Source organism: Melitaea cinxia, chromosome 28 (assembly GCF_905220565.1).
Source record: "Melitaea cinxia chromosome 28, ilMelCinx1.1, whole genome shotgun sequence".
Classification (NCBI taxonomy): Eukaryota; Metazoa; Arthropoda; class Insecta; order Lepidoptera; family Nymphalidae; genus Melitaea; species Melitaea cinxia.
Window position 1 is genome coordinate 6,944,327 of NC_059421.1, and position 72,089 is coordinate 7,016,415.

The 72,089-nt window shown below is 33.1% G+C and overlaps 1 protein-coding gene across 1 annotated transcript; it reads right to left on the minus strand.

Moving 5' to 3' along the window:
* Positions 1-4,529: 4,529 nt before the first annotated feature.
* LOC123667455 (sex peptide receptor-like) lies at positions 4,530-46,934 on the minus strand. The gene is made up of 5 exons (XM_045601350.1): positions 46,678-46,934; positions 38,641-38,878; positions 18,451-18,551; positions 8,164-8,302; positions 4,530-5,135 (listed from the first exon to the last, which is right to left on the minus strand). Exons 1-5 carry the CDS (start codon positions 46,932-46,934, stop codon positions 4,590-4,592), a joined length of 1,281 nt encoding a protein of 426 aa, XP_045457306.1. The 3' UTR covers positions 4,530-4,589.
* Positions 46,935-72,089: the final 25,155 nt, after the last annotated feature.

A 72,089-nucleotide genomic window follows, 5' to 3' on the forward strand; every position in this document is an offset into this window, starting at 1 on the left:
CTGGAGCATTCCGATTGAGGAAGTATCTCGGGACTTACGGAAGATCACAGCTAAATAATACAGCTTTCAAACAGTGTTGTGTTAATGAGATTAGTAAGGTGAATAGAGCTCCTTGAGTAATGTTAGAATCACACTTGCGATGGATTGGATTCTTATATTGCAGGCCTTTATAAGTTCCGCTAATCGCTTACCATCAGTTGACCTGTACGCTTGTTTCTCGACCTAGTTTTTTTTTTATACCACTAGGTCGACAAACAAGCGTACGGCTCACCTGATGGTAAGAGATTACCGTAGGTTATAGACGCCTTCAACACCAGAAGCATCGCAAGTGCGTTGCTGACCCAATCCCCAATCCCCCCAGGAGCTCTGGTCACCCTACTCACCAACAGGACACAATACTGCTTGAAAACAGTATTATTTAGCTGTGATCTTCTGCAAGGTCGAGGTACTACCCCAGTCGGGCTGCTCCATATTTTGAGCAGGAAATTCCTGCTGTGCCTTACCTCAGTTGTAGAAAAAATAACATTTATAGGCTACATTTGTTACAATACAGTAATTGTTATCATGTACATCTGATAGCGATCGTTACTCATAGCAGGGAATATATTCGCAAGCCCGCATTGGAGCAGCGTGGTGGATTAAGCTCTCATCCTTCTCCTACATAGGAAAAGACACCTATGCCCAACAGTGGGATACTACAGGCTGAAGCGATAGTAATTATACATAAATGGCACTATTAAATAAATGGCAGTTACCATAAACTTTTTATGACCCTGAACGCAGCTGATCACAATTTGAGAGGATCGTAAAAGCTATAAAAAAATAACAATGAAAAAGTTATAAAAACCGACGAATGCTTCGTACAAATTGAAATGGCACGGGGACGAGAGAAAAAACACATAACTTCATAACATTTCTCGCCCATTAAGGGTTATGGTATCTTAGAGTAAGCAATGATGAAAGTGCTATTAGAATTGTGATGCCTATGATTGGGTAATTTTGGAAATGGTATAACGTAAGCTTACATGCAAAGACACGCATAGGAAATTAAATTAATGAAACTGAAATTATCACGCAAAGTAAAACGAAGATAAGAATTAGAGTAATTAACGCGAACAATAAGATAACAGTACAAATTTGAAAATAATCTATTAAATATATCAATAATAACTTATTGATATATTTAAAAGTTATTGAGGCAAGGCCATGTTGAAACAAAATTCTAAATGACGCTGTTTGAAGTATGAATCCCGTTTTACAACTAGTTAGTAGTCGTAGTATTATTTTCACAGACCATGTCAATTCTGGATAATGTAACTCTATAATCATAAAATAAAATTATCAAAGTCGGTTCTGTAATTTTAGAGTTCATCTATTATTTAGTAACAAATAAATAAATCTTTTCGCTTATAAAATATTAAGAAAACAACACCACAAAAAACTATGTTCGACATTTAGAATCAGATAGATACATAATTATTTCCCATTTCCATCTACTTTCAATTCTGTGACGAGGATCAAAGATGTAGTTTGCATTTTATAGCTTGTAAAATAAGTTCCAACTGAAAGTAATACAACTACATAATTTAATATTAATACGTACTTTAGTGAGGATTGTGTTAGACTATATCTTCAAAAATAAATATATAAAAAAATACGCTAATATTAAAGAACATTACTCGAAAATGTCATATTACGCTTCAGCCTGTAATATCCCACTACTGGGCATAGGCCTCTCTCCTCATGTAGGAGATGGATCAGAGCTTAATCCACCACGCTGCTTTAAATGAATTAAAAAAAGAGGGGGATCTACATTCAACTGTAATTTTTTATGCGTGAACCTTTACCTCAGAACTTTTCACTGGGTGAACCGATTTCGATGATTTTTTTAAATCTAAAAGTGGTAATTGTAAAGTAGTCTAATTTAAATTTAATTGAGATCTGACGAGTACGTATTGACTTATAAAATCGCATAACAGAATAGTCTGTCGGATCAGATTTTACCATAATAATATTTGTTTTTTAACTAATAACATTCTACGCTTTATCCCACAGCTGGGCATAGGCCTCTTTCATATGTAGGAGAAGGATCGCAGCTTAATCCACCATGCTGCTCCAATGTGGGTTCATCATTCATCATCATCATCATCATCATTTCGCCTATCAAAGTCCACTGCTGGACATAGACCTCCAAAAGTTCACTCCAAAAATGGTGTGAACTCACGTGTATTGCCCATAGTCACCACGCTGGGCAGGCGGGTTGGTGACCGCAGGGCTGGCTTTGTCGCACCGAAGACGCTGCTGCCCGTCTACGGCCTGTGTAGGTTGTGTTGTGTTGCAATGTGGGTTGGCGGGAATTATATATGTATGTATAAATATTAAAATCAAGACTAGTCAGAAATAAATTACCTAAAGCTTTTATTAACGTAGGAACAAATTGTACAAACAGTATGAAATGAATATTTACATTTCATTTAGGTTAAATATTCGTTTAGAACTTTGTAATTGATTTCGCTATTGTAAAGTTCGTATTTAAATTTTAATGGAACAATGAGAGTTGTACTTAATTCCTGTTTATTTAATAAAAGCTAATAGCAGACGGTAGATGTTTACTTACAAAATATGCTGTAAATCTATATATTAATATGTGAAGCAAAAACTTTGTAGGTACCCCTTTTTAAGAAACTTACGCGGACAGAAAAGTATGAAATTTCGTTCACTTATAGTTTATATAGAGAAGGAGTGCAGAATGCTATTTTTTTTAAACTATGTATAAAAATACATAAAATCAATAAAAAAATATATTACACACACTATCATGTATTTGACAAACATGCATATATATTCTTGTTTATTATTAGTACCTGGGTGTGGGTATTTTTAGTTATTTTTTACATTTTTGTGCAAATATGTAGTCGGGTATTTGTGTTTATGGACCTTCTCACCATGCTCCGTTAGCACGAAGAACATTTAGTTGCGGTTGCTGTCATAGACATCTGATAACCATCTTTAGTCTTGCTAGAAATATTATCAAAAATATTTTTCAATCCACAACTGTGCAGCTTGGAGAGTGGTAAATAAATACCAATTTATTTTATAAGAGTTTCTAGAGAGTATCAATACTAGTAGTGGGTATGTAGGTATTAGTATGTAGGTAGGTATTGGTTTTATATTAAAAAGGCTCAGTATAAATCAAAACTAAATAATTGTGTTTGCTCGCAAACGAAAAAACCGACTTCAATTACATCGACAAGTAATACAATGTAAGTAGGTATACGAAAACAACAAACGCACTAGTCGTCACAACGATTTTAGAGGGCTTCCCTCGATTTCTCTGGGATTCTATCATCAGATCCTGGTTTCCTTATCATTGTACCACACTTGGGATAACTCCTTTCCAACAAAAAAAGAATTATCAAAATCGGTTCAAAAAACGACGAAGTTATTCCCGAACATACCTTAAAAAATACTACTTACGAAACCTACATCTTTCTCTTTCTATCTTCATTAACTTATCAACTTCTGCTCGTCTTGCAAGATCACACTTTTAGTAACGCTCTCGTCACGCATTCACCATATTACTAATCAAGTCAAGCGTGCGTACAGAATTCTTACTTTAAAAACGAAATAGCTATACAAAGATCGCTAGGTCAGCTATTTCATATAGATTCATTTAATAAGTGTAGATTAGATTTCATGGAGGTAGGGGCGCAGTAGAAAATATCCTGCTTAAAATCTGGAGCAGCCCGACTGGGGCAGAACCTCGACCTTTTAGAAGATCACAGCTAAATAATACTGCTTTCGAGCAGTGTTGTGTGCATGTAGTGCGTAAGGTGACTTGAGTTCCTGGGGTTTGATATAATCCTAATCTAAAAAGTTCTTATATACGTACGCCGTAAAATAATAAACAAATAATTGTTTCACATCTTTTATTATAGTAATCATTCCTGTACAACAGATTTCAATTCGCTATGGTCCATAAAACAACATACAAAAGTTTAGTTCTGTTATATTACTTAAGTCTACGTTCACCGCAGTATTTGTAACACAAAAAGCTTTCACCTACAACATATTATAGACTATATATTTTAATATAATATATTTATATTTTCTAAATTTATATCTAAAAACATATTAGACTCTTAAAATTCATACAAATTTATTTACAACATTAAATCCTTTTTACAGAATACATATTAAAAAAATCGAACTTACAGATTATATATTTTTTATTTACATCGATACTTTTCCTAAATGGGGGCTCACCATTTAAAGGGCTCTGCGATTAGCATATCATTTATTATGACTAAAATACACAGATAACAAATTTTTATACCGATTTTTAATGATATGGTAACCGTACAGTCACGAAAAAGTATCTATTGTTAACTTACAATACATATGAAATATACTTTTAATATAATTTATTAATTACTTCATACATTGCCATTATATAAAAACATCAAGTAACCTACAAGCGAGAACACAGATAATAAAATAAAATAAAATAATTCGCGCTAAATTTTCTGTCAAAATAAAATTGATATGTCTACAATCGACAAACAATTAATATACATTTTATATACATTTTAAAGAACTGTTTCGTTAGTACACGTCCGAGGACCGTTTACAAGGGAATATCTACTCGACCCACCATTTCTGCTAGTCACAGCGCCTCTTATGAACAATTCTTTAAAAGTCTCACGAAATTGCCGTGACATGCCACAGTATATCGCAAAATTGATAGGATAGGATACAATAATAAAGAAATTAGTTATCAATATAAGTATATTAGCGATATTATAATCCAATATTTCTACTAGGGTACTAGAAATTATGTGTAGTACAGTAACGACCGCTACCGGTATTTCGACCATTAGGAAGACTGTTACGACAACGATAAGCATTAGCGTTGTGCAGTTCGAGTCTCTGAGACGCTTGCATTCGGATTTACGGTTTTCCTTGAATAATTTCTGTCGATTAATTTGTGCGGTTCTCATCGCTCTGAAGAGTAGGACGTTTAGTACGACTAATGATGTGCATGGTATTAAATGTACGAATAGTACACGGAACGCGAAATATGTTATGAAATAGGCGTCGAGTGAGACCGTTGTAACCCATGGCGCCATTTGTACCTGAAACAAACGAAAATATAAAATTATAATTTGTTTAAAGTTTAACACAAACTCCAAGATGTGTACAATAAAGAGTATAAATAGAATAAATAAATATTACACTACTGGCTGTTGCTTTTGCGTTTGATCTGCACTCATCAGTAGCATTTTTACAGGCCATTTAGAAGTACCACAGTCTACAGAAGATCGCATCTAAATAAAATAATTCTATTAGTGTTGTGTTCCTGTGTGAGTAAGGGAGCCCGAGATCCTGGGGACTGTAAGGGGCTAAGGTCGGCGTTTTGTGTTGTAGCGTGTGTAGGTTACGGTATTCGCTTACTATCTGGTTGACCGTACGCTTGTCGTGGTCTATACGTTTGTTTGTGTATTATGTGTGTAACAGGACTTATGACTCTGTAGAAAATGTTACGGGGGCCGTTGAGGGTGTAGCGCTTATATTAACATCTCGTAAACTATGCCAATACAACAAACTACTTAAGGTGAAGTTTATTTTCGTACAATGATCAAGAACCTTTTTCCATAATTCATAATGATAATTATGCCATGCTTAACATTGACTTTAAAAACTTACACAAATTTATGATACAAGATTCCATATTCGTGTTTACGTAACAGAAAGAGAAGAAGAAGAATATAATTACAGAATTTTTCGAGATTTACTGAAGACTAACATTTTTGTAAATTATCGTTTATTAACGTAACGTTTTAACTTTTTCTTTCAGCTTATTTTACAAATGTAAAATTCGCTTCAGGCTGTAATATCCCATTACTGGGCATAGGCCTCTTTCTCCATGTAGGAGAAGGATCAGAGCCCAATCCAACACGCTGCTCCAATGCGGGTTGGCGGATATATTCCCTACTATGAGTAACGATCGCTATCAGGTGTACATGATAACAACCGGGACCGACGGCTTAACGTGCTCGTCGAGGCACGGTGGGGAGACCCACAAGGACTGCACAAACACCCAGACCACGGCAAACACCTGTATCGCCAATACAAATGTTAGTCATGTGCGGGGATCGAACCCGCAACCGCCAGCGCAACTGGTACAATCCATGGCTGTAACCGCTGCGTCAACGCGGCGTCAATGTAAAATAGTTTATCTGAATTATCACTGGAGTGTATTATCGCCTGCAGCAACATCGGGAACAACATGGCTTTACTCGTCAAAGAATTTTCAAAATCGGTTTGACAGTCTTAGAGAATCCTTATGAATCTACAAATAAACTCATTGTGAGTTCTGTTTTTGTTATGTAGTTACGATCTGTTATTAAATATTGCTATTATTCTATTATTACTGTAACATTTATTAATTTTTAGTTTTTTGATATTTAATTAATAACTTAAACATGCAAATCAAACTCAATAAATAAATATAAAAAATAATAATAAAATAATATAATTGTGTTTGCTCGCAAACGAAAAAAAAAACCGACTTCAATTATATCGACAAGTAATACAACGTAGATCGACGAAAAAATAGTCAAGCAATTACGCGTTATCAAAGATTACTCAAAAAGTAGTTATCAGATCTCGATAAAATTTATATGTGACCACATGATAAACCTCAGCTTTCGATTAAATTAAAAATTATCAAAATCGGTACACCCAGTAAAAAGTTATTACGGATTTTCGAGACTTTCCCTCGATTTCTCTGGGATCCCATCATCAGATCCTGGTTTCCTTATCACGGTACTAAACTAGGGATATCCCCTTTTCAACAAAAAAAGAATTATCAAAATCGGTACATCCAGTACAAAGTTATGCGGTATAATACAACGTAGGTCGACGAAAAAAGCGTCAAGTAAAAACGCATTATTAGATATAACTCGAAAAGCAGTTGTTAGATCTCAAATAAATTTAAATGGGACCAATTGGCACACACCACCTTTCGATTAAAACAAAATTTGTCGAAATCGGTCGACCTGGTCAAAAGTTCTGATGTAATATACATAAAAAAAAAAAAAAAAAAAATACAGTCGAATTGAGAACCTCCTCCTTTTTTGGAAGTCGGTTAAAAATAAAAATAACATCAATGTTGTATCGATATATTTGTTTAAAGAATTAATGTAATAATAACTCGATATTAGGAAGATAAAAGGACGGTAATGTTTTTGGAGTGTATGTATATACATACATAGATTTCATGATGATAGAAGATTTATATGTTTTCTACTGTAACCTAGACGGCTTGAAGGATTTTAACGTTTAAGGTCTCGTTAGATTTGTTTTAATGGCCCAAGTTACACTGGGTACATAAAAAACATAAATTCAAAATTTCGGATTTTGGACGCCATATTAAAGTGAAAAAAAAATTAAGTCAGAGTCACACGTGTATGTGAGAGTGAAGAGCTATAACGTATACTTAAACTCAACTCAGGTAGCATCTGAACTCACCGCAAAGGTACTTATTTATTAATGATAAACTATTATATTAATAAAAAAAATATCTGTAATTTATGAAAGTAGAAACACAATACTGAATACAATTCATACTAAATAGCAAAGCTTGTTTTTTTAATAATTAATTTTTATTTTGCTTCAAAAGTCAATGCGAAATGTTATAGTTATCCTTCTTTGACGGTTCGCAGGAAAGTGGACATAAGGTGCCAATACTTATAACAAATGGACACAACGATAAATAATGAAAAGTTATAGTTATCTTTCAAACGATGGTATTTTAAATTAAAATTTTTAGGATCTTTTCAACTGGTTGTGGATGTAGTTTATCCTGCATATAAGTTAAAAATACACTTAACTACCTACCAGCAGGATGTAAAATAAGCCTTTATGGCTTGCATCAACGTAATTTCATTGTATTCTATTCGCAAACGTTAATCGTAAATTGTAATTTATTACTTATGGAGAAAAGACCTTAATGACCTGTTTTACCTTCTGTTGCTTAGATTATTATTTGTAACTTATTTGCAGGATAAACTTTATCCACAAGTAAGGAAACCGAATATCACAACGGACTAACGGACTAATAAAAATGGTCATATAAAAATAAAATAACAAAAATATTACCCTGCAAACTTCTTCGAAATGTCCACGCCATACTGTCACGTGTGGCACGTACTGGTGATCGAAGAACCGCGGCAGCTGGTGGAGGAAGGCAGCTATTCCGATGTATATGAGACATTTTTTCACTCTGGGCATTGTACACCTGAAATTTGGATAGTATAATTAATATAGGTATAATTGCGAGGAAAGGTTCAGTTGCTCCTTTGTTTCAGGGGACTTTGTGTGATGTCTCAGACATCTTAATATGAGCTTAGCATAGGCGTAGTAAATATATATAAGCTTCAGCCTGTAGTATCCCACTACTGGGCCTATGCCTCTTTTCCCATGTAGGAGAAGGATCAGAGCTTAATCCACCACGCTGCTCCAATACGGGTTGGCGGATATGAGTAACTATGAGTAACGATCGCTATCAGGTGTACATGATAACAACCGGGACCGACGGCTTAACGTGCTCTCTGCGGCACGGTGGGGAGACTCACAAGCACTGCACAAACACGCAAACCACGGCAAACACCTGTATGGCCAATACAAATGTTTGTCATGTGCGGTGATCGAACCCGAAACCGCCAGCGCAACAGGTACAATCCATGGCTGTGACCGTTACGCCAACGCGGCGTCAATATGGGTCGGGAGTATGGTCGGGAATAAATATATATAAATAGTAGTAATAGTGCGGTGGATTACTGTTACTCAACTTTAATATTTTGTTAATATAATAATAATAATTATAAATAAATAGTAAATAAATATCTTATAAGTATAACATTCACATACAGAACAGTCTGTTCTTCTGGTAAGCAACTTAATGCTTATGGGTAACAGCCGGCTGATATATCAAAATTTCTTAAAATAAATATACATAGAAATAATAGATACATATATAAATATATAAATACAAATATTACACCCAGACCACAGCCCGCGGACCTAAAAGCAGGGAACTGCGCCAACGAGCTAGTAAATAGTACAATGTATTTGTTTAAATATTTTTATGATCAAGGTAGTAAAAATAATGAATATAAGTTACTTTATGAAGTCGTAATATTATGAATGTTGTTAAAAAATCATGTGCTTGAATATTCAAATTACTGCTATTATTATTATTAATAAGAAACATGTATGTGACTTATAGTTTATTAGTAATATTTACTTTACATAATTGCTTATGTAAGAAATACGTTACGACAAACCATTTTCAAGATAAGCAAGATAAGTACAGACGTCTTCGCAAGACATATAATAGCATTTTATTGCGTAAAGCTCTCCAAGTGAATTTAAAGAAACTCGAATCCATCTCAGAAACGCTCATTTTTTCTTTCGCACTTCAAACGCCGACAATTTAAGGAAATACGATGAATCCATCTTCGCTTGTTAGAAAGACGAGAAGCATATACTTTTTTCCGAATAACATATTGTCGTGATTTAGGTAGTATTTGTTTTTCAGTGTATTTGTAAAATCTAACGCTATTACATATTTTTAATTATTAAAATTGTAAAATTTATCATCGAGCCCAATTTAATAACCTAGATTCAATGTAATTCCGGCAAATCCAAAACTTTTAATCCAATTTTATTAGATTTTGTTACTTATACCTTTACCGCCTCTTACCTAAGAACTTCCTAGAAAACTTAAAAATCGTTTTTAAATTTTTTTTTATTATGTGTTTGCAATTTGTTGCCAACAACAATTGATTCCAACCTGCAATGGAGCAGCGTAGCGGATTAAGCTTCGACCATTCTCCTGCACGAAGAAAGAGGCCTATGCTCATCATATCACCAGTAGGATGTTACAGGCTGTATCGTGACGGTTAATTTATTGATATGTGTGTTCGCTCACTATCAGACAAACTGTATGCTTGTTTGTCAGTAGTAGAATAAAAGAATAAGGTAAAACCGTCGAGCCTTGTAGTCGCAAGATTTATTGTGTTTCGGGAATATTTAAGCGTGTTATAAAATTGGATCCTTTCTTTTTTCCTCACTTTCAAAAATTAACATAAAAAAGCACAAAGCTATATACAAATCTAATTCAGCAAGATAAATAAAAAGAACTTCATACACATTCGACTTGTCATGAATGACTTGAACAGTAAAAATACAGTATAACTTACTATGAGAATAATGTTATTTTAAGTCTTCCACTAAATGTGAAACTATATTCACTCGAATGACTTCTCACAATGAACGGTTTAAGTACAAAAATAAAATACATATCCGATTTACGACATGTTAACGCAACTGGTCTGGACATTTGTGCTTGTATATTGTAGGTTTTTTCCTATGTCGGGGATCGGAGAAAAACCTAGGTCCGCTTATTTTAACTATAATTTTTACTTTTTAACTTTTGTGTATACACACGTCTTTTCTGCTGGTAAGCAGCTTATGTCAATATTTTAGGTGAAAGTTTTTTTTATCATTGTTAAGAACCACCTGATGTTAAATGGCTACCGACACCCATGTACATTTTCAGCATTACAGTTGCGGATAAGTATACATACATACATACATATGGTGGTATACTTCAAATTTAGATTATCGTTATTTGAACTTGAAATCTTTAAAACATTTAAAAGCTGCATTTCAAAAGATTCCAGACTAAACAAAATTAATAAACCTTTGATTTCAACGAGTTATAATAAATTTTTCTTTGATCTGCATCGTAATTTACAAACTTTGGCTCCATGCTAATGAACTTCTTTGTTAATTGCTCTGTATTTCATTTTTAATATTTAGAACTTATTTACAACAATACTCTTATAATTTGATTCGGTTTTTACTATCTCTTAGTTTTCTGATGCAATGAAAGCTTAACCGTGTGGCTTTAAAAATCGGATTATGCAAATGCTTGTTACACGGATTTATCTTCACTGGGTATAGATTTTTGACACTTGATGCTTGTTACCCGGATCTGTATCATTCGAATCCTCACATGCTTGTTATACGGATCTATTTACCCGGATACATTATTGTGTATATTATGAATCGCGGGGAGGAAAAAGCAAAGACGCAACTGGTGTATTAGTAAGTTCATAAAATTAAATATATCTAAGGTTTTTCATTAAAAAAAATATACTATAATTTTAAGTTCCCACATTGCTCACTTGATGTCGCATAATCGCAAGGTTCGTTATCGTTTACAAATAACAATACGATAGCAATCGCACGATGCTATCGCTCACCTATTACGAGCTCTGTCATAAAGCGCCAATCCCTCTATGTAATTGTTAAGATATATCTTGATCAGTGTAGCAAAGTTGCTGGTTTTATTTATTATGACATATTATAGTACAAAATTAACTAAAAATAATTTAAAATACATATTTTGAAAGCCGAATACTCCTGTTATGAGCTGTCGAGTAATAAGGATAAAAATCGCATTTGTACGATTGAGCTAATTCCGACGACCGCTAACGCATTTAACGTGATCGAAAACACGGTTAGTCGTTAAACTTGAATTACAGCGTGACCGTCCATGTTTATAAATGGTTTTCCTATATAAATAATTTTTATTTCGCGTTTCGTTGAGGTCGAACGTATTCCTGTAATTTTATATAAATAGAATTTTGTTGCAGATACATTTGAAGATGTATAATTTGTTTATTTGTTGGTTTGAACGAGGAAATCTTGGAAGCAAGATGATTTGCAAAATTTTTTTAACGTTAGTAAGCACTAGCGTATGTTTATTGGGTAAAATTATAGGCTTTAAAACATGGTAGTACAAATCATAGAAGTAAAGCAGTATTTAATGATAGCATAACTCTTTAAAAATAGTTTTGATTCTACGGTACTTACAATTTGTAATATTTATTGGCTATCATTTTATAAATCAGGATACTCAGCGGTAATCACAGCGTTCGCAGTGTTGCCAATTTTTGAAAAATTTAAGCCCTTTTATTATAACATGAAGAAATGAGACTAGCCCGTTGGCGCAGTTTGCAGTGACCTGCTTTATTTTAAGAGAGTGTTGGATTCAACTCCAGCCCTGAGTCTGGATTTTATACTTATTTATAATTTTTATGTACATTAATTAGAAAATAAATAAATAATCTGTATCATAAATAATAATAAACGCCATACACCTATCGACCCCGCTTGGATTTACTTCTGTGTCTTAGAATACTGTGTTGTATTTTGTCTTATCAGGAAATATACACAATACACAAGCACAAATGCTTTGACCATGTACGCCACGTGTGGAAATCGAACCCGCAACCGCTAGCGCAACAGCCGCAATCCGGCGCTGAGACCGTTGTGATAACACGTCGTCATAGACAGATGTCTGTTACCTAAAATTTAAGCATTAAGTTGCTTATATTAGGACCAGACGATCATGTGTGTCTGTTGACTATATTTGTTATTATTTATTAGAGTTTACTTCTTAAGAGTGTATGCTACCTCAAATTGCTTATTTTCGACTCGGCAGGATGTCCATATCTTCCAAACTACCGAATATTTAAGTTTGAAATTTATGTATGGTAAAGTTCAGGACATGAACTGTCTTTCATATGTTTCGAAAACACAATTCCATAAATTTTTCTCGATAAAAAAAAAATCGCAAAGTTACCTCTATTTTTGTATTAAAACCTTAATATCTCAGTAAATATAGAAGTTATGGACTTGAGATTAAGCATGGTAATTGAAATAAGTATGAAGAACATTTTATATGTTGCGCTTTTTAAAAAATAACTATTGATAATGTTTGTGGGGAGAAAATACATATAATTCGCGCGATGAACAACCATGCGCTCTCAATTCTCATGTGTATTTAGTACGGGTGAAATCTGAATTTGAGCTGAGGTAGTGTAGCCCCTTAAGAATCGATTTTCAAATAATGCCCCCGGTATGAAAAAAAATATGAGGAGTCAAATCTACTGAACGAATGACCTCGTTACATTTCTCGTAACGTAAGTACGGTTCGTTTATTTACCATTTGATATGGTATTAATCTTTTTCTTAGACTAGTAAGCCTTTTTTGTGCCTATTTAGACAGTCGATCTAAAGGAGTAAACTCCAGTCGTGCGTCGGAGCTGACACACACACACTTTTTTAAAATTAATAATTATGACCAAAATGTATTGAATATAAATTCAATACATTTTGGCTTAAATGGGATAGAAATTATTGTTGACGCAAAAAATTATCGCCTTTAACAAGTGAAAAAGGGACAATATTGTCTATTGATGCGAAAAGCACTGACCACACTTGTGAAATCAAGCGACTAGACCCTGTGAAGTAGTCCTCGCGCTTGGATGCGCAGGTAATACTTCGATAGCAATTTCTAAGTGATTTAACTACCTTTCCATTATATTGAAGTAAAACTTTTATACGCACGTTTGACTTGGGCAGTATATATATATATATTTATTTCATTCTAGCGGTGCACCGCGTGGTTTTACTTGTATTAATTTCAACAACCGTTCAAAAAACAAATATATATTAATATCAAGTTACGAATTACATTAAAAGTACAGTACGTTGTATAGAAGTTCAATACAGATAAAACTGTCTCATTCTTCCTCTTTTGCATCTCGATATTACAATAGGATATAGTCGCCTTTAAAAAAAATTAAAATAAAGAGACTTTTGGTTTTAGCATCATAATTTTGTTTTATTTTAGTGATATTTGAAACTTATTACCTATGCATACTATTTGTATATATATGTATATACACTAGCTATATATAGATTTGTACTAGCTGACCCCGCAAACGTTCTTTTGCCATATATGTTTTAGCCCGCTTAATCCCCCCCCCCCCTTATAACTTAGGGGTATGAAAAATAGATGTTGACCGATTCTCAGATTTACCCGATATGTACACGAAACTTCATAAAAATCGGTCCAGCCGTTTCGGAGAACTATGTTAACTAACACTGTGACACGAGAGTTTTATATATAAGATAACAAATACTAGACAATATAGGTACATCAAATACAGATTAGCGAATAAATTCGTCGAATGATGAAATGCATGATCTAAATGTAATAAAAATAATAATGATTATTAATCTCTGATACGACTGTACCAGTTTTGACGGGACTTTCACTGGCAGATAGCAGACGTAATAAGGAGTAATTAAGGCTACTTTAATTTTAGAAATTAATTTATTTTATAACTCAGCGAACTGAACAATAACTTTTTTGTTAAATTCCACACGGAGGAAGTCGCGGGCACAGGTTGTGTATGCGCTTACCGCGCACTATAAGTATAAGGATCAGCTGTCAATAAATCAGTGTGCAACTAACTAGCTTGTTTGATTGACGTGTACCGCTCAGTTTAAGTATCTAACACGTGGCGACGAACGAACTTACGTAGGCGTTGAAAATGGCCACTGGAGGAGTATTTGGTGTTCTTTCCACTTTCGATCACCTAACACAAGAGTGGAGAAGCTACAAATGCCGCATAAACCAATGGTTTATAGCGAACGAGATAAATAACGAAAATGACAAATTAACTATCAAGAGACGGGCCATTTTGTTAAGTGCGTTAAGTGAAGCGAGTTTTAACCTAGTTAGTGACCTGGCGCTACCTCGTAAGGTGGAAGAATTGCGTTACGATGAAATAACTACACTCCTCGACGAGCATTTTACACCGAAAAGGTTCGGGTTTGCGGAGAAATCCATTTTCTACTCCGCAACTCAGCGCACAGGTGAAAGCCACACTCAGTGGGCGGCCCGGTTAAGGGGGTTAGCCGCACACTGTGCTTTCAAGAATTTGGAAGAGGCCTTGCTAGATAGGTTTATCATGGGCATGGCAGCGGGACACGAGAGGGACAAGTTGTTTGCCCAGGATCAGCGGGAGCTGACCTTGGCGAAAGCCATAGATTTGGCAGAAAGCGTGTGCTGTGCGCGCCGGGCGTCGTCGTTGGCGGCGCCGAGTGCGTGTGGCAGCGCCGTGATGGTTCCGGATGGCGTGTTCAACATCTCCAAGAAGGAAAAGTGTAGTGTGTGCGGGTTTACTAATCATAAATCTAACCAGTGTCGCTATAAAAGTTACAAGTGTAAAAAGTGTAACAACAAAGGTCATTTGTATAAAATGTGTCCTAACGACGCGAAGGTGAAGTACGTCGGGGAAGGTACTGTGGATGACGGAGACGACGGTGAGTGCTTATACAATATTCGATGTGTGACGGGCAGGCCGATGACAGAAAGCGTTCGGATCGGTGGGCTGGTTTTAGAGTTTGAAATAGATAGTGGATCAGCTGTAAGCGTTATTTCCTACAAAACATATGTGTTGTATTTCAAACGATTACCGTTGTCAGTCACCAATAAAAAAATGTTTAACTATAACGGCGGAAACATTGAAACTGTGGGCGTGGTTTTGTTGCCAATATCGTATAAAGAGCGCACGCGAGTCTTGTCTGTGTTTGTCGTACGATATGACGGTCCATCGCTGCTCGGGCGCGATTTCATACGGGAATTCGACCTCGAGTTAGTGATGACGCACTCGAGCGCACCTGTGCACGCTGTTTACACGCATGCGCTTAAAGGAAGTGATTTTAATGTTGCGGAAGATTTATTTAAAATGTTTCCTAAGGTTTTTTCTGATAGTCTCGGGTCGTTTAATAAATATACAATTAAATTGCATTTGAAGCCAGATGTAAAGCCAATATTTCTTAAAGCTAGACCGGTGCCTTATGCATTAAAAGAAAAAATAAATAAAGAACTAGATCGACTATTAGGGTTAGGTATTTTAAAACCGGTGGAACACTCGGAGTACGCATCGCCTGTGGTACCGGTGTTGAAAAAAGACGGTAGTATCCGTTTATGCGCCGATTACTCGGTTACAATTAACAAACAGTTAATAATAGATCAGTACCCCTTGCCTACTGTAAATGACTTATTATCTAAGCTGTATGGGGGCATTAAGTTTAGTAAAATTGACTTGTCTATGGCATACAATCAGCTTAGGCTATGCGAGGAGTCGCAAAACCTCACATGCATTAATACACATCGCGGTCTTTTTAATTTCACTCGTTTGGTTTTTGGGCTGGCAAGCGCACCAGCCATTTTTCAAAGAGCAATGGAGTGCTTGCTCGCCGGAATAGACGGTATCATTTTCCTATTAGATGACATATTAATAACTGCCAATGATGACGACCAGCACAGACAGCGTTTAATCACCGTGCTTCAGCGATTGGATGACGCTGGGCTGACAGTTCAAAAAAGTAAATGTGATTTTTTTAAAGATGAAATTTCATATCTTGGCCACATAGTAGACAAAAACGGGATTAGGACATCACCTGAAAAAGTAAATGCTATATTACAAGCTACTAAGCCGGAGAGCGTGTCACAATTACAGTCGTTTTTGAGACTTACGAATTATTATAGGAATTTCATACTCCGAAGCTATCGCTCATCCAGAATGTGGAGGAGAGCCTCCGGTGGAACCATGTCAAGAGTCGTCAGCATCGGAGGAAGCGACCAACGAGCCGGTAACACCTATCTGTACCGCCCGTTCCAGGCGTCAGGCAATAAGTCCGGTCTTTTCAACACCGACTTAAAGTTTTAGTTAGATTTAAGTAAACAATATTTTTCTTTATATTATCCTAGCTATAAGAGGGAGAGATGTTGTGTATGCGCTTACCGCGCACTATAAGTATAAGGATCAGCTGTCAATAAATCAGTGTGCAACTAACTAGCTTGTTTGATTGACGTGTACCGCTCAGTTTAAGTATCTAACACTAGTTAAAAATAAATCTCGATTAAATTTATGTTGAATAATAATAAATATAAAAATACAGTCGAATTGAGACTCTCCTTTTTTTGAAGTCGCTTAAAAATGATGTGTTAAGAACAGTACGCCGCATCGTAGTTAGAGGTACTTATGGCCTTAAAATAGGCTGAAACCAATTTTGCAACGCATGACATCAGTTGAAACGTTTATCACGACAAATTAATATCTTGACTTTGAAATGATGTTAGCAATTCCAAATTGATGTACGCGCGATCTTAACATATGTACAGTGGATTGAGATAAATCACTTCTATAACTAAGTCATATATGATGCTACATACAAACAGTCATGTCAAGAATTCGTAGTGCATTCCTAGAATTAATTGACATATGATCAGCGCGGAGTGGTCGTAAATTGTGAACAGTATTGTCTAACATAAAGCGGTAATATTAATAGGAATGTTAAATGTAAGATTTAGTTGGTTTGATTGGGTTTATCTAGTTTAAACCGATTTACACAAGAATTATCTAAATTCATTAAACAATATAAAGATAGATGGTTTTTTTAATCGACTTCAAAAAAAGGAGGGGGTTATTTAACCAATTTCAAAAAAGTAGGAGGTTACTCAATTCAACCGTATATATGACCGTATATATACGGTAGTATATTATGTATATTCGGGGATAACTTCGTCGTTTATGAACCGATTTTGATAAAAAATTTTTTTGTTGGAAAGTAGATATCCCAAGTGTGGTACCATGATAGGTAAACAAGGATCTGATGATGGAGGGAAGCCCTCGAAAATCGTAGTGACAACTAGTGCGTTTGTTTATTTTTTTTCATCTACTTACGTTGTATTATTTGTCGATGTAATTGAAGTCGGTTTTTTTCGTTTGCGAGCAAACACAATTATGGTATGATATTTTTCTCATGAATGACGTTTGTCTTAATATTTTCGTTCAAAAATACTTCTTGAAAAGGTTAAGCCTTTCTTAAAACGTCAAGACTGACTGGATGACCTAATGATAAATACTTCCAAGGAGACTTAAAAAAGTTGTACTTTATTATAGGTCTGAAAGTATTCGATGAAAATGTTTTGGGAATTCTTTCACATAAATAATATTGCGCAATTCACTTAGACCCGAAGATAAAATATTAAAATAAAATTTATATAAGTTACTTATTTGTCTGGTTAATTGATATCTTGACTGTGAATAGCAGTTTACTCCTATTCCTGCATTGTTAAACCAAATTGAAGTTATTCAGCTCGTTAATGAATAGACGATTGTCAGTTGTTTTTCTATCAGTAAATCGGTAATTTTGTAACAAGGCAAGACCATAATTTAACAGGTAAGCGATTACCGTATCCTATAGATATGCCTGCAATACCAAAAGCATCGCAAGACCGTCATCGAACCTACCTCAGACCCCCCCCCCCACGAGCTCTGGTCACCTTACTTATTACATTAACGCAACGATACTCGTGAGCAGGAACACTTAGCTGTGATTTTCTGTAGGGTTGTGGTACTTCCCCAGTCGTGTTGGTCCATATTTTCAGTAGGGTATTTTCTGCTGTTCCGTACCTCAATGATGATGAAGTGGTATAAGTATATTTACCATGTTCTTGCAACGGGTGCGTGACAAACGTAGATGTATCTCTGTACAGCAAGCGCCAGGGTCAGCCATATGCTAGCTGTGTGGAACATCGCTGGGATCACCTGAAACAAGAAATTAAAACATTAATTACACATTAATGTGACTTACACATAAACTTTGTCTGCTGGAGCCTTTTTTTAAATTGGAGCTGAAGGCCATAAAACTTATCAATCATTAAATCAGTCAATCAATCCATTATTCAATCAAGAAGTGTTAGACCTCAATGTTTATGATAATAAACGTGGTTTTACTAGCTGTACGACGAAGACCCAAAAGAACATAATTCTAGACTAGAAAAAATATTTGCATGAATACGTATAAATAAACCCGATTGGTCCAGCTATTGCTGTTGATAAGTTGAAGGCTAATTCTATACTATACTTTTTTTATACTACAATTTTTTTTGGAACGTTAAACACTTATAATATTTTTTTATGAGCAACAAAAATAATGTGTTCATCTGTACGTAGATATAATATGGTTTAACTCTTATTCTAAAAGTTTTTAATCTTATAGGTATCAATTTCTCTGTGTCAACTTAGTAGGCTTTATTTGTAAATTCAACGCTTGTTACATCGTAATATAAATCAGAATTACACTCCCAGGAGGATGACATTAATTTAAAAATATCACGCAAATAACCTATCTGAATCGTTCGTAACGTAGACATAAAGTGACATATCACAAAAATAACCGGACTCGGCTCAAAAATTAAGTGCCAAAATCATTAAATTGTTTTACATATAAGCAAATAAAAAGTAGACTCAGAATTACTAACAAAAATCTCACTGTAAAATCGATAAAGAATATTCAAATAAGTCTTTTAATGTAAATCTATAGAAAAACTTTATGTGACAGCTCGGAGTTAGGGTTAGAGTTTACTGCTTAAAAACTATTAACGATTTATAAAAATTAAATTTCTCGATTTAAATGAATCAAATTGAAATCAAAATGTATTAGAATTAATTAACGCCTGTTTTTTCATATATATACGAATATATACATGAAAAAACTTTATATATATATGGACTGTAATAGACTGAAAATCATTTTCAAAAACATCATCAGATGATGATGTTTTTTCGTATCGGTCACTGAGCGCTGTCGTTAGTTGTTTTACATGATTTTTCTACTCCTAATATTTCATACCACGATTATATCGTTTATTAAGGAGTAAACATAAATATTAATGAAATAAATAGAAATATTTACAACATACACACACGGTCATCTGTTCCTAAATTAAGCAATTTAATGCTTGTGTTATAGGTAACAGCCGACTGGTACAGCTACATATTTTTTTTCGATAAATATACATATAAATAATACATATAATATTACACCCAGACTCGAAGTTGGAATCGAACACACAACCCCTGAGGCAGAAAGCACTCACTATAAACTGCGCCAATGGGTTAGTTAAAATTAACAATACATAAGGACTTCATGTTATAATTTTCCGTAACTTGCAAACGGCACAACTCAATTAAATAAGATAATTAACCGATAAAATTTGTACTATTCGTGTTTCTCTTTATACATATATCGGCAATGGATTTTAAAATATCATTTTTAATGAAATTACAGTCTAAATTGCATGTTTCCACTTCTTAAAGTAAAATTAGAATCCATTTAGTCTGTTTGTACACACTTATCTGAGATAAGTGTAAATTTTAAATGTGCAAATCTTTTCTAAAAGTTTTCCACACGTATGCAAGTTTCATTTAATCTTATGTGTTTATATAACTTTAGGACACAAACAAGTATACAAAATACGTTGCACAAAAGGCAGACTTAAGGCAATACAGACTTATCTTTATCTACCACCTTGAAAAGTAACAGCAAAGAAGTAACTTTTCTTAGTACTGTGTGCTGTGTAAGTACCCTACATATTTATTGAGCTGTACAATAAAATGTTCGTTTAAATTTGTACTGTTAGTACCATTCCTGACGTGTTTATCACTAACAGTTTAGGTTACATTAAGTTTCATTCAGGTTTTTAACGCTTTCTACCGTGCATTAGGGAGATGTTTAAAGTTCAACATAATGCTTGTTTAGTTAGCAATGTTTTTTTTACCAATTTGTCTTTAGTTACTTTAATTTTTGCATTGAAAATTTTGTTACATAAGATTATATTTCTAGCGGCCCATATTGCTCTTATGAGGATGGAAATTTTAGAAGACACACACAGAATATACGTAATTATAAGAATATAAATTGCAACATATATACACATGTATCTTTGCAACCTCTACTACTTAAACTACAGTATTTGTCACTAAACAAGTCATAATTGCCTATATCGTCTTTGTATGATATAATATATATTTATTTTACATATGTATTATGTATATTTATTATTATATATTATCTATTTGTACTTTATTCAAATACCCTAATTCGCACACCAATTATTTGTTTATTTCCTAACTGCAGTTTCTATTTCGTGTCCCATACCCAAAGGTTGTCTGGAAGAGATCGTTCTCTCAGCGATAAGACTGCCTTTGTATATCTTTCATTTAATGTTTTTTTTGTTGTTTCTTTTAATGGTGTACAATAAAGAGTATTATTATTATTATTATTGTAACAGTTGACCAATTTATTGAATATATAGCTTCTGATGTAGTTTTAGCGTTTTTATTATAAGTCTCGCAAAGATAATTTGCCTTTAGTAAAACTTTATTGTAATATTTTGTTACATAAGAATTATTATTAATTAATATCCTTTATGGACCATATTTCTCTGATCATCTCCTGCTGTACAGACACACGGAGCACATACGTACAAAAACATAACAATAGATCATTTTCAACTTTACTACACTTGAACAAGTTGAACAATTTATTGAACGCATTATTGATTTAATTTTAAATTTTTTCCTTAAGTCCCGCAAATGTTTAAATATATTCAAAAAAAAAAGCTACATTTCTGTTGAAAGCCAAGTTTTCAAGAATAGTTCGTTATGAAAAATTCAAAAGTTAAGTAACAGCGAATTCTGCTGCTGCATTTTAAAATATGTATAAAGGAAGGTCACAGGAAAGTTATTCAAAACTCGAACGTAAAGATTTTTTTTTAGTTCCAATAAAGAAATATTGTTATCTAAGAATTTCAAAAATATTGCTTAAAGCACATAAAGACAAACAGCACTTTAATTACAATAACAGTGTGTTAGATTGTGTGTAATTAAATAAATAAATTGACAGCTATTATGAATTTAAGTAACATAAATATTAATAAAAAAGGTTTTAATAAATTATATTAAAACAAAATAATATTGTGTGTGATGCAAGAATTTACGTCGAAGATTTTTTTTTAAAAAGAACATTAAAAAGAACAAGAACAAAGAGGAAAGGAATTAGTAAGTACCTCTTCCAGGGATATTGATAGATATAAAAGTACATGTTTTTCTATTTCTCTTTCTTTGGAGAGGGTATAATATAGAATCATATTTCATGAAAAAAAATAAAAGAAAATTAAATGGATTTAAAAGTTAAGCAAGTCACTCACATTTAATCACACTTTACGACCCTTACTAGGTTTTATTTCTGTGTCGGGGCTCTGGAAAAACATACAATACACATTAAAAAAAACCGCCTGCGTGAAGAACAACTAATAGAAAATCATCTGAAAAAGCTGGAACAAGATAAAAATTCAATATGCACACAAAGTGAGCGAAATAAATAGAAACAATAGCAAACATTTTGTGCTGTACATTTAAAATATATTAATACGGTAGTCCTTCGAAACTTTATGCAACGTCGTAGATAATATGCAGTCGGAGACACGCACAAAGAGAGAATGATTTGAATTATCCTTCAATTTCATCATTTTCATTTTCATTCATTAACTCATCGTCAGAAAACTCAAAGGCTCGCACGACTTAAGCTTTAAGACGTATATTCACTGAGTTCACTAATATACACTGAGTACATTATAAGCCTGTAACGTACTTAGTGTTATACTCGTAATATAGCAAGCTAATCACCTTATGGCGAAATAAATATTATCATAAAATGTTTTCTTTTCCTCTTTTGTATTAGTTATCGCACTTATAGACGAAATAATAACAAAATATAAAGCCTCTTTCGAACTGATAGATCGATTGTTTGTAAACAAGTTTCGAGCGTAATTTGATATTTAACATTTTACTAGAAATATAATACAATACAATAACATTTTACTAGAATAACGGATAAAGGAAAATAGCCCGGAGCTTAACTAAGGATTTTACGTTCTAAGCTCGACGTATATTAATTTACAAATTATGTAAAATATATATTATTTTAAGCTAAAGAGAAGTCATAATAAGAAAATCGGGAAAGTTCTTGTCTATTTTAGTAATTTGATGCTAGACTTATTTTCATAGTTTACCTAGTATCTTTTTCAATTTAATTTTTAGTATAAGAAATAGTATTAATAACACTAATTAACTAGTTTTTAATTTAGTTTTGAGTAACTTCATTATAGGGGTTCCGTCTATTTTACAAATGGTAAAAAGTAAAAAAAAAGATAACCTCTTTATTGGCCATTAAAATGATTTAAAATGAAAAAATAATACTACATCTTAGAAATGACGTAATAATAAAAAATAAATAAAAAAATACCCACAGATTAAGAAACAAAAGTCAATATGGACTCTGGCTCAGATTTGCTTAGATGTTTGGCGCACTAGTCACAATTGTCATGCCGTAGTGGTCGTAGGTTTGATCACAGTTTATCGTCGGATATTTTTATCATGTACCTTCATTTCAGCGTATTGCAGTCCACTGCTCGACATAGGCCTCCCCAAGTTCGCGCCAGACATCCCGATTTTCCGTAATCCTCATCCAGCCTACACCGGCAATCTTATGTAGATCGTCGGTCCAATGGGCCGGACGGAGGACGTCCCACACTGCGTTTGCCAAGACGCGGTCTCCACTCCAGGATCCGTCTGCTCTAACGACCATCGGTCCTGCGACACAGATGACCAGCCCACTGCCACTATAACTTGCTGATTCTGTGGGCTATGTCGGTTACTTTCGTTTTCTTGCGGATAGTCTCATTTCTAATCCTATCTTTGAGAGAAACCCAAAGCATAGACAACAATGGTTAATTTTAATTTACTCTATACACTTACGACGACGGATTGGAGTAGCATTCATTGGCTGTTGTGCTAGCGGTTTGATCCCTACTCATGATAAATATTTATATTAGTAATAAAAATGTTTCTAATCTACTAACTAGAACCAACGAAAGCATTGTAAGAAGAACATTAAAACAAGTGTCTTTGAGTCCACAATGATCTTCTATATTATTCATATACAGACACGACCTGGTCACAGTTTTACGAACGGATTATAAAGATAAAATTTTAAAACTAGGTTAACGGCTGTTTGAAAAAATACACACTTTTTATTGGACATATAAAAAGAACAGTTTGCTACGGCGTAGCGCTACGAGTGCTACGGACGTATTTTAAACATGTATTGTTATAACTTTAAATATATACGTGTAATTATATCATGTAATAACTTTTTTAAGATAATATTTTCAAATATATTTTTTTAATTTTATTTTATTTAAAATACCCTATAAATGAGAATACAAACGCTCTGGTGTATTGGCGTGTATAGAATTTACGCGCCTAAACACCGGCGGTTTCTGAGTTCGGTTCCCGCTCGGGATAGATATTTGTATTCGTATATATATTTATTTCCGGTTTGAGTTACTGTTCTTGTGAATCTTTCCACCGTGCCTCAGCGAGCAAGTTAGGCTGTCAGTCACGGTTGTTATCATATACACTTGATAGTAATCGTTACTCAAAGTAGAGAATATATCGACGAACTCGCAATGGAGCAGCGTGGTGGGTTAAGATCCGATGAGATCCAACCCTTCTTATACATGGAGAAGGTGGCCCAGCAGTGAAGTGATGTTATAGTCTGAATTGATATTCAAAAATACAATCAAGATTATGAAACGCATACTATATTAAGCTTTAGTCTTTCTCTAAAAATAACATAAGGACTTTCCATATTAGTAATATAATTAGCATAAAATTATGGTACAAATAGAATAGCTATATGTTATACTAGCTGCTGCCCGCGACGTCGTCTGCGTGAACGCTATACAGCACCAAAAATACCTACGATTATACCTTTTAAAATGACATTCATTTACCCATTTCTTCTTTACGTTTCATATCTACAGAAAAATCTCATAGATGGCGCTGCTTTAAAATTCTCTTGTCTACTTATATTCATTTGATTATGTTTATCGGATTAGTTACTTATACTGCGTGATTTTTATAGTGTGAAGCTAGCTTATATAGCGTGGTTATTAACATAATAACAACAACATTAAAATATGCGTCGTTAGATTACACGTTGTTACAGAATGCGTTGAGGAAATAAAGGTCCACTACTCGTTCCCCGTAGGTGATAGCGTGATAATTTGAAGCCTATATGTTGACCCGACTTCTTAATAATATTCGTGCTAAATTTGAAGTAAATTCATGCAGTACTTTTTGAGTTTATCCCGTAGATACATATAGACAAACAGACAAACAGACAAAAATTCTAAAAACTATATTTTTGGCTTCGGTATTGATTGTAGATCACACCCCAAGTATTCTTTAAAAAAAATATTCAATGTACAGTTTTGACTTTCCTACCATTTTATTATATGTATAGATTATATCATATCATAATAATATATTAAATTGTATTTTCTAGATACCATTCTTTCGAGAATTTCAACAATACAGTATGTGATTTCCCACACGCAAGCTTCCCCAGGATATTGCTTGGTTCGCTACAAGAAGTTATGGAGTTCCTACATTCTCGGCGAGACGTTTTAGACATTTTTATTTTTATATAACTTAGAACAGACTGTATTTTGTCGATAGAAAGAGTCGGCTGGCACAATTTGTTCCACAATAAATAATTCTTATCGTGTATCACTGCGCGCTATGTTGTTATTGTATTTATTATTTATTGAAATAACTTTTTGTTTTAAAAACATTTTATTTTACTAACCATTTCATTGAAGTTATAATAAGCTTCGTATAAAGAGTTTGCATTATTTAATGTGATTTCTTGCATTCAGCCATTAACATCTCACTGTTGGGCATAGGCCTCTTTCTCAATGTCATCCCACTGTTGGGCATAGGCCTCTTTCTTAATGTAGGACTACTATCTCCTCTTTCTCAATGTATGTTACTATGAGTAAAGATCGCTATCAGTTATTTATGATAACAATCGGAACAGAGGGCTCAACGTACTCTCAGAAGCACGGTGGTGGGAGACCTACAAGGACAGACATCCAAAACCGGAAAGAAATATTTGTTCAAATACAAATATCCATCTAGAGCGGGAATTGAATTCGCAAACTGGTGTTTTACACTCACGTGACTACACCAGAGCGGTTGTTATGTGGTTCCTTAAGCGCTAAAAAAAGCTAACACAGTTTAATGATATGTTTAAATAGTTTTCGAAAAATCAAGCAGTTTAAATATACATATAGCTAAAATGTACCACTGTTGGGCAAGGACGTTTCCTCATACACAAATACTCAGTGCTACTACAATGCTCGACTGTAAATTTGCTAATATACACGTCTAAGAACTACATTCAATATACTCTCAATCCTAGCGAAACAAATATTACTTTTCGAACTTTTGTTTTTAAATTTGTCGCACTTATAAAACAAATAAATAAAAAATAATATTTACTGCCATTAAAATATACTATAAAACCTCTTATTTTTAGCCTTTGCGTTAAACAGAAGTTGTAGAATCTTTCGATAGAGATAATTTTAGATATATAAAATAACTGTTATATAAAAAAAAATTGAACGATAATATATTTTAAGCGTACCTGATTTGCTAACTTAGCTTTTTATAATACGGATATATAACTTTAATCAACAAAGTGACGGATAATAAACTACAGGGAGACAGAAAAAATATCCTCAGACGTCTCAAGAACAGGGTACGAAAGCTTATTAGCGTAATTGAGTTTAAGTTGTTACTTATTTAGCGAACGGTTCGTAAAATAGCGTATAAAATTATACGATATTGTTTTTTTACGAGAGCCTCGGTGGCAAGAAATATATACTTAAAAAAAAACTTTTAAAATTGTCGTATAGAAAATCAAGCTTATGTTTTTTTCTACTATTAAAGTAGCCAACCAGAATATGCCCTTATTTTGATACCGCAGGGGAACCCATTTACGGGTGATATCTAGGACGCCCGGGTAGGCAGTACCGTATTTCGGCATCTGATCCGATCTGCAGGCAACAAGATCCCTCCAGCGATAGGCTGGCCACGGCGAAAACGTCAGACTTCTCCTCCATGGGGACTGTCGGCTCAATATGCCCGGACTTATTATAAGTAGCTACCATAGCGTATGGACACTTGCGATACCAGGTGCGTGAAGGAAGGTAAGACCATCTACCACTCACCTTTCCCAGTAACTCTGTTTAATTTATTCAATACAAGAATAGAACATATATACAATACTCGAGACCAGTATTATTTGGCTGTGAGCTCCTGTAACGATAAGGTACTTCTTGCTAAGATACTCGTATTTCTTCATAACATTATACGCTCTCTCTATTTCTCATATGGTACGTATTACACATATCATGGATCTCAAAATTTCTTACGAGAAATAATTACACATTATCCATCCGTGACTTTGCGAACTGTCATGCATGAGTTCCTATAACATATGTAAAAGGATGTATGTACGGTAAATGTAAAAAGGTCGACAATTCTTAAATATGTAGGGATGGCCACTTCAGATCGTCTGATATATAGAGATTTCATTTTTATACTTCAAAACAGTTTTAATTAGTAGCAAGATTTAGTGTTTGTAATACACTAGGTGTTCCGTTAGTGATTAAGTTTTTATTACCAAATTTATATGTGATTTAATTTATTTTTCTATTTATGTCAGTGTGTATATTTATTTTACAGTTTTTTTAAATTGTAAACGTAAGTTTATTCTTAATATTGATGTGTTATATATCTTATATAATTGTTATTACCAAAAAATTACATTCTTAGTGTAAAATGTTGATACTTTATACACTTTACTAGCGGACCCGGCAAGACGTTGTCCTGTCTGGAAAACAGCTACCAAATTTGATTACTTACATACCGATAGCAGTGGCACCTACCGCGTCCAATTGAGATAAAAACTACCGTATCTCCCAATCGTGGACCAAATAACAGATGCTTACAAATTTGATAAAATGAGTTCACTAGTTTCGGAGTTTATCGCCCACATACATCGTGACACGAAATTTTTATACATATAAATAGTAACCTTAAATAGATAAAATTTGAATTTTTAATTTAACGTAAAGCTCGCTATATGGTTTTTGAAATACATACATATAAGTATATACGTATTATTCGTGTAAAAAGCAGATAACTATGAATCTATGAATTCTAATTTCAGTTTGCTTCTTTACCTTTATATTTTACTACTTATATCATTTTGTTTGTCAAAATTAACTTAAGATTTTTTGTAGAAATATTTCTGTTGAGTCTGTAGTTTTTGTGCCCTGTTACTTTGTGAGTCTACATTACAAACATTTCGGAGACGCTATTTACGTGATATTTCTGAATTAATGTCGTTCTCCTGGGAGTGTAATTCTGATTTATATTGAGATACAACAAGCGTTGAATATAAAAATAAAGCCTTACTAAGTTGACACAGAAAATATAATTCTATATATTAGGCTAATAACTTTTGAGATAAGAGTATAGTCCAAAAAAAGTCATTACTTTTTCTGTTATTATGAAAATAAATAAAAAAATCTCATAATAAATAACTATAAGTTTTTTAAAAGCAAAAAAATGTTCTGGCGCTGACGCTTCATCTTGAGGCAGATATTTGTATTTAAAGAAAGAGCATTTAAAGTTTTACCCATTGTTTTTACTGTTAATAAAGGTAAACTAATAACTGTTGGTCGAGAATGAGCAACCATTAATGGTCCAAATCAGTTTTTTGATCAAATAACAACTCTAATCACAGGTAATCTATTGGAACCTGCTTAAAATCTTTTTAATGAAATTGAAATAAATGAAAGAACAACCATTAAATTTGTAAACTAGTATTTAGTTTTCTTTTACAATTTTTTCATAATCTTCTACATTTTTCTAATCAAGCAAATCTTCGTTCTATAACTCATCTTTTTAGTAATACTACAAAAGAATGTAGCTCATTACTTTTTATAACTTCAACATTGGCATTTATAATTGTTTTGATTTTAGAAATAAATTTTTCACCAGTATAACCAGCATCTACTATTATTTTTTGAATTGCAGAAAGATTTTCTGGTTCATTTTAAACCATTATTACAGCACTATTACGATCTGTTTTTTTCCTCTGTTTGTAACCCTTGCCTATCAATAGCAATATGACGTTTTATTCCTGAAATCTTTTTACCAGCATCATAACCTTTGTTTTTAGCAGTATCTGTATTTTTAACACTTTGTAAATCAATTATACAAAAACTAGTTTGTTCTTTTCTAAAATTATTGATACGAACTTTTATAACTGATTTTTTTTAATTAATTGTAAATCACTAGATTCTTTACCATTATTTTTACTTCAAACTTGAAAATAATAATATACAATTTGTCATTTTGGAAAATCTTTTGGTAACGTTCTTCGTTGACAACCACTTTTTAATACATATAAAACTGCACAAACACTTCATATAAATCTAAAGTTCCTGGTTTTGTTTTCTTTTTGCTGTTTTCTAAAATTGATCTTATGTTTTCAAATTGTTCTTTACTAACATTACTAGGATAATTTTTAATTATATATATACCTCTTATTTTAAAATATATAATCATTTTATCTTATTTTCCAAAAAAAAAATTAAACAGGTTCTAAATAAAATTCAATCTTTAAAAAGGCCAAACTATAAAAAAAAGTATTAATTCATTCACTACTAATAAAAGTAGTGGGCCTCATAATAAACTTATTTCATCCATTTATAAATTCAAATTTGATAGTTTTTTCCAATATTTAGTTATTCCCAAAATTGGTGATGTGATTATTGAAACTGTTCATGATAAACTAATTAAACTAAATGGTTTTATTCATGATTTTCAAATAGGAATACTAGTAGTATTTATATTATTATTATTATCAGTTAATAATGGTAATTGTGAATCTGTTAATGATTCTGACATAGTTAAATCATATGTACGATTTTATTTTTGTGTTACCCACATATTAGGATTTCTAAACATTTTTGAATATCATATCAAAAATTGACCGCTCCAGCGGGGAATGAACCCGCGTCTCCGACTGACCATGTCGGCGCTCTAGCCAATTAAGCTATGGAACGATGTACTCGCTAGATCGAAATTTTTGATATGATGATTTTTATATTCGGTTTAAGCGCCACGGTTCGCTTAAACCGAATATAAAAATCAACGGTAAGGGGTCCAAGTAGAGGCTTTCCATGCTTATTTCTTTTGTTGAAGCTTCCGTTTACTGAGTCGAAAAGTTTGTCAAATAATATCAAGATATCAGCAGTATCTTTGCACTAAGGTGGGAGTATACCCTTATCTGTAATAATAAATAATTGGGCATTAGACTAATAACAATTTCTCCATACATTAAAAATAATATATTCATTTTTCTCGTAGTATTTTTATGATTTTAGAAACTAAAATAATTTAATGTAGCCAAATATTTAATTCTATCCTTTTTCGTGTCTAAGTGAATGTAGGTATCCCTTCTTTTCCTTTCAGTCTTAGTTGCTATTGTAATATTTGATAACGGTAGGTCACTCATGGTAGAGCAATCCTCTACCTCAATAGAACAGTGTAACTCACTGTAAATTATATACAGAGATGAGGCTTTGTTCAGCTGTGGAACTTTAACATGCTGAGTCAGTTCAGTTTATACAACATTCACATTAAGGCATTGTTGAATTTTCTTTTTTATATTTGCAAATCATCACCAATATACACGGACGTTTTTTAACTTTAATTTTGTTCGTAAAAATCGGGAAATACTTTTAAACCGTTATAGGAGATTAGGGATCAATATACTGCAAAGTTAGGTTTCTATAAAGATGTTTTAAATAATTCAAATGTTTTCACAGCAGATGAATTTTGTTAGGAAACGAACTCATATCATATTAAAAATAATCTATTTTCAAATAATTAATTTTGAGCCAAGTCTTGATTCATAAAAGTCACAAATCCAACAAAGTATATAAAACTATGCTGTACCATAATAATTATTTAGCATAAGAAAAGAAATTAAATAAATAAACATTTATGGTTTTAATTAAGTTACGGATGTTATTTACGGATGGAGTTTCTGGTTTGACAGAAATATGGAAGAATTAATAAAAATACGAAAGGGATAAGCGGGAATATTTTAATACCTGCTAAATAAATACATAACTTGCGTTAAGTGAGAGAGCAGAAATCAAAGAGCAGAATGATTATAGCCTACAACTTTTTAAGATAGTATTCTAAATTGAATTGTTCTTGAACGAGTCAAAGTAAAATACAATTAAAAAACACTCGATATAATTATACAATATTTGTCATATACATAAATATTAAATCAAATTTATCAATATCTCTTATTTGATAGACATAACAACAGGTCAAAAAATAGAGTTAAGCTGTATATAATATCTTTCAAGCCAAAAATAACGACTTAAGTACTTCGAAAAGTTTTCCTTAGAATGGATAAAAGGAACCGATCATCAGAAGATACAATAACAAGGATCGTAATCCGTTTGATTATGGCAAGATAAAAAGAAATATTTCTTATACAAATGTACTTATACTATTTCGATGTTATTAATTTAGTTTGAAAGTTCTAAACCAATTTATAAAATATATAACATGTTTTAATATTAGGGCCTTTTCACCGATTGTTGATAAATTGTATCCTGTTTAACTTATATAAGTTATTGATAGCCGTAGCGTGCATTTCATATAGGCAGAAAGGCGCTGCCTACCCTGGCATGTTACTAAAAACGATATATAAAACATGAACATTACAATTATTTTTGAATACAATTTTTGAAAAAGACATAAATCATAATGCAATTTAAATCCGCTTCAAAAAACCCGCCGTCATATATGCGATATCAGCGCTTCGTGCGCATCGACGACGGGCTTTTTATGAAACTTCTGCCTACAATCGCATAACAAATGTCAGCAATGATAGTAAGACATTAAACAATCCTACAATTTTATAATGTCTCGCGCGTCATGTGGAATACGAACAAAGTATTGTGTTTTTAAAATTGGTCGGTTTAACAACGAAATTAGGCACTACCTAAGAATAACCTGTCAAATTAAATTGTCTTGAATTCGATACCGTTTGTACTAATAATTATGATTTTTGACACGGTCGCGTAATGGCAACATTGCACAGAGTAATATTATTCACTTTATTATTACTAACAATTCACTTTAAATTTTTCGTTTGTGCGTTCTTGTTATTAGTGAAAATATTAATATATAAGTGATGAATAAGTTTACTTGTGAAATATGTAACGGAGATGTGTGTTTTTGATGAAATTAAATAGTGCATCGAAATTCAACACGTTCGATTGTACAGATAAATTAAAAATTGTTCAGGCGTATCGATTTAACACATTAATAACAATGACGTTATAATTTTTTATTGATTAATTAATAAACAAGTACTTTCACTAAGAATACAATTTCGTAACTAATTAATAGTGTTATCAATGATTTCCTATGTTTGACACTAACGAAATTAACAGAGTGCCGGCCTTAGAGGTGTGTCTATCCAGTAACTTATTTGTTTGATGTTTCATTTGTATCACTCACTCATGAGTTCCCCAAGCTAATAGGTATCAGTTGGTTGCTGTACGTATATTTGTATGCCTGCATTATTAGTATAAATGCACTTTACGTGTCCAATAATTTACTTGTTTGTTCTTGAAATTATCGAAAAGCCTCTATTCCTAACAAAATTAATATAGATTAGGAAAAAATTGCGAGAAAGTAAGTGCAGTGTGGCTGTACAAATTTTTTTTTGACTGCCTACCCTGTTTAAAAACTTTATGCACGCCACTGATTGATAGGCTATTCTTTTAGATCCTTTTTTACGCTTAAGGCGTCCCAACTAAATAACATCAACGTTTGATTTTACAAGTGGCAAAAAGATACATTTGATAGATGAAATTAGTCGACTATATATACTAGCCCATCGGGGCAGTTTAGAGTGACACTGCTTTCTGCTCCGGGGGTTGTAGGTTTTTTGTGTTTCTAAGTAACGAAATAATCTAAATAAAAATTCTTGTGCAACTAGGAAAATATATTATTTAGAAGGGGATTTGATGGTGTCACCGTCCATCCATCCACCCATCGAGTCTATCGGACCGAGAATGTACTTTCAATCACATACATTTCAAAAAGTTCTACATGAAAACCCATTCCATACAAATAAGGGATCAAAGAATAATTATGCCAAAACCTTTATAAGGCATCCTTCAATCGAGCGTATTTTTAATATTCAACCTTACGTATAACCAAAAGGATATTGTAAAATAAAACTTGTACTACGACTTAAGAGAAATTTTCTATATAAGACAATGCTGTGAAACGTAAGCATTCGGATTGTTACTACATACAGCAATATATTGACATACCTTAGTATTATATGTTACATTTGTCTTTAGAAGTGAAGATGTAATTGATATTTGCTTGTTTTGTATTTAGTTAAGTTTTCTGAAAGCTCAACGTAATATTCTAAGTAACTGGTGAATTTGATTTAATTTTTGAAGCGAAACTTCCTTAGGCGTACAGCACAAAATGTTTGATATTGTTTCTATTTATTTCGCTGACTTTGTGTGCATATTGAATTTTTATCTTGTTCCAGCTTTTTCAGTTGATTTTCTATTAGTTGTTCTTTACGCAGGCGGGTTTTTCGTTTTTTTTAATTATTATTTTATTTATGTCCCTTTAGTCAGACAAATTACGTAATCGGTTCAATTTATTAAAACAGTTTACATCATGTGGTTGATTAAGTAATTTTTTAGGGTCAAGAGAACTGATAGCAAGCCCGGAGAAAGATCTCACTCTGCTCAAAGCAACGTAAGCCTGACCTTTAGCAAATAGGTGACTGCTTAAGTCAACAACTATTAGTTTTAATATAATGAAATTATTATTAAAATTATTTGTTTGTATTTGGTATTATGTATTTGTTATTGATTTTATTAATGTAATTGTAAATTGGTGTGACATTTATTAATTTTTATTTGTAATTTTAATTATATGTTTTTTTTAAACATTGTATTTTATTAGAAAGGCTACACCCCGAAGTTGATCGTCGCCTAGGAGGCGAGTTTGGCATGGCATAGGCGTGGGAAAGAGCAAAGTCCACATTTTTTAAACTTTAATATTGCATTTCTTTATTAGTATTACGGTAATAATAATCATGATATACCTTTTTAAAATCCTTGTATTGTGCCCTTCAATTTGATACCCATATTGTAGTATTCGAGAAAAAAATTTTTTTTTCATTAACTACAATGGCTTCGCGCAGCCGCCATGTTTGATTTTTTTTTAATGTCACCTATCTAAGAACACTTGGGCAGCTAAGACGAACCCAACGATACCTCAATTATGTAAATCCGTTCAGTGGTTCTGGAAATATGAGGTAGTAAAGAATATTACATACAAATATACATACATACAAGATACGCGCGAAAAACATAACCCTTCCTTGGCAGTCGGGTAAAAAGACTCATTTCAATAGAAAAACAGTTTTCAAGACATTTGAAAGTAAGTAAAAGGCGACCATTGCTTTTAATTATATTATTCTTTTTAGCATTTTATTTAATTTTAAATTACCAGAGTAATTATCTGTAGAATAAAATAATATATTAGAAGAAAGAATATAAAAAATTGTTGAATAGTTGATTAGCTAACTTCAGATGACGGTGTGCGCGCGCATTCATTGGCCAGCTAATTAAAGGGTGCTAATTTCAGGGTGTCGGTTTTTTTTTCGTGATGGTGTGCGCGCGCATCGTAAGAATATACTCTCATAGTTTTTCCCTAATGCGCCTTATATATATATATATATATATATATATATATATATATATATATATATATATATATATATATAAGGCGTATAACTTCAAAATAATCTAATTAGAAATCCAACAAACCAAAGCATCTCATTATATCAAAAGCGTAACATATAATACACCCCATTAATAGACAATTACGACTTTTCTCCTGTTTCATACGAATTTCTCCGATTTCAAAGGAACTGAATAGAAAAAAAAATCTTTTAATAATGTCAATCTTGGTCGTAATCGTAATTGTAATGGTTCAAATATAACAAAATTGTTCATCTAGTATTTGCCGGTATTGAGTTTTGATGTCCATTAAATTCAATATATTTTACGATTACTGCTCCGGTCATATAAAAGTAATAACTTACGAAACGTTTTTTTTTATCGCGCAAACGCTCCCGTACTTTTATTCGAAAAACAATAATTACAGAGATTTAAATCATAGACGAAGACGGTTCTACTAATCAGAAAAAAAAATGTTGGTATAAAGAATAAACGCTTCAGCCTGTAATATCCCACTACTGGACATAGGCCTCTTTCCCCATGTAGGAGAAGGATCAGAGCTTAATCCACCACGCTGCTCCAATGTAGGAAAAAAAATGCAAGAATAAAAAAAAAGTATTATTATTATTTTTTGACAATACTGAAGTCCACTAAAGCTCACGTGCTCACTCACACTTTGTTCATTCAAACACGGCAGAAGAGAAACTTCTGACTTGAAGAGATTTTTTTCATCGATAATATAATATACTGTGTAATGTATTGTATCTCATACTCTCCTATATATTTAAGTATTTGTTTCTTTATCGTGACGCATTTTCGTTTAATCAAGTTTCAAATCACAACGATTCTAAAGAAGTTTTACTTCGAAAATTATCTAATTATGTAGATATGTGTCCAGAAGTGTATATTGTGCTATGCACCCGCAACCGTGTCACAAAAAAGTTTTTGTCAAGTCATGGAATTATTTGCAAACGATAACATCCATGACTTATTGCCAATCTTCCAAAGTTTAAGCTTGTGAACTTTCGCTTAACGCTCGGTTTTAGTAATAGTCACTTTTTTTTTCGCATGGAAATGTTTTTACGCAGCCTCGCGCTGTCGCTTCGCAGCCTCCTTTAACGCCATGACCTCCTCGCAGAAGGAGGTTACGGCCGACTAGCACCTCTCGCTACTGAGCATGCTGCGGATCACGTTAAGCAATGACAGATCTTCGCCTATTACGGCCACCAGTGCGCAGCGCTGGGGCCCTCAAGCGACACAGTCCTCGAGAGTGTGACGCGCCTATCACTTGGCTCACCACACGCGTGAACGGCAGGGTGGTCTCCCTACCCGCGATTTAGTCATATTCGCTGACGTAAGTAATTCATGCTATGCAGGCAAAAATGTAAAATGTATAACTGTAATATTGTAATATATACATACATATTTGCATGCCAAGCAATTTGTAGTTAATTTGTTCGCCGGAAGCGAAAAAAAAGTGTGTGTATTTATGTACGCACGTAAGAAGTTATACTTCATTGGCTAGCTAACTTCACGTTGCTAACTTCTTCTTCGTTGACAAGCTAACTTCAGATGTTGGTTGGTTGGACTGTGTGCGCGCGCATCCTAAAAATTTGCTCTCATCATTTTCCGCTAACGAGTCAAAAGAAGTATAACTTCAGAAAAAAAAAACGTTCCATGAGTACTTGGCCTTAGTAGTAGCGTGAAGTTTTGTACGTTACAATCTTCCTTAATTAAAATAATTTCTACCGAAAAATGTTTTATCTTATCTGTTTGGTGATTTAGAAGTAAGTACGTTCAAATATTTTTAGACCAAGTGTCGCCAGAAAAATAAATCGTAAAAAAATATCACAAACAGTCTGATCTCCGTTGTATCCCATACAAAAGGTTTCGTAGGGTTTTTACTGTATACTGGCATCTCTATTGTTGGATTTATATTTTTACAAGCTCTGAAGAAACGAAATAATGGGTTGCTTAACCTTTGTTCCGAAAATTTATGTAGGACATTATAATTACTTCAGAAAAACTCTAAGTACACGAATTGTTGAATATAATAAATTGATCTTTACCATTTTCTTATTTATATATTTTTATTTTAATATCGATGTATTGTGTGTTTTTATCAAGACTTTTTTTAAATAGTTATTATAAAAAAAAAAAAACAAAAAAAATTCAGTGTATAACAGCCGGTTATTACGTATCACAAACATCAAATTTCCTTAGAAATAGATGACACAAATTTCTTTAGAATCATGAAAAACCCTTAATTACTTCATTTAATCCCAATTTTCATCATTACAATACTATTAAATCATGAAAGTGTATATTTATCTTAAAACGATGGAATCTTTTTAACTATTAATGATTCTTTAATTCATTAAATATTGTTTGATTTTAAGTTTCATTTAAATATCAAACATTATAAAAGTAATCTTAAGCCACCGCAAAATGTGTATACTATTTATACTATATAGATACTATTTTTAACATTTTTATTAGATCTTTGAACGTTTCCATCAACGTGAATATGAGAAAAATATTCTCGAATATATGTAACAAAGAATTCTGTTCCAGCGACGCTCGAATCACACGCTCGTATATTTAAAAGCAACGAGAACTGACTCAAATGTATGTTATTTTAACGTGCTTTTATTTGAATTTCGTAAAATGTTAAGAACATTATTTCTGAACATTTTAAATTGAAATTTTATTGCTGTTTTTTACACATTTAATACGTGAAGCTAAATGCCAGTTATTATCCTAATCTTTTAATTTATTTATTAAAAATCATAAAAAGAACTTCACGTTAAAATTTTTTGAAGTAAAAATTTTGTACGCACGCTTGACTTGAGAGTAATTTGGTGAATGCGTGACGAAAGCGTTACGAAAAGGGTGATCTGGCGAGACGAGCAGAAGTTGAAAGGGAGATATAAGTTAGTGAAAATAGAAAGAGAGAAAGAGCGAAAGTTACGTTTCGTAAGTTTTACTTCAGTCGTGTGGTCTGAAGCACACTCGTTTTTACGAAAGGTTTTTACGATTAGGTGTTAAGTATCTAAATAAAATCTCTTCTTACTTCAGCCTGCGCGTAAGATAGACAAACAACGTGACTGTGATTCTAATGATTATTTCCAGTTATTGTCCGAGATTTAGGGTAAACGTATCTGCTCCATACGATAATTTACCCTCCATGAATATATATATAGCTTTACCAGTCGGTTGTTACTTATAACACATGCATTAAGTTGCTTACCATAGGAACAGACAACCGTGTGTGTATTGTGTAGATATTTATTTGTTTATTAATAATAGCTACATATTTAAAAGAAAATAATTAAAAAAAACCTTAGCTCGTTCTTAGGATGTAAAGAAAAAAGTTAATCTTGAAGCCCATCGCAGTTCATTGCTGAACATAGGTCTCCACAAGTTCGCGCCAAAAATGGCGTGAGCTCCTGTGTTTTGCCCATAGTCACCGCGCTGGGCAGACGGGTTGGTGACCGCAGGGCTGGCTTATCAATAAGTATCAACACCGCTTTAAGCTTGATATCATTTTGAGTTTGTCGTTTTTGTTTTACTGAGCTTCTTGTATACATGTTATTTATAAGTAAAATTCTAGATAAAGGTTTAGAGTGAAAAGTTTCACTATACATTCAACATGTTACATTGATCATTATATCCTAATATAAATTAATACTTAAGCAAGTAAACCCGGCAAACTTGGTAATGTTTAACAGTTTTTTAGTATATCGGTATGTTTTGAATTTACACTTATATAAAATCTTGTCCTGACAATAAAAGTTTCGTTTTTATTGTCAGGACTTTGGTATTGTCAGGGTTTTGGGTTGTCTGGAAGAAATGACTAATTAGCCGTAAGTCCACCCATTGTACTTCACTCTCTGTAACTATCTTTATGCTTTGTTTGTAATATTTATAAAAAGCATAAAAATAAATAAATGCCGATTTTGGTGCATTTTTACTGATGTTATGCGCGTACATACATTTTAGAGATTTATTTATATTAAAACACATATTAAATTACTATTTTTGACAAAACTTACCTCATTCATGTAATGCCAAGCTTGACACGCTCGTACAGGACTCAGAGGTTTGTAATGGTTTCCGAAGGTGTACATGTAGAAGAGCCATGGCGCTGGGAACAGCATGGTGAACATATCGCATAGCGCCATCGCCATAAGGACAACGTTGGTAGGAGTTCTCATGTGGCGACGGGAGAGTACCACCACAATGAGAGTGTTCGCGACTGTCGTGGTGGCAAGGAGGAACGGTGCGATGTATCTGTAAAATTAGAACATTATTAGAATTGTATTAAAATCTTACTAGGGTGGGGCAAGAAATTACTTGTTCAAAATCTGGAGCAGAGCGTCTGGGGAAGTGATGCAACTTTACTTAATATATCATTACATAGTATAAAATAAAGTCGCTTCCCGCTGTCTGTATGCTTTGATCTTTAAAACTGGGCAACGGATTTACATACAGTTTTCTTTAAATAGAGTGATTCCAAAGGAAGGTTTATACGTATAATGCATGCGTAATATAGTAGAGGAACACTGATAGTTTTTGCAACCGTGCGAAGCCGGAGCGGGTCGCTAGTATAATAATATAACCAAATAATACTACCCTAGATTACGATAACCTATGACTCTTTGGTTTAACATAAAATAAAATAAATGTAGGTACTAACCGCTTTTTGTCAGTACATTTGTCTATAACCGATATTTCAAACGACAGGCAGATTTAAAGCGTCAATTTCAAGTATTAGGTAATACGACTTCTGAATTTTTTTGTGCTTCTTTTTCGAGACTAAATGTCCTATAAAAAGAGTACTATAGTCATTTTATCAATGAATAGATTACAAAAATCATAAATACCATAATTGTGTTGAAAGAATTATCAAAATCGGTTCATAAACGACGAAGATATCCCCGAACATACATTAAAAAAAATTATATATATATAAAACCCGAACATACATTAAAAAAAATTATATATTTTTTTGAAGTCGGTTAATAAAAAAAAAAACAAATCAGTCTTTGTGCTATTGTCTTTTTAATGAAACAATGTCTAAGACTAAGTCTAGACAAGTAAGTACATGTACCTATTGATTATTTTCGTCAATATAATTAGACATAAATTATTCAAGAAGAGTACCCGTAGCGTGTACACTTATTTGTATAATAAGTATCGTCTTTCTGACAAGGTTAAAAATGTATTTCATTTTAACACTAAGGCCGCAGACATACTGGACAAACGGTTTGTGTCTGACTGGCTTTTTTGGGTAGGTATACCTTTCTATTATATATATTTTAGACTTCGTTTAATTCGGATGTGAACGTAAGTTCTTGACAATTGAAACAGATTACATAGTTTAGTTTTGTGTATATATTATAAAAACCGAGACCGACAGCTTAACGTGCTCTGCGAGGCAGGGTGTGGAGGCCCGCAAGGACATACAGCCAAACCGGAAATAAATATTTTTAAATATACAAATATCAAACCCAAACGGGAATCAAACTGGCAAACTGCCGGTTGTTAGACGCGTACATGGCACACGAACCACAAGAGAGCGCTTATTACATATTTCTAACGTAAATATATAATTAAAAATACCATCAAAATACGCAAAAAGCAAACGATTTTAAATGTCACCAAATTGAAAATGTTTGTGGAGTTATACGACGCAGATAAAATTTTATGTAATGGTTATTTTACGGTTATTAATATAAAATTTTATCAATTTAATTTTGTGTAATAACCAAAATTGTAACCAAACTTAAAATTGCTTTTAGTTAAAGTCATTTTATATTTAAAATGATAATGATCGTAAAATTTTATGGAAATCCAATATGGTCGCTATTATTGATTCCAATTACGAAAAAAGGTTATATTTAGAGATTTTTTCTTACAAACGAAACCAATTAAGTCAATCCTTTAAAAAATGTAAATAATACGAGTATGTAGACTTGAAATTATACCTGGTTCTGTAATGGAGATCTTATTGTATCTAACTTTCAATCGATTTTAAACAATATATAAAAGTTATTTTACAGTATGTATACACGTAGAAACTATTATTATTAGTGTTTACGTATGAATTTTATATTTTTATTTTAAAAAATTAACTAATAATAACGAGCGCAATTTATTACCGAAATATATAAATGAATAATTGAAATTCATTGTTGAATTAAACACAAGTTCAAAACTGTACAATCCAAACTTTACAAATAAATCACTAAAAATGATTGCAATATTTTACTTGTAAACAACTAAAATTGTATAATGTTTTAATAATTGTTTATAGTAATTAAGGAACTGTTTATAATGTAAACTATTTTGTTATTCATTTATACAATTCAAAACATCAACATTAATTATTTTAGCGCACTTGGCGTCATACAACGTTCACTAGTTTACGTACCCATGCAATAATTATGGCTAATACTTTTTTAAGTACAGTCTTTAAATACGAATTCATTTTTAAATTTCATCTACCACAAGAAAATGGGAAATAAAAATTAAATAGTCTGCTTATCATAAATCTAATGATCGATGAAAATGAGCCATCTAACAAAATCTAATTTATTAATGTTTTATTAGATTCGCGCCAAAATACTGGCAAGTGAGAAAATAAAACGCGTTAAAAAATTATAGTTCTTTTTTTATATTTATGTTTTGCCAGTATTGTAAAAGAAATGTATACTTTTACACAAATTCACCCGAAAATGAATAGAAATTGGAATCAAAATTAAAGGTTTAAGAAACTGTATTAAGCAGGATAGAACTAGATTTGAAGCCGTTTATATAATTAATTAATTAATTACCTGTCGCCAGCATGATATTTGAACAACAAGAAATGAAGAAAAAAATAACGGAAAATAGTCCACTATATATAGAGCGCTTACAGGATCTCATAGCTTTGTTTTTTTTACGTATCCTTGTTAAATATTCGTTTATTTTTAGTGACGGTTTGAACTTTTCATAAAAATTTCACCTACTCCAAACAATTTATCACCTTTCAAAATACGCGTTTGTCATAAAACGTAATATAAATCAAAGAATCTGTATCCAGAGTAAAACGTATACATTTGTTCGAAGTTTAACCGATGTTAAATTTTTCATCTGTGACAGATTTTGTTTTCAGTAATTGATATTATTGATTTGATATTTTGGATATGCCGCTTTATGTTGAGTGTGTAAGGGAGAGGTTAAATCATCATTACAGCCTATACAGTCCACTGCTGGACATAGGCCTCCACAAGTTCACGCCAAAAATAACGTGAACTCATGTGTTTTGCCCATAGTCACCACGCTGGGCAGGCGGGTTGGTGACCGCAGTACTGGCTTTGTCGCACCGAAGACGCTGCTGCCCGTCTTCGGCCTGTGTATTTCAAAGCCAGCAGTTGGATGGTTATCCCGCCATCGGTCGGCTTCTTAAGTTCCAAAGTGGTTGTGGAACCTTGTTATCCCTTAGTCGCCTCTTACGACACCCACGGGAAGAGAGGGGGTGGCTAAATTCTTTAGTGCCGTAGCCACACAGCACAGAGGTTAAATATCTTGGGGAAATTAAAAACTCTAAGACCTGTTAATTTTGTTTATATTTTATGTCTTATATTGATTGATGGAATCAGCCTGTAACATCCTACTGCTGGAAATAAGCCTCTTTCTCCATTTAGAAGAAAGGTTAGAGCTTAATTCACCACGTTTTTTAAGAACTGCTTGCTACCAATAATGTTATGAGATTGTTTAAAAGTGCTTTTGAAGCATAGCTAAGTAAAGAAATTTGAAGATAGTGAGAAAATATGAAGAAGGAGAAAAACAAAAAAAGTGAAAATAAATCAATATTAGCTAGAATAGAACTATTCGGCTAGCATCATGTCTACTGTCTGCTATTTTATTAAAAGCTTCATTTAACTTGCAATATATTTATGTATGTCAGTATGTATGTTTTTATTATATACTTTATTGCATTCAAAAATACATATAAAACATAAAATAATAGTAAGGTTTATGGCAAAGGCTGACTTATCTCTGAAAGAGATTTCTTCCAGTCAACCCATGGTCATGAGTAAGTGTTTCATATAGCGAGGCAAACAGTGCAAGAAGACAAAAATAAATAAATAAAAGATAATAAAATTTATATATATACAAAAATGTAACATACTACATACTAACAAAACCATATAAAGATACATAGCAAAATACAAATATACTTATACGTATACATAAACATATACATACTCACTATAATATATAAGTAAATACATACATATTCTAGGTTTTTTAGGGTGGAATATTGCAACTCAGTTTTGAAGCATAATTATACCTTTAACTGTCTAAGCTGAAATTTTCTTTACACGTTTATTTTGAATGACTATGCATGTTTAGCTATGTGACGTTATTCTAAATCCAATATGGCTACTACATTCAAGATGGTAGAATAGTTATTTTTAATACGCTCTTACTATATCATCATGGGTATCAAATGAAAGGGCTAGTTGAGTATAGCTCGAAACACGAAATGACGTAACTATAAATCTAACATGGCGGACTTTTAAATATGGCGGACTTTTGATATAATCCTACGATATTGGTACCAAATGAAATGGCTTGCGTAGAGTAACTCGAAAAACAAATTGACGTTTCTCTAAATCCAATATGGTGGATTTGTAAAGATGGCGAACAAAGTTTTTATGCTTTCCTTCAGTATGGGTATCATTTATGAAAGGGTTTGCTTAGAGTAGCTCGAAGGATATAGTGACGCTACTCTAAATCCAATATGGCTACTAAAGTTGGCAAACTAAGTTTTTATATTTTTCTACATTATGAGTATTAAACGAAAGGATGTTCTGAGAATACTAGACTGGAAAACCTCTTCAGCGATAACTAAAAAGTTAAAAATAAATTTAAGTAAAACCCTTTTACCATTATAACAATCATTACACAATATACATGATACAAAGGCTTGCCGCGAGAGTCAAGTACTCGTATTGATCTAAGTAAAGTAAAGTAATTTCGATCAAGTTATTTAAATTACTTTTTTAAGCTATTGTATAGCTTCTATCGCGGGCCTTGAGCGCGGGGACCGAATCCAGAAATTCCGTAACGAAAAAAACCTCACGCTCCCCACTCCGACGGGCACGGAGGTGTGGCTTGAAGGCCGTGCATCGTCTAACGTCGTTTCAGTTCGGCAGTCTTCGACACGGCGTTGTGTGCGTGCGTTAAGTCGCAAACTTATGTTTCTTATTTCAGTTATCATAAACCTATAGTTTCAATGATAAATATTCCTGAATAACCAACAGCTACTGTAAGATAATAAAACCCACATGTATTGTAAAATAATAAAAATATTTTAAACAATATTAACTTTTTATTTATTTAATAAAAGAAAAAAAAAATGTTTTCTTATCGGTCACCACGCTCAAAAAGTGTAACTTGAATTAATATCAAACAAAAAGAAATACTGCATAAATAAAATAAATAAATAATTATAATTGCATAAGTTGATATTTTTCTACGTTGGTAATTTTCGAATTAAGTAAATACGAGTGTATGAATCTCGCTACAAGCTTTCATATCATATTAATCGTGTAATGACGTTATATGTTGAATGTAAAAGTTATAAAGGAAAAGTTTTAATTTAAATTTTATTCTTTTTAGCATATTTGAAATAAAAGCTTGTTTTTTAAAAAAAAATTACTTTAATTTTTTCTGTTTGACCTTTGTCCCTCTCCTTCTCTCACAGAAAAGTGCTTTAATCTAAGTTTAAATTTCTGCCGACTTTAAAAATATTTTTTTCTCAAGTTTGAATTTGGGAAAGATAGTAATATTATTTATTAATTGTAAACCAATATCTAGAATATGTTAACAATCTATATAGCACAAGTTTTACATAAAAAAAAAACCCTTTTAAAGTTAAAAACAATTACGAGAGAATATTTATATAAAACGACGCTTGAACATAAACGCTGAAACACTTTTTTATCTCGATAAATTCAAAGTGTAAAAAACAAACTTCAATAAACACAATACAGGTACTGTACAAAACAATCTACGCGAGTTGGAATAGAAAAAAATTGTCGAACTAGATCAAGCGAAAGTTTACTCTACGAGGCATACAGTTCCATCAAAGTATGAATGTTAAATCATTGCTGTATATTCGAGTAGGAAAATCTATATATTGCATTCGATATGGATGAAAGGGTAAGATATAACGTCAAAGCCTGCATCAGATTCCATTTATATTGGATCTGCTCAAACGAGTAAGCTATTCGGATGAGAACATGGAAGTTCGTCTACGCACACTACGCAGTTTTGGCTAAGTTTAGCTTAAATATTTGCTTTTTTGATTGAGACAAGTCGTTGCTTATTTGAGTTCTGGTAAACATTTAAAGCCTATTATCTTATGTTTTACATAATAGATGGTGAAATTACACGTCCAGGTTGTCTAATTTTACTATTCTAATTTGGCCGAAACTAACGCATATCATTAGAACTCGTTACTTTAATAATTATTTTGTGGCAATATTTCTTTCTCAATTTCTTTCACTTTCTTTGGATTTCACAAGAAACTCTCCAATGTAAAAAAATGACCTATCGGTTTCTAAAATTAGCAAGTTTAAGTAACTTTTCAATTTTATAGTATTATATTGTTACTGTGAACTTCTAAATTAAATAGGGTAAATTAGATTTATCAGAGTCAAAAACTGTGGTTACTGTACAGAATATTGCACAAGAATATTTTAGGCTTTCCAAGCTTTCACTGATCATTGAACTTTTGAAATTCTATTAAGATTCACGTCTTATTTAAACCAGGTCTAGAACCTATCGAGTACAAATAGAAAAATGCACGTCAGTTACCATAGCAGACGTTAAAACTCGCTACTCAGTCAAATCGAGAATTTTCCTTTTATTTTAGTTATTAAAATTATCAATCTGCTGTAGAAATAAAATGTAACCGAAGAATTTTGAAAATGTTTTCTTACTCTGTATATTTTGGTACACAAGCATTATAAGTAGTAATTCAATTTGTCACTCAAAATGTACGGAGAGTTGAATATGTAATACGATTACGTGAAGGTCACATGTTCATACGCAAATTGACGCCATAAGCAATATTACATACGAATATTTATGCCAGGAACTATATTTCTGAAATTTACTTGACATATATGATATTACTGAATGCTTTGTCTTTATTTTGATATAAATTATCAGAAAAAATGGTAAAGTTGCTTCACAAGTTTAATCATAAGGATGTATGCTTAAGTAATGTAATTTATTAACTTAAAATTGTTAACTAATATCCAATAGACTTTTATGGAATCTAGCCCTAAGAAAAATAAAAAATAAACCGGCCAAGAGCGAGTCAGACTCGCGCACGAAAGGTTCCGTACCATAGACTAGATAAAATATATAGACAAATTTTTTTGTTAAATGTTTTTTTTTTTTTTAATTTTAATTTTATTATTTATCAATAAAGTAAATACACAATTAAGTTTTTTGTGAATATTTCAAATGCTTACCTGTTACCATTTATCGATATCGAGCAAAAATAGGCAAAAAATGGCGTATGATATTTTGTATGGGAACACCCCTTAAATATTTATTTTATTCTAATTTTATTATTTATTATTAAAGTCAAAATCTCAAAGTCAAAGTCTACTACTACTGAGTATTTTGTGAATATTTTAAGTGTCTACTTGTTGCCTTTATTGATATCGAGCAAAGAAGGGCCAAAAAAATCGTGTTTGTTGTATGGGAGCCCCCCTAAAATATTTATTTTATTTTGTTTTTAGTATTTGTTGTTATAGCGACAGCAATATATAATTTTTAAAGATTTCAACTATCTAGCTATCGCGGTTTTTGAGATACAGTCTGGTAATAGTTATTTCACCCTTTGGGTACGAAACTCTAAAAAGCGATAAATTACTTGAACTAGTTTCGTATTCCTTCAGTTTAACGCTATTGCTTTTATATTGCCACTTCCTTGCACAACGCTTACAATTACACTATCACTGCTATTATAACCTACGTAATACTAAAATATTATGTTATCTACTTAAGAGCTTACTTACCCATACATAGGTTCTGCATAATTAATAGGAAATTCACAAGTTACATTCAAGTAAACGTGCGAGTGATTCGACGAACAGTAATCTTCTGATGTGAAATTTGAATATTCTAAGCTCTCTGTCAGATTATCGCTAAAACTGTAATTTAATCTCGGTAAATCTATTACGTCGTTCGGTAATATTTTATCTATGCCAGGTTTGAATGTCCTTGAAATGTTTTGCAGTGATGTGTAGTCGGTCCATTCGTCTTGCGTCGCCATATTGTTTTCTTTAATCTGTTACCTGACGCTTGACAGTGACATGTTGATTTTTCAAACTTTTGGTATTGACGGAGATCTTACGTCACATTTCTGTCATTATATCTGTGGACAAAGAAAATAAAAATTAGTTTTACGAGAAACAATTTTATTATGATGGAAATGAACCGAGCCCGAACACATTATCACTACATAGTATAAAACAAAGTCGCTTTCTCTGTCCCTGCACATGTATGTACGCTTAAATCTTTAAAACTACGCAACAGATTTTGATGCGGTTCTTTTTAATAGATAGATTGATTCAAGAGAAAGGTATATATGTATAATAACATCCATTAAATAGTGGAGAAATACTGTTATTTTTGAGTTTTCTAATGTTATGTCGTAAATAATTATTATTTTTTTTTCGCTTAAATTGCAAACGCAGGCTGAACCCTACGAGATTTATCAAAATAATGTACTAAGTATTGTACACATTGAAAAGGTCTACAGAAAACTCCGCGATGGTATATACCTATCTCTTATGGATATCCCACAATAACATTTTTTTGTCATTTACCTTTTACGACAAATAATGGCTAATTTTCGAAGCGATTTTAACCAATACAGCATTAATCCTTATCCAATTAAATACCTTAAATATATTTTTTATTTAATATAGATATATATGGCCTTTTACAGCATATGATTTAAATGAATATTTTCGAAGATATTACAGATTTAAAAATCGCGGTACGTAGCGTTTGCGGCGGTTCCGGCCGGCTTTTACTCTAAGTTAACGCGTGCGGGCCACGGGCAGTAATGAATAAATCAAAACTACTGGATCGATTTTAATCATTTTTTCAGTGAATGACATAGGCTATAATTATATTTTATACCCGTGCGAAGCCGGAGCGGGTCGCTAGTTTTTTTATATACGACTAGGGCAGGCAGGGCTAGGGTAAGCGGTTACCGTAGCCTTTAGATGTCTACAACGTTGCGGACATCATCGTAACCCTCCCAGGGACCCCCTCTAGCAAAGCAGTATTATATATTTGTGATCTTTTATAAGGTTGAAGTAGTTTCCAGATGGGCTGTTCTAGATTTTAAACTGCATATGTCTCTCTATATGCAGGCTCTATGTAGAAATAGTGTAGAGGCTAAGCTTAGAGGCGAATATCTTTCCTACCATTTATCTATAATAATAACCGGAATTGACAGCTTTTGTATTTTTGAGATGTGGTGACTAACAAAGACCCAGACTCGAATTAAAATATATATTGAAATATTTTTCGGAAAGATCGTTGATGAAAAATAGGGATTCACTTATATGTACTTTTCTGTTTCAAAATAAATAAAAATATTTTTTTTTATATTATAAAATCTAAAAAAAAATACAGACCTGTTTGATATATTTTAATTTCAATAATTATAATTACATACAACGTTCAACAACTTTTCCTAAACATACAAGAACAACACATATATTTACAATGAGAAAATACAAATAAACAAAATATTTAAATTTTAAGCGCTATAAAATACGAAATGTTCTTAAAGACTTTACTTTGATTATTACGTAAGCGATTCATTCTATTTAGATTTTATAGTTTCAAATACTGGGAACATACACAAGCGCTGTCAAGCGGCTTGAATAGCCTTTCAAGCACATAAATAGCTTCGTTCAGAAATCTAATCTGTATCTACCTTGAAGTTTTTCAACGTTGCAATATTATTTTTAAACCCTAAATGTAAAATAGTGAACCCGGTGAACTTAACACATTTTTTTTGAAACATACCTTAACTTGACAGTAAGTAGTAAAAAATTAACCAAATTGGTGAAATTGCTCGTAAGTTATATGCATGTAAATATATTATGGCGATTCGTTTTTGTTTATGTAGGTGTTTATATGATATGATGAATGCAGGACTTAGGATTTCGGACATTGTTTCAAATTGTTAGTTTGTTTACTTATTGTACCAAATTGGAATTTTTTTTTTTTATTTGATATATTCAGAATAACTTTTCAATAAAAGAAATTAAAGAAAAGATAAATTCATGGCAAAATATAAGGCAATATGAAGTGGGGTATTTAGAATATTTTATTTATTTACGAACAAAAGAAAAAAAGCTTAAATCGTTCGAATCGTTCTTCAGTGGCGATCGTTCAAACACGTGGCAAATGATTTATTTTATACGAGATACTTATAGAACTTTACTTTCAAGTAGCGTAAAAACAGTTAATCTTTATTACGTACAATAAAATAGTACCTCCCGTGAGCTACTTATCCGAAACTCAATCGTTCTCAGAAAATTCTCTCGGCTCGAAATCTCGAGATTTTGGCACAAAAGCCGTTCAAGCGACGTAAACATTCGCTAAGAATTCAAGATGGATTAAAAGAGATTTATAATTCTTAGGAAATTAATACTATTTTTATGTGGTCTCTTTCTCTGTATAGGAGGAGGATCGAAGTTTAACCCACCACCCTGTTCCACTACGGATTGGCGGAGATATTCTCTACTATGTAGTAATGATAGATATCAGGTATATATGATAACAACTGGGAACGACTGGTTAAAGTGCTCTCCAAGACACGGTGGCGAGACCAAAAAGGATAGACATCCAAATTGAAAAAAAAAAATTGTAAAAATACAAAAAACCATTCAGACCGGAAATGGAACCTGCAAAACGCCATTATGTAGGCACGTACACACGCATCACTACACCAGATCGGTTATATGTGTGTATACGTATCACGAAACTGTCAAATAAGCGGACAATCCACCAAGTAAGCAAATATCGTAGCTATTACTATCGTAAGCGCGTTTCTGACTCCATCTGGACCCTTCCTAGAAGTTCAGAAATACAGCAGTATTCGAAAACTGTGTTATTGAGCTGTGATCGTCTGTGCATATGAGGTACTTACTTAATAAACCTAGTTTTTAGGGCGATATTTATTACTGCGCCCTACCTGAATAAAATCTGCCGGATTAATTAAGCTATTTATTTATACTACAATCTGTAATCCCTACCTCCATAAAATTTTAATTGATTTGAAATGCTACACATGATTAGGGTTTGAAATACATATATACACAAACAATTTATCTTTGTTATATCAATACAGAATTAGTTTAGTCTATAGAACGTATAAATCTCGATGGCGAAATTAATTGGATATCATTTTAACATTCGAAGTGATCCCCGAGGCCTAATTTAATTCGGTTCGCTTAGTTGAGAAATGTCTTTATCAAGTAACGTCTTTCTGTTAACTATAAAGAGTTCATTATCAACTTTATACATCCTTAAGCGGTTACGAGGGTATTTAAACTATGTACTTAATAACAACCCTCTGACTCTGATGTAGACTCTGATGTACTCTGACGGTTTTCGGGTTCGATTCCTGCTCGGGATGGATATTTGTATTTGTATAAACATTTTTTGTCCGATTTGCATGTTTGTCAAACACCCTCAACACTTGATAGAGATCGTTACTCATAGTAGGAAACGTATTCTATCCACCAACCCTCAGTGGAGCAGCGTGGTGGATTAAGCTCCAAACCTTCTCCTACACGGGGAAAGAGGCCTATTCCCCACAGTGGGATATTACAGGCTGAATGCTGAATGCATTTAATAGGAATCTTACTTGTGACTGTTGAGAATAAACACCTCGTACTCTAAATAGTACTTAGAGTGAGAGTTTGGAATTTGCCATTGAAAATTTACTATGTACTGGAGTATAAAAAAGTGTTTTCTCTTTATAATTCGCCCACTCTCACGCTTTTCTATTTATAACATATTTGTGTATGTGTGTATGTGTACAACTCGTATTAAATAGCACACGTAAAACTTTTTAAAGCAATCCGATGACGCATATCTCCTCAGCTTCGAAGTAGAAGTTTACAAAGCACAGTAATTAACGACAACGAAAATAATTAAATGAGGCGTCATGACGTAATCTGTCCTATAAAACGATTCCAGCATCCTTCCCCATCACGAAAGTCAAGACTTTTACAGTGTCGAGTGCCTTCTTGACATTCGGCGTAAAGGTGATCTCGAGCAATCGAGAAAAAATCTTGAATGTCATTATAGTCTAAGATCTGAAGTAGACATGATCTCCAACCTCTGATTAATGGATAAAAATTAAATAATTATCTTCTATACTATGTTAAAATTATATAAATCGAGATAGAGTTGGCTGGAAAATTTCTGGGCTGGCAATATATTCGCCAATCACCATTTAAAACAGATTTTAAGCAGGCAACCCTATGTCATCGTATTCGCGATTCATTTTGATGTAAGATTTATTTATGAAAGTAACTAGAACAACATATATTAATAAGTATAACAGTTTATATCCAGTAGTCGTGCCAGGAAAATAATAGACAATGCAACGTTTGCATTATCTACAGGCTTCACTGTCGGTAAATATTAAATTTATTTATCAAACTCGATGGTGCATTTTTAAGTAAAAATAAATTTTTCAATTTTTAAATCAATTTAGTCTGGAAAGGAATTTTTAGTCAACCCTTTCGCGAATTTTTTTAATTACTAAAATAAATATGAATTAATTTTCATCCACTAAGCACATTTTTAAAGTTCGTCTCAAGTTCGGCTCTCCTACTATTAATTTTTAAATTCTGTGAAGAATTTGACGTGACAGACCAGCCATTATATTTTATAATGGATCTAACTTTATACTAACCTTTAACGTCATACGAAAGTCTAAATGTATAACTGTCAATTATTATTTTTTGTAGTTATTTACACATAAAATACTTTTTTTATCTAAGTATTTAGTTAGACATAAGTATTCAAATTTTTTACATTTTGTTTTAAAATAGAAAATTTAACTCTAGTACGTTGAGTTTTTATCTAACGAAATAAAATACTACAATAGTTCAATTAATTACTGTTCTTTGAAAACAATAAAAATACGCAAAAGTCAAGATAATACTAACCGTGCCCTGGGGTTTTACATTCGTTTATTTAAGGAAAAATGGGCTATCCAACACAAAAAGAATTTCAGCCAGTAATTAATGGTATTAGCGCGTTTAAACAAACAAACTTTGCAGCTTTATAATATTAACATAGACTATACTTGACAATAGATATAACCTATTGGTAAAAAGAAAACTATCAAAAGTACTTTTTTGCAACACGTTGATTATTTTGAGACATGAAATTACAATTTCAATATCAAAGATCCCAATTCAGACCCACCACTAAACCAGATTTCGTAATTGAATTGTAATCAAAATGTTAGGAAGCTTGTTTGTCTTTGATTTGGAAACTCAATGATCCAGATTGTCAGTTCAGACTTTCGAGATACTAAAACTTAGATATAAAGTACTATTGGAATCAAGAGATCTTGTGAATTTGAAATGAAAATGTCGAATTTATATTATATAGATAGATGGTTCGCATCTCGAGACATAAGATCATTTATTTATTACCTACTGATTTTTATTAGGCAGACAAACATACAGTTTCAAAATACACTAAAATTTTAAAGTTACATGCATATACCAATTTAGTCTTCACTTAAAATTAAAGCAAAGAATAATAAGATGAAATAATTTACTATCACGATTCGGCCTGTAACATCCCACTGCTGGGAATTGAATCCTTTCTCCATGTAGGAGAATGGTCGTATCCACCCACCACCCACCCACTGACCCACTCCGCTTCTCGACTGTGGGTCAATGTGTGGTGGGCCATTCAACTGTATTTTTTCTGTATTTGTGTTACCTCATAAGTTTTGGTTACGTGTACTATTTAAATGATTTTTATATACATATGTTCGTTTTATTATTTAAATACCGCTAATAATGCGTATTTCAATAACTATTTTTTCGACTACTATAAATATTGTTCTTTAGTTCATTACAATACATTAATTGTTTTTTTTTTATTACTTGTCGATATATTTTTTTTTCAATTGTTCACTGAGAATTAAAAAGGCTACCTTTTAGTAGGATAATAAAAAATAAAATAAAAATTATTTATTTAGAAAAAAAACGTTTACATAACATGATACCGTTGTTGGGACTTCCTCTTAAGTAAGTGTTTTACCTGTGTCAGGATGCCCCGCTCTTCCATATTCATACTTATAAGATAAAAACTTAACATTATCATGATTCAATCACAAAAGACAATAAAAAACAGTTCATTTATGCATGTTTCTGTGTGTGTGTGTGTGTGCGTGTGTGATCCGAACTAGCGACGAACTTAACAACCATCTGCTTAATGAATGAAAATTATTTTATATTTATATTAGTATACACGAAAAATAATCACGAAAAGGTAGACTAAAAATTTCTAGCCATATAGCCGTATGGGATTCGAAATCGAAAATTTTAATTTTATTTAAAAATACAAACGTAGGGTAGTCTATTATTTTCCTCTCATAACTACTGGGTTAACAAGTATAAACAGGTATATTATTATTGTATGGAAATTGCACCTGAGTGGTGGCGGAGTCACATACACATAACGTGTTAAACTATCTTCACGACAAGCAGCACAAACGAAGTACAATGTATGACGTACCTGGGTCTGGAACTGCACGATGATCCAGCCTTTGTTGTGGGCAGTAATTCTAATATACTTTAGGCACCTTTGTTAACGATTAGCGATTAGAGTCTCTTAATGTAATTCGAACAGCAACGGTTTCACGGGTCAGAGCGAATCTGTCGAGAGTTTTCCACCACCGGCGGCTGTCACAGATCTATGCATCGCTCCACACATAACGAATACGTCATACATGATAGTTGTGATCTACAATTGCTACGATCGTATGTACGTACTTGCGTAAACATCGTTAATTTTAGTTATTTATTTTGGTAACGGAACAAATATATATTTGTTAGGATCTACGAAGTTCCGTGAGCTAGGTTTTATATGTAAGCGTTGGTTGCTTATTGACGGAGTAATGTAGGTAATGTGTATTTTTTAAAAATAGTATTTAAGTTGTCACTTGATGCCACTAGTCATGTCCATAAGTAATTTATTATAAAACAAATATTATAGTATCTGTCCAGACTACTTGGCAACACTGAAAGTCGTCCATATACAAATTCGACCAATCAGCGGCTTTCGTATAATCTGTCATCATACCTTTTTAAATATTTTTTGACATATAGAATCTGCTACTCCGATCGTTACACATAATTAATGTTATTTAAATTGTTTTAAACATTATTATAGTTTTAGAAGCGCACGATTTTATTATTTCAAAACCCAGTATCTAACCATAATTAAAATCTGCGGTTTTACTTACGCCCTAATGATATTCTTCTTATTATTTTTAAACAAATGTTTAATAGATATATCTTACATCGATATGAGCGCTGTTTCATTACGAATACGATGACATAGAGTTGCCGGCTAAAAGTCTGATTTAAATGGCGCTATTGGAATATAATATAGCCTGACCAGGTATTTTCCAGCCAACCCTTTTGCAAAGATCACATCTAGTTCGGATCTAAGACTATTTATAAGCTGGTATTAAATTACTAAGATTCTAATGTTAACGATAAGCAATTGTAGATCATACCACCCACTTTGTTGTTACAAGTGTCAATCATTTAATTAGGGTTTGGTAACCGACCACCCGAAGATCCATTATCTTTGAAATGGGAGCTTACACTTTGATGAATTTATCACGTGAGCCTAGCTAATAATAAATTTAGTATTTGATTATTTGATACATATATAATTTGGTAGACAGTAAATTTATTTATTTAACATAAGGTAATGTAAGAAAAACAATTATAATGGTACATAAGCATAAGTTTTATAAGGTAAAGCTACCGTGTATCTATAAATACTCTCGTAATCAACGGCTCGCAGTTGGACGAAAATCTTGTGTCTGTTAAGAATACATACAAAACATAAAGAAGTGCCCGGATGAATACAAATATTTGTATGTCCCACATATATAAGAATATAGGTCCCAAGTTAGCGCGTTAATCATAAGTATATATTATATACGTACGCAGTACGTTGAAGTGTCGCCAATATTCCTATGTGTGTGGTGATAGAGAAATACAAAAATTTAAGAGACCTGTACGTAAACGCAACTTCATAAATTCTTCATAGACCTTATATTTTTTTTGAAGCAGAACTAGTAGTCTAACTATAGGCGTAGGGCGCTTATTCTATTGTATCTTACAACAATAGGTTTCGTGTGTTAAGTGTCATTGTTTTTAAACAACATTTTTTTTTGTGAATTCGTTTTTTAAAACAGTTTGATGTTGCTGGGTTGGTATAATTGCTTTTTTTTTTATGAAACGAGAACGTTGACCTTTTTCAAGTTTCACCTTTTTTCACCGTAACTTTTATCGTTGTTACATTAAATCCTTTTTTAATGGCAGTTGTTCCGTGTAGTGAATTTTTTAAGCGGTATTAAGTTGTTTGTTTTTGTTTACGTTTCACAACAAGTAAAAAAAAATGCTCAAAAAGTGACAGCCATTCTGATTCTGACGTACCGTCATGGTGCATGTAGCGTAATTCTTCGTCTTTAGAATTACTATAAATCACAATTCCTGTGTCTGTGTGTGTGCTGAAAGTACTTATAAAATTATAATTATGTTCTATTTTTGCTAACATTTCATAATGTACATTTTTCAATTTTTCCAATTCTAAGAAAGGTTAAAACAAAACAAAACTTCGATTTATTATATTAACACATATCCAATAATCTTTCCGACACCTTAAGCGTGCAGACGTAATATAATGCCTATGTCACAACCGAAGCTTAAACTTCATTTACTTAGAATACTATGACTTAACGAAAATGGAATGCCTTGTATGACGTTTTTGCTCAACGACGCATAGTAAGGCTATTAGATAACTTTATTAAATGGACCTGTCAGAACTTCTGACGTCAAAGCCTTTAAGTTATATTGCGAGAGGAACGAACGTTCTAAGAACGAATTTATCAAGAGTATCTATTTAGTATTTTAAAGCCTCGTGATAAAAATTGTGTTTTTAACGTATTCGTATGCTTAAGACCTTGCAAAATAATATTGACGTCCAAAAACGTTAGTAATATTACATCTTCAATACTATCAACAAATTATAATTTTTTTATTATTTACATAAAAAAAAATTGATTTTTTTTTCCATTGACACGTTTCAACTTTTTATCTGCAGCGGCTCCCTAAAATCATGTACTATTTAGGCAAGCGAGCTAATACAGTGAGGCACAGTAAATACGTCCATTATAAATTAACTTCGAACATAGGTTTTGATAATGTTGGCTTTCTTTGAGATCTTTGTTACTTAAGATAAAACTAGATATAATAATCTGAGCTGAGGGTTTTCCTTTGGGATTAATAATATTTCAAAGTCTTTGGTGTAGAGAGACCGCAATTGATTTAGATTCTATTTTAGATCCACTACAATATTCCATATCAGGAAAATTTAATACACACTCCTAATAACATACTGAGAAATTCTGTTCTATATTTAAATGTATGTATTTTATTATTTTATGTGCCTATGTACCTATTTTATTATTAATTATTTATAAAATAAGGATATTAGAATAATTTTATAATTATTGATAATGTAATAACATTATATTCAACCTGTGAATTTCTTGTCGGTGTAGACAGACTATCTATAATTATTTTATTAAAAACATAATAAAATCTGCTGTGTAAAACAAAAATTTAAAAGTACCTTTGAATTAAAATGATGCACAAATATTTTTTTGTACACGGCCTTTTTAGAGTTTGTCGACATTTTAATAAAACAAAACATTTATGATTTATATTATGATACGGGATATGATGACGCCGCGTTGGCGCAACGGTTACAGCCATGGATTGTACCTGTTGCGCTAGCGGTTGCGGGTTCGATCCCCGCACATGACTTTTATTTGTATTGGCCATACAGGTGTTTGCCGTAGTCTGGGTGTTTGTGCAGTCCTTGTGAATCTCCTTACCGTGCCTTGGAGAGCACGTTAAGCCATCGGTCCCGGTTGTTATCATGTACACTTGATAGCGATCGTTACCTACTCATAGTAGGGAATATACCCGCCAACCCGCATTGGAGCAGCGTGGTGGATTAAGCTCTGACCCTTTTCCTACATGGGGAAAGAGGCCTATGCCCAGTAGTGGGGTATTACAGGCTGAAGCGAACGGGATATTTACCATGTTTTATTGATCATTTTGAGTTCCCGATATTTCGGCACCATAACAAGCTTATTGTAAGGCTTAATAAAAAAAAAAAATCATATTCAAAGAACAAAAAGCACAATAGCAGTTTTATATTTATTTTATTTCGACACCAACAATTTATACTACGCCAATTCGATTTTTCGATAAGTTTGTTTTTTAATGCGAACTTGATAAAATGTGTTTTTATATGTAATCAAAAAAAATTGTGAAATTGCAATGAATAAATTAACTATTAAAGATACCAAATTTCAAATAAGTTTCTTAATTAATATAGAAGGTATCACGTTTTTCCCTTTTATAAGTCTCTATTGTAAAGTTCATTTTTAAAAGTTAGCTTAGTATAAATTGCTGGTGTCGATTTATTTTTACACTTTATTGTTCACCAAACAAGAAATTATAGAAATAAGCAACATAAACAAATAAGTAGTAAAAAAAATGTACAAAAAGGCGGCCTTATTGCTAAATATATATCTATATTAATCTATTATTTCCGTCCCTCTACTAAAATTAACTGACATAAACCAGAGACATTTTAAGACTTATTAAACCGACTAATAGAATATCCCGCTCAAAGCCGGTCACAGAATAATAGTATTAAGCTAGCTGGACCATGTTTAGACCGGCTTCAGTAAAGGTTAAACATATTAGGATTGTGGCACTTTTGTTTTAAAGGAAATGTGTTGATTAATTTATTGGATTAGTTCTACTGTTCGTTGTACGGAATTAAATATTTTATAATTAAGCTCACACACTGTTCTTATTTATGAATAATGAAATAAGTTAAAATATAGAGAACAGTGAAATAATTGTTTCCTCGCAAACAAAAAAAAAAAAAAAAAAAACAGGCTTCAATTACATCTACTATACCAACACAGATTTGAACCTGTAAACTTTAGGTTCAAATTATCTTCTAGTTCATCTCAAAACAATTTTCGGATATAATAACGAGCTATTTATTTAAAGGAAAATACTAACTTAAGTTTGAAAAGGTGTATACAAAAGGACTTTATCTACCCTGTCTTATACTGATAGAAAAATTGAAACAAAGGAGCACGTACACCGTGTATTTCATAAAGTAGTTTTGATACTTTATCTCCAAAACGTTCTTGAAACTTGTTAGAAGTAAAAGAAACGAAAATAGGTAAAAATAGCTGTTGAGTTTCCAGTTTATGAGTCAACCAGACCGGAAAGAAATATATGTACAGATAATAAATATCCATCGTGAGCGGGAATCGAACCCGTAATAGCCGGGTGCTAGTAAAACATTAACAATTTTAATATACAGAAGCATTTAAACGGTTTTATTACCATAATTATACATAGTCCATCTTTGTAATTATGTTATTTTGAAGCGTATTTTTGTAATTATTATGTGCGTCTTTTGTGTTGTGTAGCATTGATTTACTGATAGCGTGCCAGATCGAAAAGTACAAGTCACGTTAGAACAATTCTCTTAAAATAATTTATTTCTTTCTAAAACATAAATATATGTATAAATATAATGATGTTTGTTTCAATTGCGTTTTTATCGAATATTGTTGTAATAGAAGCTAATATCAGAAAATCTTTCTTAATTTTTAATTGTAAACTATGAAACTATTTTCATTTATCACTTACTAGCGACCTCTGTCCATCCATATTTTTGTTACACGATGAGTAATCACCAACATATCATATACTAAAACCTTCTCCGAAACACGCTGCATCTTATGTTATAAGTATTATTCCGATCAGTTCAGTAGTTTTCGCAGTATAACCGAACAAAAAACCGGCTCTCTATTTATTAATATAGATTTACACCTAAATATAGTAAGAAATACTATGGTATATACTGCGGTAGGGCACAGCAGGAATTTCCTGCTCAAAATATGGAGCAGCCGGACTGGGGTAGTACCTCGACCTTACAGAAGATCACAGCTAAATAATACCGTTTTCAAGCAGTATTGTGTTCCTGTGGGTGAGTAAGGTGACCAGAGCTCCTGGGGGGATTGGGGATTGGGTCGGCAACGCGCTTGCGATGCTTCTGTTGTTGCAGGTCTATAAGCTACGGTAATCGCTTACCATCAGGTGAGCCGCACGCTTGTTTGCCGACCGAGTGACATAAAAAAAAGAAATAAGTAACTTTTATTGAGTCATTTTTATGCACGTAGCTTTTGATTGTAACGTTGTTTTTTTTTTTCTTACTTCTCTTGTTTGTTTCTTAAAACTTAACTGACATTTGGACCCGATGTTGATTCACGTTTTCTATCTATTGTACCACTTTAGTAAAATTTAATCGATCGACCTCCAATTAGGTTTTACAAACGACATTTTCTAAAATGTATTTGTCTCAAACGTTCTCATTAATCATAGTAATGGCGCGTTCAACCCCAACTGTTTCTGTAAAACCATCAGTCATTTAAAAATGACACATTTAACGGTACGACAATATAAATTTTTCTAGTAATAAACTAAAAGCCTAAACAGCTTTTTTTTATTTATATTTCTTTTGTATAACTAGGTATTATTGGTCATTTGTCGTTTCATATATCTCAGTATATCATTATAAAATATATTATTATATCATCATTACAGCCTATACTCCACTGCTGGACATAAGCCTCCACGAGTTTACGCCAAAAGTAGCGTTACCTCATGTGTTTTGCCCGTAGTCACCACGCTGGGCAGGCGGGTTGGTGACCGCAGTACTGGCTTTGTCGCACCGAAGACGCTGCTGCCCGTCTTCGGCCTGTGTATTTCAAAGCCAGCAGTTGGATGGCTATCCCGCCACCGGTCGGCCTTTTAAGTTCCAAGGTGGTAGCGGAACTGTGTTATCCCTTAGTCGCTTCTTACGACACCCATGGGAAGAGAGGGGGTGGCTATATTCTTTAGTACCGTAGCCACACAGTACGTTTTATATAATTTTATTATATAGTATATTACAATATGGTCAAACAAGGATATAATGTTAAGCAGGTAGCCTATCGATGCCAGCCACATCAGAAGACATACAAAATCATTACCCCATGGCGATCCTTAGGAGCTCTATCTTACTCGTCATAGGAAAACAATGCTACTTGAAAACAGTATTATTTGGTTGTGATCTTTTTTGAGGTCAAGATATGTTTATGGAAGAATTACACCTGATATTAAGTAAAAAAAATTACCACTGTGTCCTTTTTCAATAATGCTAATAATCAGCCCACCATTTACGTACATTATTATATACTTTATAAAGCCAATCTAGTAGCTTTTAGTTGTTTGTTTCACAGACTACCTCTTAAAGTAAATATAATATACATAACTATATCGCTCTTTTATAAATAAGCTTTCGTTTTATAAATCTGAAAATTCATAGTGTAACAGCCCACTATTGTTTCGATTAAAATGAAAAGTATTTTAATAGGTAACAACATAATATAAAGAAAATCGATTACAGGTCAAACAACATGGGCACAGCATGAGTATGTGTGACAAAGCCTTATAAAACATGTTAGAAGTCATTCATTCATTCATTCAGCTTAATGGCTTCCAACAGTGCCAAACTAGCACAGATGATTTCGATGTCACGTAGAATGGAGAAGACACATGTTAGAAGTCTCTAAGATCGTGTTCAACGGTAATAAAAGAATAGCATATTTTGAGAAAAGGGAGAGCAGCGAAATGGGTTATGAATTTACATCGAAGTTTAAAATAACTGTACTGTGAAAAAAATAATAAGTGCTTCTCACTAAATGGCCTCCATTAGGTTTTTTCCTGTACCAGTACGCTAACAAAATATATAATTAATAAAAACAAAGTAACTTACCTAAGTTGTTACTAGATCGTTCAATAAGTCCCGAGACTAACCTGGAAATGGCGCATATATTAAAAACTCTTTTGATTTTTAAAAAGTACTGGCTATCAATACAAGAATATGTGTCAAATTTTTAAAAATGGAACAATAAAATTATTGATTTTGAAACATTTAAGTGACGCTACGGTTGTAATTTCGATACAATGGAAAAAAATGAGTTTCGCGTGTTGATAAAACATTGTTTTTTAATGGGAAAAAATACCGTTGAAGCACAGCAATGGCTTATAAAATGTTATGCAGGATCAGCTCCCTCTAAAGCAACCATTTGTCAGTGGTATGCCGACTTCAAACGCGGTCGCATGGACACCAATGATGGGGAACGCTCAGGTCGTCCAAATGAAGCAGTGACTCAACAAAATATTAACCAAGTCCTCAAAATCGTATTGGAAGATCGGAAGGTAAAAGTGCGAGAGATAGCCGAGATAGTGAAGATTTCAGCTGGTAGTGTTTTTACTATTTTACATAAAAATTTGGCCATGAAAAAGCTTTTTTCTAAGCGGGTGCCGCGTTTGCTTACAACTAATCAAAAGGAACAACGTATCAATGATTCAGAGCGATGTTTGGCGCTGATGAATCATAATAAAAAGGATTTTTTACGTCGTTATGTAACAATGGATGAAACCTGGATATACCATTTCACTCCGGAATCCAATCGGCAGGCAGCGGAGTGGAGAGCGGCTGGTGAAAGCCGCCCGAAGCGTCCAAAGACTCAGAAATCGGCCGGTAAGGTTATGGCGTCTATGTTTTGGAATGCGCATGGAATACTTTTCATCGACTACCTTGAAAAGGGGCAAAATATAAATAGTGACTATTACATGTGCTTATTGGAGCGATTGAAATACGAAATTGCAGATAAACGGCCTCACATGAACAAAAAGAAAGTGGTGTTTCACCAGGACAACGCGCCTAGTCACAAGTCCGTGAGAACGATGGCCAAAATTAACGAATTGGGCTTCGAATTGCTTCCTCATTCCCCTTATTCGCCAGACTTGGCCCCCAGTGACTACTGGCTGTTTGCAGACCTCAAAAAAATGCTTAAGGGTAAGAAATTTGACTCAAATAGTGAAGCTATCGCAGCAACAGAGGCTTATTTTGAAGCCAAAGACAAATCGTCCTACACACATGGGATAGAAAAGTTAGAAAAGCGTTGGAGGGACTGTATCGCTCTTGGAGGAGACTATGTTGATGAATAAAAATTAATTTTATAAAAAAGACCTTTTTTTAGTACTTAGTCTCGGGACTTATTGAACCATGTTAGACATATTTTTATAGCGATATCTAATTCTTTTGAAATAAACTTGTTGAGCCAGCAAACTCGAATACATATTTTTTTTTATACAAATCTTGTCCTGACAATGATAAAGGAAGGGAATACAAAATTTATATCCTCTAGGTGTAGTTGATGAAATCTACTCTCCGACCTACGCTGCCCCAAATACTATGTGGCTCCGAGCAGTTTCAGTTGGAACTCCAAAACCGTTTCGATTCGCTGGAAACTACTAGCGACGTGGACGAGATAACCGACAACGTGGTGAACACGGTGTGTACACTGGGTCGCAGGCACTTTCCACCAACAAAGCCAACGAAGTAGTCCAAACTTTCTCCCGAAGCCTTGGATCTGATGCGGCAGAGGCGCGAGTTATCGGCTGCTTCGCCAGAACAGAGGGCTCTTTCCAAGAGGGTACGGAAAATTATTCGCCGAGACCTCCGCTGCTCAAATACGAGAGAGGTTGCTACTCTGATTGAGCAGAATAGGGGGTCCAAAGTTTTCCAAAGACCATTGGGGAGAAGCCTTCTTGCGAAGCTTAAAACAGCAGATGGCAGAACCGTCTGCTCTCGCCCTCAGGTCCGAGAAGAGGTTGAGAATTTTTATGGACAGCTGTACTCGTCGAGCGCACGCAAGCCTGCGACTTGGGACACCGAAGATCCACGGGCACCATTGTTGCGCCATTATTCGGAGTGTATCCCGGACTTCGAAGAGGATGAGATTGGTGCAGCGCTCGGGCAGCTTAAAAACGGGAGGGCCCCGGGGGATGACGGAGTTACCACTGAACTCCTTAAAGCCGCAGGGCGACCTGTCCTGAAAGCCTTGGCAAGACTATTTAACGCCGTCATCCACCGAGGTACCACGCCGGAGGCGAGGTCCAGGAGTGTGGTGGTGCTGTTCTTTAAGAGAGGCGATAAGTCTCTGTTAAAGAATTACAGACCGATCTCACTTCTGAGCCACGTCTATAAGCTGTTTTCGAGGGTTGTTACGAATCGTCTCGCCAGAAGACTCGACGAATTCCAACCACCAGAGCAGGCTGGGTTTCGAAATGGCTACAGCACCGTGGACCACATCCATACTGTTCGGCAGATTATCCAAAAGACGGAAGAATATAATCAACCGCTGTGTATGGCATTTGTGGACTACGAGAAAGCCTTCAACTCCGTCGAGACCTGGGCTGTCCTGGACTCTCTGCAGAGATGTCATATCGACTGGCGATATATCGAGGTACTAAAATCTATGTACGACGCGGCGACGATGACCGTTCATGTCAATGACCAAAGAACAAGACCTATTTCCCTCCGGCGCGGGGTAAGACAGGGGGATTTAATATCACCGAAACTGTTTACCACTGCGCTAGAGGATGTTTTTAAGACCTTGGATTGGGGGGAACGGGGCATCAACGTCAACGGTGAATTCATCTCTCACCTTCGTTTCGCCGACGATATTGTCATCTTTGCGGAGACGCTGGATGAGTTAGGCCAAATGCTGGCCGGCCTAAACGAGTCCTCCCGACGTGTCGGTCTCTGTATGAACTTGGATAAGACGAAAGTTATGTTTAACAACCAAGTCATACCGATACCGGTATCGGTCGATGGTACCCTTCTCGAGGTTGTTCAGGATTATATTTACCTAGGCCATACTATCCAACTAGGCCGCAACAACTTCGAGAAGGAGGCCGATAGGAGGATTCGGTTGGGCTGGGCGGCGTTTGGCAGACTCCGTCGAGTCTTCACTTCGAAGATTCCACAATGCTTGAAGACAAAAGTTTTCGAGCAATGCGTCCTGCCTGTGTTAACATACGGAGCCGAGACGTGGACACTGACCAAGGGACTGGTCCACAAGTTTAAAGTCGCTCAACGTGCAATGGAACGGGCTATGCTTGGGGTCTCTCTCAAAGACAGGATTAGAAATGAGACTATCCGCGAGAAAACGAAAGTAACCGACATAGCCCACAGAATTAGCAAGTTGAAGTGGCAGTGGGCTGGTCATCTGTGTCGCAGGACCGATGGCCGTTGGAGTAGACGGGTTCTAGAGTGGAGACCGCGTCTTGGCAAACGCAGTGTGGGACGTCCTCCGGCCCGTTGGACCGACGATCTACGTAAGATTGCCGGTGTAGGCTGGATGAGGATTGCGGAAGACCGGGATATGTGGCGCGAACTTGGGGAGGCCTATGTCCAGCAGTGGACTGCGATAGGCTGAAGTGAGTGAGTGAGTGAGTGAGGTGTAGTTGTTCAGAAGCTATGTGCGTACATAAAAATACATATAGGCGATTTATTTCCTTACTAGATTTTATTTTATTTTTGGGAAATATATTCACCAAATCTTGTTGGAATAGCTTGGAGGCTTAAGCTCCTATCCTTCTCTTACATGGAGAAAGAGGAGCAGTGGGATATGGCAGGCTCATTCGAGATCGAGTATTTCAATACAATTATATCCTAAATTAAAAAAGTGTGTGTCAGCTCCAACGCACAAATGGAGTTTACTTCAGACCGACTGTCTAAATAATTACTAGTCTAAGAAAAAGATCAATACTAATATATACATATCAAAAGGTAAATAAATGAATCAAATAACGTTACAAAGACGTAACGAGGTCATTTGTTCAGTAGATTTTCCTCCAGATATTTTTTTTATACCGAGAGCTTTATAAAAAATCGACTCTTAAAAAGTAAACTCCCCAAAAAAAAAAAACAATTATTCTCTTTAATAATATTAAAGTCGACATCGTCAAGTATTTTACTCATCTGTCTAACCTCAACCTTAAATAAACCAATACGTGACCACAACTAGAACGTTAGTTATCATTTGAATGCAATTGCATTGCGGTCACGAGGATGATAGACTGGAATCCTTTGTGTTCCGGAAGTTCTTTGATGTTAACAGCGGTTTGAATATTAGACAAGTGAATGTGTCAAATTTAAACTACAGTTTTATTGACTAGCCCGTTGGCGCAGTTTATAGTGACCCTGCTTTCTGCTCCGAGGGTTGTGGGTTCGAATCCCACCCCGAGTCTGGGTGTAATATAAATATTTATTTATATATTTATGTGTATTATTTATAAGTATGTTTATCGAAAAAAAAAAATATGTTGCTATACCAGTCGGCTGTTACCTATAACACAAGCATTAAGTTGCTTACTTTAGGAACAGACGACCGTGTGTGTATTGTGTAAATATTTATTTATTATTATTATTATTTATTTATTCGACTTAATCTTAACTAAGAATATTTGATTGTATTAAGCTATTTGACTACACTTGGTACTTCATTTTATTCCATTAAAATTTAGATTATTTTCCTATTTAGTAGTAGTGTGACGTGATATATGACAACGCGTTGACACAACGGTCACAGCACTTATAGCTATTGCGTTGGCGGTTGCGGGTTCGACATGACGAACATTTGTATTGGCTATACAGATGTTTGCTGTTGTCTGCGTGTTTGTGTAGTCCTTGTGAGTCTCCTCACTATACCTTGGACAGCGCGTTAAGCCTACGGTCCCCGTTGTTATCATGTACACCTGATAGCGATCGTTACTTATAGTACGGAATATATCTGCTAAACCGCATTGGAGCAGCGTGGTGGATTAAGGTCTGATCCGTCCCCTACATGGGGAAAGTATAGTATAGTATACACCTGTACTAAACTATTAATGACCAAGTATTTGTTTGCCTCCTTGCAAATAGACAGATTAAACTTAATCAACCGTACAGCTTGGGCAAACGAAAATTCACATCTCCGGCCTATTTTAACAGATAGGTACAACTTTTCTTAAAATTATTGTCTACATAAATGAGCAAGAGATAGCTTTTAATGGCTATTGAAACTTACTTAAACCCCATTTTGAAAGAAAATGAAAATTAATTAGAAAACATAAATTACAAAATGAAATAATAAAATTTCAAATTTTCTTGCTCTTAGTAAGTTTCACTCTTATCTGAAATTATAATTAGTCTAGGATTTTAAATACAGCGAAAAATTACAAATAATTAACCATATATTTCTATATCTCCTAAAGTTACACTCTTAAGAGAGTGAAAATAGGAATGGTATGGTATGTTTACATTTTATATGATATACTAGCTTTTACCCGCGACTTCACTCACATTGATTTTTTTTTTATAAATAAAAAGTATATTTTGTCACTTCTAAAACCTCCAATAATATGTGCACAAAGTTTCATGATGATTTGTTAGTTTTCGCGTTAAAGTGTAACAAACAAACTTAAATTCACATTTATAATATTAGTACGGATTTTCGTCTTTGTATTTATAATATTTAAATGAAGCTGCAGCTGAAAAATAATTTTAACAATTAAATTTTTTAGCATTTTTGTGAGTAATTCAAAAGAATATTAAAAATTTACAAATTTTTCTTTAAAAATGTAAGAAGCAATGTAAGAAATTAAGAGTCAAGTTGTCGTTTGAAAAATAATATTATATTGTAACCTTTTTACTCCGTAAAAGTCTCTTTATCCGCGAACGAATTTAGTCACATTCAAGATAAAATCGTGACTGAGATAAATTGTAATGATCGTTAAAACTTATCTTTTTACAACGTTTATTTAATTAAAATTTGTTAAATTTATTCGTTATTATTATTATTTTGCTAAATTGCTTTTTTAATCATTTCGATTGTCATATATAATGAAATAAATTAAAATAAAAAAAAAAATCTTTTTAAAAAACAAGCTTTGTTTGATTGCTTTTTTTTACTTCAAAACTTTTACTATCTACCTATAGAGGCATTACATAATTTATCTAATATATAAAATTCTCGTCTCGCGGTCTTTGTAGTTAAACTCCTCCGAAATGGCTTGACCGATTTTCATGAAATTTTGTGTGCATATTGGGTAGGTCTGAGAAATGAACAACATCTATTTTTCATCCCCCTAAATGTTAAGGGTAGTCCACCCCTAATTTTTTTTAATTTTTAGATTAATTATTTATTCTTTATTTTATTATGATTTGGCGTTGAAAAATACATACAACCCTAAATTTTCAAAATCGGTACACCCAGTAAAAAATTATGCGGATTTTTGAGTTTCCCTCGATTTCTCTAGGATCACATCACCATATCCTGATTTCTTTGTCATGGTACCACACCAAAGATATCTTCTTTCTAACAAAAAAAGAATTATCAAAATCGGTTCATAAACGACAAAGTTATCCCCGAACATACATAACTTGTCTCTCATTTAACTTGTATATATATATATATATATATATATATATATATATATATGGTCGAATTGAGTAACCTCCTCCTTTTTCGAAGTCGGTTAAAAATCAATCACACCAAGTTATTTAATTTACTTGTTTATCTAGGACAAGTAAATCTCGCGACAAGCTATATATTAGCTTGATAAAGTTAAGGTCTTCCCTAGTTGGGCTTCTCCAAATTTAGACTAAGATATTTCCAGTTGAGATCTACATTAATAAATTAGTGTTTGGCTAACTTGACACGAATAGAAATTCCATTTTCATGTGCAGGTTTCTTCTTGCTAGAATATAATTTATCCCACAAATTTCTCTCATTTAACTTGTAAAATTTGTTTGAAACCTTCTAAAAGCAATTCCTAGGTTTCGCGGACAGGTGGTTTTCGTACAAAGGGTAAACGAGCTCCGCAGTTCTGAGGCAATAATTAGTTTTTGAATCTTCATTACGACAGTTTTAATCGAATATTTTAATTTCAACTTGTTTCAGCAATGTTCATTGCTCTGTTTTCACTTTTTATGATTCATTAAAAATGTGACATTTTTTTGACTTTGACAAGAATTACGAATTTGACATTATTTATTTTGTTAGTTATAAAATCAGTATTATAAAGACTGCCCGTTTTATATAATCTACGTGATACTATTTAATCTAAATCGTACTCAAAAATAATTCTAAATGGAATATCCATTTTAAAAACAGATACGTAGAATATGATATAACCCACAGACACATCACACAAAATAAACAAGAGACGTCGCTTAATATTCTAACTACGTAGTTTTCCCTCATTGAAAAACTTCTGCACAACAACTTCTCATAATCAAATCACGAAACAAGCGTGACGTTATTCATTTACATAAAAATAATTGAAAAACTTACACTACATTAAAATAAAAATCGCACAAAAGCTATAGTGAACTTTTCAAAGCAAAGGTGGGACGAAGATTTATACGAGTTTAAAATTTGTATGAATGAGAACTTAAGTTTAAACAGTTATGGAACTTATGCTGTTGGGCTAAGGATTAAATTTGCAATAAATGTTGGGTAGGATTATATATGCATTCACGCTTTATCACCGCAAAAGTCGACGTGAACACCAGAAATCTGAATCCATAATCACTGTATGGAAATTTAAGCAATGAGAACTGCGTTTTGTGAACTGCTGTTGAATTTAAGAAAAGTTTGATATTCTTCGTACACCTGAGAGAGTTTTACGGCTTTTAATAGAATTTAAATCGAATTTTATATGTAGCTACCTTTTAGGACATCGTCGGCAATTTTCGGTTAATCCTACACAAAGAATGGGTCGCATTAGTTGATTAATGATTCATTTAGCTTCTCTAACAAGTCATGTCTTAAAATCGTTTGAACTTCGACACAGTTCACTATAAAGTAAGTGACAGGTAACTTAAAAACACTCTATCAACCAATGGCCAATGACAAATTAGGCTACTTAACGGAAAAAAAATTCAATTCAAATTCAGCGAATTTCTATCTAAAACTAAGGTTTTGGTGCTTCAAGACGTATAGTACAAATATCTTGTGCTCTCCACTTCGTAATCTATCCTTTTTTCATATGATTGCATCCACTGGTTGCCCAGAGAATTGACACAGCAATTCAACGCGGAAATACTCTCAGCACTCTCGGCACCATTCCACGCGGACATGATTTATACCACCGGTAAACTTACGTAGTACACGTGCATGTAGTTTTTTTTTTACTATATATATTTATAATTTTATTTATATTTATTTACTTTTGCACAATCCTGCACTTCGTTACTAATAATCTCCTTTTACCTGGGGTTGCCTGGAAGAGATTGCTTAAAGCAATAAGACCGCCTTTGCATGCTGTCATTGTAACTACTTTTTGTTTAATTTTATTTCGGTACTGTTGTTTTTTTTTCGTTATTTTACTAAATAAAAGTGTTTGATTATATTTATGCATGAAGTAATAAATAAATAAATAAATAAATAAATAAATAAATAAATAAATAAATAAATAAATAAATATATATATATATATATATATATATATATATATATATTATTCAAGAATATAATAATATGCTTAAAGCTATTAAATTCTTTGTATAAGCATACCTTTAACAAGGGAATAAATTTAATTTAAATAGACGTAACCAAAGAAAAAATCCAGACTCAGAAACAGGCAAACACCTTATAACAAATTGCTTTCATTATACTGACCTTAATTGAGATTATTCTGCTTCTGACTAGTTAATTATTTTTCCTTAAAAAATACGAAATAGTTTGTATTTTTAATTTTAAAATTAAAACTAGTAGGTATTTTCTTTGCGTTGTTATTTCTTACTCCGCTATATGACTCTCTGGTGGTATATGGTGACTGGAAGAAGATCTCTTCTAGGGATAAGTCCACCTTTGCCATTAGCTATACGTACGTGTAATTTTCTGTATATTCTTTTTTTTTAGTGCAATAAAGTATATCATTATTAATTATATTTTTATTTGTTAACTTAATTATGCTCCGTCATTCATTGTTTTTTATCACTGTTTTGTTTTTTATTTTTATTTATTTATTCAAAGTACCTACAGCTTTGTGCTTTTTACATTATACCCTTTACTATTCATATTAAATGATTGTCCATAGAAATAAATTAAATTAGAGTGTCTGTTTGTAATATTAAAATAACCGCTTTTAATTAAATTCATATGTATTGTATACACGGTACACCAAAATAACATTTTTATAATTTTTGTCTATCTGTCTCTCTGTTTGTTCCGGCAAATATCTGAAACAGCTGGACCAATTTTGCCGGTACTTTCACTGGCAGATAGCTGATGTAATAACGGGTAACTTAAGCTACTTTAACTGAACAATAATTATTTCGTTAAATTCCACGCAGACGAAGTCGCGGGCACAGCTACTGTATAAATAAGTATATAATACAAATTATAACTGTACTGCAAACGTCTACCACAAAGCGAAAGGAACTTTATACCAGCCGCCGTTTTTATTGTTATTTTTGTCGACAAACAAGAATAATTTTTAAGCTATTTGTAAATCGTTTGTTTCAATTCGGCTATAATATATCAGTACCATTTTCGTCTTACAATTTAAAACGTCGGTTATAAATACTGTTCTTAGAAAGGTCAGTGCAGAAATACATGCCTTGTACCAATCATCACTTCAAGTCGATTCTCACTCTATTCGACAAGTTTTCATAGAAATAAACATAGTTTCGTTTGTTTTACTTACTATGAAATCAAAATATTTTGTTCTCCTAATCTAAACATTTTCCACTGATTGTGGCGTATGGTTAATAGTCTCCATAAGTACTATTCGTTTGTTGACTAGAATCTTAATATTTAAAAAATATCATGTAATATATGTTTTATTTTAATGTGAGCTAATATTGTTTAGTTACTTATATATTTCCGCTTTTTTACATAATTACTTTGACTAGCCCGTTGGCGCAGTTTATAGTGACCCTGTTTTCTGCTCCGAGGGTTGTGGGTTCGATTCCCATCCCGAGTCTGGTTGTAATATATATATTTATTTATATATTTATATATGTATTATTTATAAGTATGATTATCAAAAAAATGTAGCTATACCAGTCGACTGTTACCTATAACACAAGCATTAAGTTGCTTACTTTAGGAACAGGCGACCGTGTTTGTATTGTGTAGATATTTAATGTAGATATTTAATTCATTGTTGTTTGCTGTATGTTTTATTATTATGTATATTTTTGGTGGCTGTTTCTATAACACTTCAAAAAAGGAGCAGGCTCTCAATTCGACTGTACTTTATTACATGTGTTAAATCGTTACTGGGTCTACTGATTAAATGATTCTTTTTATATCGGAAGCTGGTGTTGGTTATTTGGTTTCATTTAAATTTTATCGAGGTCGGACGAGGATCTCTAAAAACGCGTTTTTAATTTACTGTTTTATCGACATCCTATATTGTATTATTTGTTGATGTCATTTGAAGTCGTTTTTTTGTTTGCGAGCAAACACAATTGTTATTTATGTAAACCAAACAGGAAATATATAAAAAAAATTATGAAATAATATAGATTTCAACAGAGTATCATAAGGTACAAAGGGCGGTCTTATCGCTGAAAAGCAATCTCTTCCAGGCAACCTAGGGTCAAAGGAGATGATATTGTGTCAGTGTTGGTGTACAAATTGAGGCATAAACGTTTGAACATTATTGAACCGAATATAAATAAACAGGTAACGATTTCTTCGTTGGACCAAACCACCTAAACTTAGTTTTGGGAACGCGTGATAAATGATTAAAGTTTTCACGCTTCCGCTATGATGTAGGTAAGTTAAAAAATACTGTTTCATAGTTTTAAATAAAGGATGAAATGCAATTGAAATTGGGTGTAAATAAAATTTATTTAGGGTTTATTTTATAGCCTATAAATTTTCTCAAGGTATATAAGATAAAGATATTCAGTCAGTCAGTCACTTCAGCCTATTGTAGTTTTATTTTTATTTTTTATATCACTAGGTCGGCAAACAAGCGTACGGCTCACCTAATGGTGAGCGAATACCGTAGCTTATAGCCGCCTGCAACACCAGAAGCATCGCAAGAGCGTTACCGACCAAATCCCCAAATCCCCCCCAGGAGCTCTGGTCACCTTACTCACCAACAGGATCACAATA

Bases quoted from the DNA above. Each gene is read 5' to 3' on its own strand.
- LOC123667455 (XM_045601350.1), bottom strand. From the start codon at position 46,934: ATGGCGACGCAAGACGAATGGACCGACTACACATCACTGCAAAACATT. The intron at 38,879-46,677 runs GTAAGTAAGCTC...CTAATTTTACAG, and splicing joins TATGCAGAACCTATGTATGG to ATACATCGCACCGTTCCTCC. The intron at 18,552-38,640 runs GTAAGTTTTGTC...TTCTTGTTTCAG, and splicing joins CTTGGCATTACATGAATGAG to GTGATCCCAGCGATGTTCCA.